This window comes from Lygodium microphyllum, chromosome 10 (genome assembly GCF_053477565.2).
Source record: "Lygodium microphyllum isolate KBCC chromosome 10, Lygodium_microphyllum_v1.1.10, whole genome shotgun sequence".
NCBI classification, from domain to species: domain Eukaryota; kingdom Viridiplantae; phylum Streptophyta; class Polypodiopsida; order Schizaeales; family Lygodiaceae; genus Lygodium; species Lygodium microphyllum.
The window spans coordinates 135,659,270-135,731,358 of NC_141144.1; the positions used below are offsets into that span (position 1 = coordinate 135,659,270).

The following is a 72,089-nucleotide window of genomic DNA, read 5'->3' on the forward strand; positions in this document are numbered from 1 at the left end:
GTGAACTTAAGTAGAGATATGCCAAGTTGGACGGCATCATATAGAAATCTCTTGAATTTGAAAAGATTGATCTCTTTATTCAATCTCACTGGACTCTACATTGCAGTTGAGTCTTGAGCTACTTTAAGATGATGGAACAACAAAGAAAAGATTGAAGCTAGACTAGAAATATATGAAAGATGTGTGTCTATGATGGTGAAGCAACAAAGGAGAAGTGCAAAGATGCATGTAGGTGATATTCCTTCAACTACAAATAATGCGATTGAGTAAATATATAAACAACCGGTCTCTACTATGACTCAAGTGAATGATGATGTAATGGATGAGTTGGTGAAAGGCATGTTACACTTGCAACTAAACTTTGCAAAATTGGAAGAAAAATAGTGGTCTATAGGACCCAAATTTTGGACTTGTGAAGAAGGCTTTTTTGGTGTTATGATACAGAGCATGAACACAAAGGATTTTTTGGTGCTATGGTACAGGGCATGAACAAAAAGACTATGAAACATATAAGGATACTTTGGATACAATTTTTCTTTTCTTAAAAGATGGGAAATTTCATGTGCATGAAACTGGATTGACGCTTGATCCAAACTTTGGAAAGGGTGATATGCAAAAGTTGGTAGATGAAATGGCTGTTAATAATACATATCACACAATAGAGATTGCAACTTTTAGCTTGCAAATTGAGAATATTTTCAAAAGGATTCTAGATGTTAGACTATGTTTGGTACGAAAAGAGAACCCTAGTCACATGCAATGTATACTACAAAAAAGGGAAAGATTCCTAGAGATGCGAGACTATGTTTGCTAAGAAAACAAAACCTTGGTCACATGAAATGCATAAAGGGAAGATTCCTATAGATGAGTTGAAGAAGGTAGGGAACTATATTCAGGAAATAACAATATGGGATGCTCCACTTGATCATTTCTCTCTATATGTATATCTTGCCAAAACCATGAATACCACGAAGGTTATTATAGAGAAAAAGAGGAAGTGAGATCATGGGAGTCCATAGACATCAAAGAGGGTAGAAAAACAGAGTAGTGCTCCTAAGTTTGATCAACCTAAGCACTCTATAAAATATGTATTAAAAGGAAAGAAGTAGGATCATGGAATACGAAAAGACAAGCACCTAGGTTACAAATTACTATTAGATATTGAGACATATAATTGGTTTGAAGAAGTTCCTGGGACAATGGAGTTTTTGTAATAAAGGGAAATTAAGGCATGTATAGGGATGTCTTGCAATTTGTGAAGACTTGCACTACTTGTTAGATGTATTCTTTTGTAGGACATTGTCTTAGGGAAGTTACTATATGTATATCCTCTACATCACATGCGTTCAAGGCCTATTTATAAATATCCTTATCTGTGAATTTTTTGTGAATAAAACATAACCCTTTTTTATTCAATCTGTAAATAACCCCTTTGTATTACACCCTTTTGTATGTAAAAAATATATAAAAATGGTATTTTAAAAATACTTTATTTTGAATGTAGGTGACGCACACATACATTCATGAGTAACTTACTCGAGGACATTGTGATGGTTTTCATCTAACTTATACACTCTCTATGCATTATAAGTGAGTTGTCGACTTAATGACCATGAATATAGGTTTATAGAAAATGAGGTACATTACACTTGCATGGGAAGATCTCGTAAACCAAATTGGAGGAATCCTTTAGGAAAAACGCTACTAGTGATGTATTCACATTCTTGTTGGAAGATGTGATATGCCAATATGGATGTGTGGGAAAGATTAGAAGTACTTGAGGAAAGTTGGATACTAAGGAAGCTAGAGATTACTTCTCTATTATGGGAATTAAGCTTGCTCTAGCATTAATATACAATCTTGAAGGAACTGGAAAGAGTAAAAGAGAACACCCATGACTTTAGCAAATGCATTTAGAGAGAAGATACAAGAGTGGACAAGGCTACTTCCATATGTTTTGTGGGCTAATCATACTATTGTGGGTTATATGCCTACATGGTAGGTAGAAACCAATCGTGTCAATAGAGGAAGTGGCTGCTACATGGAGTGTACTATTTTAGGAAGAAGAAATAAGAAGAGGAGATCTTCTTGCTCTATGGATTCAAAAATTGGAGAGAAGACCTGACAATATAGAGTTGTAGTTATGAAGCTGAAGGAAATCACCCTAAACAGAATAGAGACAAGTTTGTGGAATGTTGAAATGACTAGATTTTTTGGTTGATTTTTGTTGTTTTTGAGGCCTGAATGGTTGATTTTTTATGGATTTTGAGTGATGTTTAGTTGTTTTGGAAGTGTTTGAGAGTGTTTTGGATGATATTGATTATTTTTTGGACGCTTATGATGATTCTTAGTAGAAATATGAGGTTTTGTGATGTTTTGATAGGTTTTTTTGAGGTTCTGATTGGTTCTAATACATTCTTTTTAGCTTTGGTTTTATTTTGATTTTCTTCTGTATGAAGCATGGATTGATGATTGATGAAGGTTTAGGTCTTTTGAAAGCTTATTGAATAGTTTTTTATAGTTTGGAATGGTTTTAGTATGAGTTATGAGGTTCTGATGTTTTCTGTTGACCTTCTGTAACCCTCTGATGAGCCTATGTTCCTGCTCTATTTCTGTTCCTGTTTTGTTCTATATGCCTCTATAAGTGTTCTATGGAATGTATGTGTGAATTTGGGGAAGTTTCTATCCTTGTAAAAAGGTGAATTTAAGTTCAAAAGAGCTCAAGGAAGTGGAATAAGTACCTGGTGAAGACTGAAGAGAAGACTAGAGTGAAGTGGTAGTAGTGAGCTATGAAGAGTGACTGTAATGGATTTGATGACCTTTCATATAAGACACATCTCTATGAAGGGGCATCCACGACCTAAGATGTATTATTATGAGTGATTATTGAGTATTTTAGTGAGGAGATGATGTACTATTGATTGAGAGATAAAGAAAGAGTCAGAGATAGTCAATTTTATGAAAAACAATGTATCTATCTATGAGAGATTGAGAGAGAAAACTATAAAGACGATGAAGATGAATCACAAGATAGATTTTCTTGGAGTAGAAACCCCTTTTTCTTGATTTCTCTCTTGGGGCTCCATGTTTTTGGTGCGCAGGCGGGAAAAACTGCCATCAACAAGCATCAAAATGGACTAAAAAATGAAGGAAATGGCATTGCCAGGAAGAGAATAATTCAATGGATGTTTGCAAATTTCATTCTTCCACTAAAGATTTGGAGATTCTTGTTTCCACAAGAAGTTCATCCCACAATGGCGGAAACATATTACCATCATGATGCAAGATCTATGTGGTGGACTATTTCCTCTTTCTTTTGAAGCCACAAAGACTTGCATCTTGGTGGCTAATTGTTTGAAAACAAACTGAAGTGTAGAAACGGAGAGAATGACCATCCATGGAAGATTTGGCATTCATTGAGAAGTTTCCAGACATTATCAAGTGGGAGATTGTGAAGAAGCTTCAAGATTCGTTGTCAGTGGAGGTTCATGAAAACAAGAAAGAAGAGAGTTAAAATTTGTTCGTGGATGCTCAACAACAAGACATGTGGGATGCCTGGTGCAGTGGCAATCTTTTTTTTGTTCAATTAGCAACCCATTAGAAGTTAGTGTGGATAGAGTATTCTTCATAGCATATACTATTGAAACCATCAAAAGCTGGCATTATGATGATGATGACATAACAATGATCCTCAGAAGAATGAGTTTTGATACCTTCAGAACATAATATCTCCCTCTCTATAGTGGCATGAAAGAAAAATGTAGAAACGTTGAAAAGAAGGAAGTAGAAGAAATGTTGGCAAGGGAGCCCTCCAGAGACTAAATTATTTTTTTATACTTCTGTGGAGCACTAACAACTTAATGGAGCCAATCCCCTCGTGAATTATGCCATAAGGAGACAAGCACTAGAACGAGTCCAAAGGTATGTGAGAAGAGAGAATGAAAGAATCAAGGCCGAGAATGAGCTGAAGCCTCCTTTGACGCCCTAAAAGAATTCTTTACAAAAGTCCCCATGGTGACTCAAGGTCCCCTTCCTAGTCAGATTTATCCTAGAAATATTGATGAAAGGCTAGCAAATGTAGTTCCATTACCAATTTTTAAGAGAGAGTACAATGAAGACCATGATCTTCATCTAGCAGAGTTTATGGTAGCATATGTAGCTAACAATGCAAGAGTCCTCGAGCATTGGTTAGCAATACTCCTTGCCACATTCAAGGGCACCATGTTTTAGTGGTATGAGAGACAAGCAGCATGAACTTTTGGCACATGGAACGACCTGAAGTTGGGCTTCCTCACTAAATTCAAAAGTGAAGGTTTTGAAGAGCAGATGGGAGAAGAGTTCATGAACCTAAGTGAGTCCTCTGGAGAAAAAGTAGAAGATTATGTCTCGCGAATGGAACCCATCCTGAAGACATGGACCAATCATCATTTGGATAAAGATATCTAGAAAGGAGTATTCCTCAAAGGCCTACAACCAAAAGTTCGCAAGTTTGTGGAATTAAGGAGACCCAGTCAATTTGCAAGCTGCAGTGGAAGGTACAAGACTGTATGATGAAGTTGAAGCAAGGTTGTCAATGACCTCATGAAAAGGAGTCTTACCTCCTCCCATTCTAATAATGGTATAACCATCAAATACAATTCCAGGGACAGTTCCCTACCCCTACCTGCAGATGCAAACATTGCCACAGTACAATGTACCTAATCCACAATGGCCACAAATGACAATGCCTCAAATGATGGTTCAACCACAACAACACGGTTTCAAATAGCTCCTCCAATGGCCACTTTACAAGAGTGGAATCCTACCCACTGGAATTAACAACCCCAAGTCTCAACATGAGCTCTGAATCAAAACCAGAATAGAGGACCTCCTGGATCAACCCAACCAGTGTACGTCGTAATTAGAGAAGCTTCCCAAAACCCTACAACAAGTACTATAGGAGGTGAAAATATGAATTAATACCTATCCAACTTAGTCGCAAGTATCAAGAAAGAGCTTATGGATATGATTACAAAACAACTACATATGTTGAAGATAAATGCCACCAATATATCCACTCTTATGAAAGGTGGGAGAGATGTGATGTATTCTAATATGTGGTGTGGAAAGTGTCATCAAGTGGGACATTTAGCCATTGAATGTACCCAAAAACCAACCGTTCTTGGAGCCTTCTATTCATATTGTTTGTGAGGAAGAACCATACAGAGGATATTTTCTCTCTGAAAGAGATGCACGAAAGATAAAAGAAATATGAAAATGCAAGATTCAACTTGCTGGAATCCAAAATGACAATGCGAGACATTGGACCAAAGCCTAGGGAGTTTGTTCCTAATTTCGGTCCAAGGAGGTTTCCCTCTCAAAGTTACAGAGGACGATAGCCTATTGGCAATGGTCAAAGATCAGAGGTGGAATGTTACAGATGTGGAGAAAAGGGTCATATCTCACCGAATTGTCCAAACCCTGGAAAATCTGTGGATTACAAGCCATTATGTAGTTGATGCAAAGGAGAAGGCCGTACTGCAAAAGATTGTCCAAGTCTAGCCCCTGTGAAATCTACTTCTGATACCCAACAGAATACCCAAGAATCTGGTTCCAATTTGGTGGAATTGGAAGTGGTCACCATAATATGTGCAAAGAAAGGAGAACTGGTATTTCCAAAAGAAAATGTTCCTTCTACCAAGACTTTGAAGTTCAACCTTCTCAGGAAAAACAAAACAATGCAGTCCAAAACAATGTAATACAGAGCACTATAGAGCCATAGAGAGCTAAAGAGACAGTTGTAGAGACAAGACCAAAGGTCCAGGAAATAGAGGATACAAAAGTATCTCCTCATGAAGAAGAGGCACAGATGTTGCCATTCCTAGAAGAAAAAGAAAAGATAAACATGGGTGTGGCCCCATTTCCCAGTGGATTTGAAAAGCATGTGGATCCTATCAAAGAGTATGATTTGGTCAAAGACCTAAACATCTTTAAACCTAACCTAACCTTCGGACAGTTGTTGATGATGTCTCCCAACTGTCGAAAGAAATTCAAAAGTATACTGACAAGAAGAAGAGGCCTAAGAATTGTTCCCTCCGTGGTAACCAAGTCCAACAGAGCCTCAAAACCTGTGAAGGAAGTAGATGCGGCCAACACCTTCCTAGATCCTAAAACCCCAAAGATTGGCGTATGGATAGAAGGATGCTTTATTACAAATGCATTGATTGATGGAGGCTCATCAATAAACATAATGGCGGATGTAACAATGAAGGATCTAGGCTTGCAAGGAATGCATCCTATGTAGTGGCTTATCAGATTAGCAGACCAAAGCAGAATTAAACCGTTGGGCATCCTCCAATACATAAAAACAACCCTTGCAGGAAGAGACTATTAGCTGACATATTTGATGGTCAAACCAAATTCCTATGGGGGCTTATACCCTCTGCTGTTGGGAAGACCTTGTCAAGATTGTGGGAGAGAAGGAAGGAATCTCACTTGTAGCTTTCTTGCTTGCACAATGGGGGAATATACACAAAGATGGAGGCTGAAAACAGTTTTCCTCTTCTTAGTTTGTGTAAGCCAAAAAGAACTCTAGTACAAAGAAATAGAAGAACCCTATATATGGGTCTCAAACCAAACTCAACTAACTAAGGCGGCATACTAACTAAGCCATGAACTAGAGTAGATAAGGATAGCTGTCATCTAGCTATTATTCATGGGTGGTGTACCAACTGCAGCTAACAAGTCAGTGACATAAATGCGCAACGGTCACCCTGGCATATCACGAGTGGAGCTCGATATCTCAACACTCCCCCTCGAGCTCAATCCCAATTCTTGCACACCAAGCAGGTCTCTGAACTTGCGCACCTTCTCTGCGCCCAATGCCTTCGTAAATATGTCAGCTACCTTATCCTCTGTGCTGACATAAACTAGATCAATAAGACCTAGTAAAACCCTCTCCCACACATAGTGATAATGCACCTTAATGTGCTTTGTTCTAGCATCATAGACTGGGTTATTTGCCAAGTGTATACTACTTATGTTGTCACAATAAAATCTGTAGGCTGATGCATATCATAAAATAGCTTATGCAACCAAGCTACCTCACATGCAGCCATTGCTGCGCCCCTGTACTCATCCTCTGTGCTCGATAAGGCAACTGTAGGCTGTTTCTTGCTGCTCCAAGTGACTGCAGCACTCCCAAAAGAGAACACATATCCACTGGTAGATCATCTATCAGAAATACTACTAGCCCAATCAGCATTAGTGTATCCATGCAACTGTATCTGAACCCCAGTCTCATAAAGTAGTCCATAATGCAATGTGGACTTCACATACCTGAGTATGCGTCTAACCACATCCAAATGCGGTTTCCTTGGAGCCTGCATAAATTGACTTACCAATCCAATAGCATAGCTCAAATCTGGCCTGGTAATAGTCATATAAATCAAACTTTCTACTATGCATCTATACATAGTAGGGTCTTCCAAAAGCTCACATGCATCTGCGCTCAACTTCACATTCTGCTCCAAAGGAACTAAAATAGGCTTACAGCCTGTCATCCCATATTTGGACAGCATGTCCAATCCATTCTGCCTCTGCAAGAGCCGTATCCCACTTGGTGATCTAATCACCTCAATGCCCAAGAAATAACGCAGCTCTCCCAAATCCTTCATCTCAAACTTCTGCTTCAATAGCATTTTCACATGAAGGATATCTTCATCATTGTCACCTGTCATAATCAAATCATCAACATAAATGACAAGTAGCATAATACCTTTCTCTATTTTTCTCACATAAAGTGAAAAATCTGCCTTGGAAATTTGAAAGCTAATAGTGACAAGATATTGTCCTATCTTGTCAGACCATGCTCTAGGTGCTTGCTTCAAGCCATACAAGGCTTTCTTCAACCTGCAAACAAACTCAGGATGAACAGCATGCATATAACCTGGTGGCTGCTCCATATAGACCTCTTCTTGCAAATCACCATGCAAGAAGGCATTCTTTACATCCATCTAATGTAAAGACCATCCCTTTGATGCAGCCATAGCAATGACTGCTCTTACGGTTGCCATCCTTACAACCGGACTAAATGTTTCTTCATAATCAATGCCATATGTTTGTGCATACCCCTTGACTACTAATCTTGCCTTGTATCTATTCACAGAACCATCTGCATTGTGTTTCACCTTATAAACCCACTTACAACCAATTGCATTCTTATCTTTAGGCAAAGGTACCAATTCCCATGTAGCATTTGCTTCCAAGGCATCCATTTCTTCATCCATGGCTTTCTCCCATTTTTCTTTTCCCATGGCTTGCTCAAAAGAAGTCAGTTTTGGTTCCTCTATCACTTTGACCATATATGCATAGTGAATGGCTGTAAATCCATCATATTTCAGCCTATCCACATGATACCTAGCTCTACTAGACCTGCGCAAAGTAGGTTCACTCCTAGGTGCTCTCAAATCATCCCTGGTCTTCCTTAATCCAAGTGTAACAATAGAAGGAATACCCAACTCATCATCAATGCTCTGTTATGAGCCACTGGATTCACCATCCACATAAGAGTGACCTGCATTCACATCAAACATGGGCTGATATACCTTCTCTTTTCCTTTTCGTGATACCTGCATACCACTACCTGCATTGCTTTAAGAAGATTCTCCTGATCTCAATCTGCCTATCCATGGTGAAGAATATGAACCACTACTAGAGGACGGTCCAGGTCCACTAATATCTTGTGACTACTGCTGTGAATTCTGTGCAGCATTACTATTTTGTGCATCTACATTATCAATCACATTTAGTGGTTTATACCAGCTACTCATCTCATCAAAAACAACATCTCTGCTCACTGTAAACTTACGAGTAGAAGGGTTATAGCATCTATACCCTTTTTGCTGCAGAGAATAACCAATAAAGATGCACTTCTCAGCGTTTGGATCCAACTTGGATCTCAACTCATCTGGCACATGAACATAGGCAATGCAACCAAAAATTTTCAAAAGAGAAATATCTGGTTTTCTACCTGTATACCTCTCCTCTCGAGTCATGCCATGTATTGCTGTAGTGGGAATCCTGTTCATTATGTAGACTGCTGTAGTAGCCTAAGAATCTTACGAGATGGAACTTGGAACCCTAGGACAGACGACGTCAGTCTAATGTAATCAGGAACGGATTGTTTCGTGACTCCATTCAATGAGTAGTATAGTCTCATAGTTCGATGCGACGCTTGTGCAACAAGTGCAGATTCGTATGGTCTTGTGATTGGATCACAAGGGAATGGCCATTTCTTGCAATGAGGTTGGCAAGTCCTTACGCAAGTTATCTTGCAAGAGGATGAATAATCATCCTAATATAGTATCTTCTTGAGTAAAGATAATTGTTTGGAAGCAAAAGACCAGCCGATAAACTGAAATAATCTATGAACTTAAGGTTTGACCAAGTCGGGTTAGTAGGATACGCCCTAACCTAGGATACAGGGGATCTTGCCAAGTCGCTAGTCATCCCGGATCGAGTGCTGGACGCATTCGAAAGGAAGGATTCATTCCTTAGTAGTTTGCCAACAAAAATGACCAATGGAAATGTTTGTGCTTGTTACAGATTTAAGAGCACTGTTTGGCTTTGTTTGACCAATGAATTAAAAGATAAATGGATATCTAATACTTCAGGTTGAAGGGCTGAAGGGAGAGGCAGCTTCAGTTACCCCTGAGTGCTTGCTTGACCCTAACCAAGGGGGTTGTTAACCGTGTCGGGTAAGTGGACCGAACTCGCCGCAAGAGGTCTCTCCGTTGAGCGTTACTTGGAACAGGAACCCTTTTGGGTGCCAGGGGGGGCTCTGGCCATAAATCCCTCACCTTTCCGGCCCTACACAAGAGGCTAACATGACTCGGGATTTGATCTCGAGGCCCGCATACTAGTCTATGGGTGGAAACTTGGATTGGTAATCCTTGTGGATTGTTGGATAGCCTTCGGGCAGATTGTGGATAAGCCTACAGGCTGGACTTGTTGTATTTCAAAGATAAATATGATAACTTGTTAATAAGGAACTTGTTTGACATTGTTTTTCTACGTCAAGTGATATGATTACGTGAAAGAACTAGTGCCTAACGCGATAATTAAAGAAGCTGATTGTTACATGTTCAACTAAATGTGTTAGGTAATTAGATAATTAAAACAAGCCGAGGAAAGTGCGGTGGATGTGGCCATAGGTCCGTCCTACAGATGGGTGGTCCCGGTTGCCCGAGAACTTTTCTCAAATCACGATGGACAGCCAGAAGATCGTCAAGAACACGCACAACAAAAGCGTTGACCTAGAGTTATAATTGATCCCGATTTATGTTGTTTTAGGGGAACAGAATGGGACTATGCCTTATGGTAGAGAGGTTGAGCTTCTCATCCCTCTCATTTCCCATTCTCCTTGAACCAAGTGCAGTGTGAATCCACTTCGGACCTGGCGTTTCTGCATAAAGTAGTTCGCTTGGGTCCGATGCTAGTTGCTGTTAGGAAATGACCAATAAGGAAAACCCTAATTCAGGTCAATCCTAAATGGGAACGGCCGGAATACTTTCGCTATGTGGCAGATGCGGAAAGCCCTAGATCGCAAACCCTGTAACATTCCATGGGAGTGCCGGCCGGAGCTTTCTAGGCATCCTTTCCGATGGACTGCTAAGACGTGTCCTGAAGATACAAGTGGACACGTTACAGACAAGGATTTTGTTTATCTTCTTAGGCTCTATCAATACATGTTACTTTGAATCATTGAGCTTTGTCTTTATCTTACGTACCTCTTATCTATTCTTTTTCTTCTCTTCTATCTTCGTTTCTCTAGTTCCTTCTCTCTCTAATCCCCGCTAGATATGACCTTTTGACTAAAACCCCTCTAGTATTGGTGAACCTAATGTGAAAGGTCATCGGAAGGAAAGATAGGATGGAAGAACCTTCAAGTACAATTTCTAGTGATGTTTTGTAGTAGTTAGTGTAGAATATGAACATGCTTATGTAGATACAACAACAACAAGAGGTGATGCAAGCTTCTACTCAAATTACAAAAACTATTGTGATGAATGCACTGCAAGCTGTAGAGAATGAGATGAAGTTGTTTAATGGCAAGAATGTATTTGCACATTTGCATACCTATGCTCAAAAGATGGAGTTATTTTGGGTGGCTCACCTTTCATGGAGCTAGTATTTTGTATGGGTCATTGTACATGGATTGAAAGCCTAAGTTACTGAATTGTACATGTAGGATGGTGACTATGTAGCTTTTAATAAGACACTCAAGGAAGAATTTTACATTAAAGACACCAATTTGATTACCCACAAGACTTTTTAGGAGTGGGTTCTACAATCCAATAAGAGTCTTGTGACTACAAAGTTATTTAAAGGATTTGAAAGTCAGTTTGAGCATTAAGATCTTGTAGAATAGCAAGCTCTTGCATGTTAGAAAAATGAATTGTTTCTACAAGAGTGGTAGATATTAAGCTTTAAGAGAAGCTTGATGATTTTTTAGAGGATCAAACTATAGAGACAGGGCTTAAAATAGAGTGAAGGTATATTAAGAAAGTTGTTAGTACACAAGTGAAAAAGCATAGAAGAAGAGAAAGATTGCATGTATCTAGCATGCCCACTATTATGGGCAATACACTTGATGTATCTAGTAAGCCACCTACTTTTGTGGCTAACCCTATGGCTGCACCTATTGTTCCCATGTTAGGGAAGATGTATTAGATGAATTGGTTAAAGGCATACACAATCTTTAGTTGAAGGTCCCAAAAATGGATGAGAATGAACAAGAGGAAAGGGAAACAGGCAGCAACCCCTAAATCAGGGAAAATATGTATGTGGTGTGATAGTTTGTAGCATGAAAGGAAGGATTGTGTTACTTATCAGGAAGCCTCAACATGCTAGCTCATCTTTTGGAAAGATAGCAAGATCCATTCATAAGAAATGCAAATTCCTCTTGCTTTGAATTTTGGAAAGGGATGTATGCAAAAGTTGTTGGAAGACTTGGTTATCCGAAATGCTTATGCGGTTGTTTATACTACTACTTTTGTTATATAGTTGGATAGAATGCTTAGCCAAGTGATGGTTGGTCCAAAGGATCCAATATGGACACATGCTTTGCATAAAGCTGATAATAGGAAAGCTATTGATAGTGAAATGTGTCGTGTAGGGCAAGAGATTCATGACATAACTAGCTAGGAATCACTTATAAGATGCATATTCAGTGAGTGCATATTTAGCAAAAGTGCAAAACATAGACGTACTTTTGGAAGAGAGGCAAAAGAGAGATGAAGATAATGCTGGGACATCTAAGAGAGTAATAAGAAGAAGGGTGGAACAGACTAAAGCTACAAATCAACCATCTCATGAGCATGTTATGGAAGAGGTTGGGCAAAAGCAAAAACAAGATAGCAAGCAAGAGGGAAAAAAGAAGGGCAAACAACTTGGATATAAGCTGCAGTCTGATATTAAGACAGCTCTACGGATGCCTTGGAATATCTTGTAGTGGAAGAGTTAGCCATTACATATGTATATTTTCTTAATACATCTAAAGAGGCTTACGAAGCTTATGTTTTACTTGCTGCAAGGACTTAGAGGGAGATTGATGACTTGCTAGATACACATGATTTGCAAGACATAGTTATCATTTCTGAGACACTTCATGAGCTCGAGATAAGCATCCTCTATAGGGCTATTCACAACCTCAATATTTTTAGCATATGCATTTGTGGCATACGTGCTCAAATCCTCAATAAGCTCATGAGAAACATCTATAGCAGATCCTTGGTAGCAAGTAGTGAAGCCTGGAAAAAATCCTATTCCTCCTCTATAAGTTTAACATCCTCTGGCTAAATCTGCATCATTAATTCCTCCTCTTTCCACATCTAATATGTCTTTTTTGTCTATTTTATTATTCCTTCCTCTTCCAACATTCTTTGTTTTTCCTCTTTCTATTTCACCCATTGTTGATCTTGATACTTATATGCATCACTAAGCCTCTTGCATAAATCCTCAAATTTATTTTAAAATTAATAAGTGACATAACTTACAATCCAAGCTCAATCATTAGTATAATGTAATCCAACACTTGCTATATCTTTTGCACATAGACTTCTAAGATACAATGAGCATTTGACATATAGCCGAAAGTTGATTCCCAACTGCATCATCTATGTACCTAAGCTCAAGTAGTTGTTTAAGATACTCCATGACCTAGAATATATTTTGCTCGGAATGCATATTTGCATTTACATCCATACCTACATCCGTACTTGACTCTTCTCCCTGGCCTTCATGTTAGGTTCACGAAAGATGTCAAGGTGATGCATGCTCGATGGCTAGAAGACAAAGGTCTCGTGAAGTAGGCAAGGCAAGTAGGGAGCTAGTACTTGTGAAGAAGAAGACCGAAACACTTGAAAAACACCAAAGTATATGCCTTGTCAGATCATGCAAACAACTCAATACACATCAAACATACTCTACAATTGGCATGTACATCCACTACTCTCTCAGCCATTGCTCTCAAGAGAACACTGACTCTTGATTATTCACTTAACTTAGTTTGCATAGAACTTGACAATGGAATACCTTCCAATGTAATCTTTGGCTTCTCTCACATAGAACTTCCAGGTACAATATCATTAGCCTCAATTAGTATCAAAATAGAAGATCAAGATTAGAAAGAATAATGAAGGGAAGAATTTCAACAACCCCTAAATGCTCTATTCTTCAATTTTGAAGGTGTGAGTTTTTTATGGGGAGAAGCAGTTTATAAGCTTCATATTAGCATCATCAAAACAATGAGCATTCAGTATTTGAACTTCAACCTTGTTTTCTTAGGACAATTTATTGGCATGTGTCACCTTCACCATGTAACATTGCACAACATGATTATTTGCAAAATGAGAGTATTATTCTTCAAAGCATGCTATTGTGATTCAACTATAGCCTTATTGCAAAGGTTCTTCAAAGTAGCCTTGATAAAGGATCCTGTGGCCTTAAGTTCTTCATGCAAAGTGACAACAACACTAATTCTAAGAAGTTGTGAGTGACCACATGTATACCTTCTACAACATCTTAGTCATTCAGTGCCCTCTACAGCATGGAAATAGCAACACTGATATAGCTCCTTACTCAAATGAAATTTTCAAAATAGCACCCATTACACCCTCTTGCATGCCTCAGAATAGCATTCCTTTAAACTCTTGTGCTGGAGCCCAGGATTATGCTTCCTGCTACATTTGAATTCAATGTTGACCTATCACCTCATGTAGGTAGGTTCCAACTCTATTGTAGCAATTCACAATTGTCTTCTTCATGATCAATTGGAAACTGTGACAAGCTATTGAGTAGTCAATTTAGAAAAATATACAGTCTACATCACTATTAGTCTAAGCTTTTGTCATTGATGCTACGTTGTGTTCTTTGATCATGAGTGCTCTTCATGTTCTCCACTACACAATACTCTAGAGCTTCAAAAGACAAGACAAAGATCCTCTCCAGAATACCAACACCCTTTAGCACGATGACGATCAGCTTTAGATAGGAACTCTCCTACTAGATGTTGCTCAATGCAATGTATAGTGAGCCCACTCTCTCGGCTCCCTCCTAATTCTACACTTTGACTTCTCAATGGTGAAGTTTCCTACCATCACTGCCATGAAAAATCATATTGATCTCTCCCCTTTTAGTTCTTGTTCACATTTTTTTTTCAAGCACTTCATGCATGCTCCCTCTAGGCACATGTCTCTTTTTTTTTTCTTTTGTTCCTTTTAGCAAAACACATAAGCATTTTCCCTTTCTCCACTCAATAGATGGTCTACTCCCAATCAAGCACCATGCAACTTGACTTTTTAATATTTTCCAAAATGCTAGCATAGAATAGCTAGAAAAGCTAGAACTTTAATGTATGCTTTACTATTTTTCCCTCACCACCCTTATAGTCTAAAGAATAATAAGGATGATCCACACCATACAACTATTATTAATTGACATTAGTTCTTGTGCTCTAATCCTTTGGGCACCATTGCATTCGAACCATGGCAAATGTATCAAGTACTCTTTTTCTCACTCTCCTAATTCATTTTTCATGTTCTCAAAGCTCCTTCCTTAATAGCACATCAAACCTTTGTAGTAGCTTACATGAACCTTAGTTTTCCCTCAAAGTTCAATTTAGATCCTCTTTTCTAGTATCATTATCATGCTATCCCATCATCTTGTAGTTGACCCAATACATGAAACATTTGGAGGTTTCACACAAAGGATGATAATCCACATGACATCATGATGATATACAATAAGTGTTGTGCAAGATTTACATGGATTATAACAACATTCATGCATGTGTTAATGATTGTGTACTCTTTCGAGGAGAACATGAGTCCATGGAGACAGGTCCGAAGTGTGGTGCTCATAGGTATTGCCAAGACCTACAAGGTCAAACTATCCTTCAAAAGGTTCTTAGACACTTTCCACTTATATCAAACATATGTCACATATTTCACACATCACGCATGGCGAGTATAACAACATGGCATGCACAAAATAGGTCCACGAATGGAATCTAGCAATATAAGCATACTTGTGAGCATAGGTCCACGGATGGAATCTAGAAATATAAGCAAACTCATGAGCATGGGATCACATTAACTCTAGCTTTCCAACATTTGCACAAGAGTTAAGAAATATTTGGCACAATCTTGCTATGGATAGGGTGAATCCATTTAGACTCTTCTTGACTTTTTACAGGTCTGTGGCGAGTGGTCCTTGTGAACTACAAGATTCTACCATGGCTATATTCTATGAAGAAGGAACACTTGATTCTTACCTTCCTCATTCCTAGGTGTTACAAAGTCAAGAATATAGATATCTATCTCCATCCATTAGTTGAAAAGTTCAAGATTTTGTGGGAGAAGTGGATTACTATGAAAGACATAAGCAAGTATATTGGGAGGTGGTCCGTTAACATACGAGCCATTCTGAGGTAGACCATGCATGAATTTTTGGGATTGGATGAGTGCTCAAGTAAATGAGCGTTCATTCTCATTGTTGGCATCTCACATGGCTCGTTTATATTCGTGTTGACTAGATATAGATATTGTGACATGCATAGTCAAATTGGGTTATCATGCGTGTCCATTGCATGGACCAAAGCTGGACTCCCAAAGGTCTTGCGATATAGATATTGTGACATGCATAGTCAAATTGGGTTATCATGCGTGTCCATTGCATGGACCAAAGCTAGACTCCCAAAGGTCTTGGGATGATGAAGATGATGGTTTATCAATGCCACGCTATATTCTTATGGGAGGGCCATGATTTGAGAGCGGGGTTCCTTGGATGACCTTCCACATGAATGAATGCCCAAAGCTTGTATAAGTGGAAGATAAACCATGAGTTTCCATATTGGATCCACATATAGATCAATCAATCCCATGCACATTTTCTAGAATGTTGGTAGCTTTTTATGATACCAAATCATAAGAAAGAGAAACACTCTAGGGACATCAATGGATTTAAAGGAGGTAGGGAAGATGGAGGTGCTTTAGCTATAAATGACATCTGACAATCCTGTGCAACTACCTCGTTCTCATTGAGTCCTATCCACTAAAGTGGAGCATATGGTGAAGAAAATTATCAAATCTATTTGCATGCTTACGGGTATGATGCATTCTCTCCGGTCCACATTTTGTAAAGATGACCAAGTAGCAGGACTAAAATCCCATGATGGGCATAAGATATGCTAGCTTTGTCTCGACCTTGATAGTATTTACAGCTAGTACCTCATTACTTTGTATCAATATATAGTTTTTAATGCATTGAATTTCTGGCAATTCATACTACTGATCGTGATTGCATGGTGTTACACTCTCATTAGGAGAGTTTTGAGGCCTTGAAAATGCCTTGTAAGTGATCCTAGAGAAAGAAATTATTTTAGGAACTAAAATTATTTTTTAGATTTTTCAAAATTCTTATATTTTGGTAGTTAAATATTTAAAATATTATTAATAAGCCATTGTCGTGATATTCTCGTAGTCACATCAAACCTAGAAATCTAGGCCGCCATAAAGGTGACAATGTCGTCATAATGAAGATCTTACTCATCCTCATTAAAGTAAAAAATAATATTCAATTTGAATTTTGTTCGACATTTGATTACTTCCCTCCATTCACACTTTCTTTCTTTCCCATCCTTACTAGTTTCTTCTTCGTTTTCCTTCTTATTTCTAATTCACATAGTTTTTCAATCCAATCTTCTAATCACATCTTTAGCTATGGATTTGTCATCCAATTATATATGTAGCTCTAGTAAAAGACCTCTCTATTATCTTCATATTAAATTGGATAGTGTGTATAAACCAATAAGGAAGAAAATAAAACCCATTACTATTACAAAGTCTACGAAACATATACTTAGGTTTAAAGGAAAGAAGAACCTTGATCTTTGGCTAGATGGCAATCTATATCCTAAAGATCCTAGCAAAAATAGCAATTCTTGTTTCTATAATAGCTCTGCATTTTTTAGGTTCATTGGTGATGGTTATGGTTATAATGGGTTTCTAGGTTATACACTTAACTTGGTTGCAGAAAACGATATCCTCAAATTGAAGAACCATCTTTTATCAAAACATAATAACGAGTTGCTACAGAAGCTAGAGGGATGTCAATCGAGGACTCATTCATTGGAGAAACGCATCAAATCTTTTCAACAAAAGAAAACTATTTTAGGCCTTCGAATTTGATAAAAGGCTCTTTAAAAATATTAAGAGACTCAAATGACGAGGAGGTGGTTGTAGTAAAAGAATCCAAGTAGCAAGGTACAATATTTTTTCACTTTAAAAATATTAAATATGGATTTGTTTATAATTAATTATATTGATTTGGGATAGTGATTTTGTTTAGGTCTCTTCTTTAAGCGAATATAAGTGAAAGACATTCTTCAAAATCATCTTAGTTTTATTATCATCTTCTTCCTTAGCAGTTTCAAAAGATATTTTGGAGAAGAAGAAATTTAAAAAGGCAAAGAAACAATGCTTGGAGTCATTTATAAAGGATCATTCTTTGGATACTGAGTTAGTGTAGAAGACACTAGATAATATTGGTATTGGAGTTAAGATGCTTATATATAGTTTTTTCAACTTTTACAATCAAATGTGAAGCAAGGACAAGTACGCAATTGCTTACTTTCAAGGCCATTTGTGGTTACAACTATCAGATAGAGAGTGAATTACAAAGTGATGGAGATTCTCGGTGAGCCTTTCCATATTAAGGCTACCTTAAAGGGCAAGAAAAAGGAAGTTGTATTCAATGAATTTAACAATATTTTCCTTGACTTGTCTACCCTACAATGTTTAATGATCAGATTCTATGACTTGTCACTAGAAGAGGCACTAGAAGTTGCTAGATTTGTGGTTAAGCTTGATGAAAGTGAGATTTTGAAATGCACAAAACTAGAGAGGGCCTCTATTACCTTGATGAATAGACAACTTTCCTCAGATCATTGCAATCACTCAATATCATTTATTGTTCAATCAAAACACAATATCTGGTGGCTAGGAGAACACGAAGTAGATACACAAAGGATTTTGATATATTGTAACTTCCCTTGATTCACACTTTCTTTCTTTCCCATCCTTACTAGTTTCTTAAATCATGACTAAATCCACCACCCACTTAAAATGAAGAGACAATGGATATGTGGGCTGGAATCCAACCCAATGTCTCACAAATGAATACATTTGACATGTCGTACATGTTTCCACAAAGTGAGCAACATCCTTATACATACCTGGCCACCAATATCTTTCTTTGATCTTTGGAAAAGTACCCCAAACACCTCTATGACCAACCCATTAGCTTTCGTGAAATTCTTGCATAACATTTACTTGTGAAGCTCTATCACCCAAGACTTGCAATGGCATACCCTGTTTCTTTTTAGCATGTTTTCATAAGTATCCATCTTTAAATGAAAGCACATAGGCTTTCCTGTTGATTTTCTTAAACTCCTAATCTGACCATTCATCTCTCTTTGTTAATGTGCTGAGGTATTGACCAATTCTCAGCCACTCTCCAACATATTTGTCTTCCAGAAACATTTCTACACAAGATGCAAAACATCTAAAGTGTCTTCTCTTTGTTTTCCAAGCTTCTGATAATGCGATAGAAACACCTTGCATTGCCAAATTCACTCTTGCAACATCATTTTCAGCCGCCGCAAGAAAGTCATCTTCTTCCTCCTCATCCATCATCCCATCTTCATTCTCATAGCGTGCTCAAGACAACATGTCTGCCACTAGGTTATCTCTTCCTACAATATGTTGAAATTCAGCATTCAGGGATTTGATGTATGCAATCCATCAGAGCATAGCAATGTCCGGGGTAGCACAACTAGTAATCATACCCAATACCGACAAAAAATCGATCTCAATGACTATATGAGCACCCATAAAATACTCCTTATCACATTTAAGGACTATCACAATTCCCCATAATTCTCTTTTAACTTGTGGATATCTTCTCTGTCGTTCCATCAATACTTTAGCACCAAAGCGTAGTGCATATCTTTTCTCTTCCTCAACATCTTGTCAAATTTCCCATCCAATCTCGATTGGGTTTGTATCAACAGTAATAATGATAGGCTTTCCATGTGAATAGTCAGCCTTTCTCAATGTAGGAGCAAATTTTAAGAGGTGCTTCAATTTCTTCATTACTTTCTGATGCTTCCTTTCCCAATGAAATCTCTGACCTTTCCTTAGAAGTTGATATAGAGAGCATCAGCTACATGTGCAAAGTGAAGAATCCATATCAAATAGAATACACATGCACCCAAGAACACCATATTAGGAAATATGGGAATTTTCCATAAGTTTGGGACACGTGGTCCAAACTTTGGATTTTTCATAACTTGAACACTATAACTCCAAATCGAGCACTCTATAGCTCAATAGATTCCATTTTTCAAGCACTTTCCAATGATAGGTCACATCATATGGTTTTGAGAAACTTATGGGCATGTTATCTGGGTGCCACCTTTTTAGTATTCCAAAAATGGGAATTGGGAGATTCCCAAACTCACTAATATTGTATTCAAGAATCTATGCACCTCTAATACATTCGTGCATACATCTTGCATTCTATCAATCCCATCTATTTTTGTTGGTGATGGTCTTCGCCCATAGGGCCCACACATATGCCCAACAGTCAAAACCTCTTCAACTCCAAAGACAGAATTTTGTCTAGAAAGAGTTAAATGCACCTCTTCTAGATGCGTCAAAATTCTCTCACAATCCACAATATGATCTGCAACAAGTTGTATGCATCCATGAGCATCCATCTCTTCATTCTTTTCATCCACTACACACCCTTTGATTAGAACATCATCCAAGAAAGGCATTGTCAATTATGGTATAAAGTCCTTGAGTACCCTATTCATAACATTTGTCATGTGTGCCACTCAGTTTATTGCACCTTGCAGGAGAGTACACATTCGTACTAACCCCAAGGGAATCTTCATGGTTGTGATATCCCTACTTTTAATTGCAAGTTGAAACTAATCATACCGCGAGTAAAGATCACCCAAAGAATAGATCACTCTGCCTGCAAAAGCCTCTGCAAATTCATCAACCACAAGACCTGCACCCACATTTCTTATGGTCATCTTATTGACTAGTTGCATGTCTTGAATAAATCTCAAAGCCCCATTCTTTTTTGGCACAATAAACCAATGATTTGAATATGGGGCTAAAGAGGGCTCCAAGATCTTCATGTGAATCTTTTCATTTAGCAAATCCATCAGCTTTGGTAAGTAAGCTTTAGGCACTGGAATCAGCCTCAAGTTCCATGGTACATGTGGCACAGTAAATATTACCATAAGAGAGACAACATTTGGATCCACACAACCTATTTTAGTTGGCTAAAATGTAAATGCCTTTCTATGCCTAGCTAACATCCGCATAAAATAGTCTCTCTCAGCAAGCAAAAGAAACCCTTCTACACCAACTTTCAATCCATGTAATGTTTTAGATGTAAACTGATGACCTATATCTTTAGGATCCCATAAGCTTGGCTGCCTTGACACTTTTTCATACAAACCCTTACTCTCTGGTGGAAGTGGCAAAGCGATTGGTTTGATCTTTTTCTCAATTTCCTTATAATTTGTCTCCGCAAGTGCTTCATCCCATTGTAATCCTTCCTACCGAGCAAGCAATGCTATAACATCATACATGTCCAAAGAACTTACTGAAAACACTCTATTTTCAGCCTCGTTTTCTGCATGTATAGTTGCTGAAATTTTAGCCATAGTGTCATTAATATTTAGCCCATAAAAGATGCCTGAAATGCCTTCATTTTCAACTAACATTCCCAATGCTTTGAGTACCTTAGTAGCTCGTTTCGTAGATATGCGTTCAGCCTTGCACAAAAGCTTCCATAGGCTTAAACCAACATGAATTGTTTGCTGTAAACTGAGTATAACCAATAGTAAATACATACTTCATTCCACCAAGAGGCGAGTACATCCTTTGAACATCACTACTATAGCCCCGCATTATAGTAGTGCTTAATGAAAATCCAGGTCTTTGGATTCCCTTGCATTTGGAGCCAAAGGAGACTCTCAAAGCATATCACGATCTCTAGGATGATTAACACAAACAATAAGAAATTGGACTACTTTCCTCCCATCCTTGCTTCTGACTCTTGTATAAGCAAAACCATCATCAATCACCTTTGTCTCCATATGCACTCCTGTAATATAGGGCTATCCCAAAATCACTTCATATGAGGAATTATCTTGCACAAAGAAGTATTGCTCTTCTTGTACATAATCAATTATAACTTTTACATTAGGACATGCAGCATAAAGCTCTCTCGAAGAATTATTTGCAGCCCTCATACGCCAACCATGATGAGTGTCCACAAGCCATGCATCATTTTCATACAATCCATGCTCAATGATATTTATCTCAGACCCATGGTCAAGTAAAGCAACACAAGAAGTTTCATGTTCCCGTATTTTCACTACCATTTCAATGGTAGCCCTAGCCCAATGATTCCTTGTGTAATGACCTTGAGGAATAAATACTAGAGTCTCTTCTCCATATTGTTGCATCTGCCTTACTCCACCATGCATATTGCTACAAGACAATGCATTTTCAGCCAGTTTCTTCTCTTTTCCACATGTTGTCTACTACTGATTAGTAGCATCCTGCATAGATAATCCAATACTTACTTCATGCTCATATTCAGCCCACATATCCAACAAACTAGTTTCCTCTTCAAATTACAACAATGCACTAGTGGTATCACTAAGAAATTGATGCTTCCTCTTAATTATGTCAATGATCTCATCATGAAATTCTCACTTGGCAATGCCAAGCACCTCTCCCAAGGTGAATTCCACCTGACTGCGTTCTTCAAGAACTTTCTTTAGATCTGTGGCTGTCTCAATATCAAACTGCAACTTATACCCTGGATGCTTACCCTTCTTTTTGCCCTCTTGTTTGCTATCATGTTTTTTCTCCTGATTGACCTCTTCCATAACATGCTCGGGAGATGGCTGATTTGTAGCTTTAGGCTGATCCACACTTCTTCTTGTCATTCTTTTAGATGTCCCTGCATTATCTTCATCTCTCTTTTATTTTTCTTCCACAAGTACATTCATGTTTTGTACATTTGCTAAATATGCATACACTGAATATGCATCTACTGGTGATTTCCAACCAATTATGTCATGAATGTCTTGCCTTGCATGAGACATTTCACTATTAGTAACCTTTCTCTTTTCAGCTGCATGTAAAGCATCTATTCATATTTCAACCTTTGGACTTTGGCCATGCATTCCATCCAACTGCATGTAAAGCATGTATCCATATTTCAGCCTTTGGACCAACCATCACTTAGCCATGCATTCTATCCAACTATAGACCAAAAGTCGAAGCATGTACCGTCGCATAAGCATTTCAAACAGCCAAGTCTTCCAACAACTTCTACATACCTCCCCTTCCAAAATTCAAAGCAAGAGGCAATCATGTTTCTTGTGCATGGATCTTGGCGTCTTACCAAAAGATGAGCTATCATCCCAAGGCCTCTTGATAAGCAGCACAATCCTTTCTCTCATGCTGTAAACTATCACACCACATACATCTTTTTCCTAGCTTAGGGGATGCTACTCATCCCCTTTCCTCTTGTCCTTCTTCATCCAATTTTGTAACCTTCAATTGAAGATCATACATGCCTTTGACCAATTCATCCAATACATCTTCCCTAATAGAGGGAACAATAGCAGGTACAGCAATAGGGTTAGCTACATAAGCAGGTGGCTTACTGGATACTTCAATTGTTTTGCCCGTAACAGCAGGCAAGCTAGAGACCTACAATCTTTCTCTTCTTTTATGCTTTTTCACAAGTGCAGTAACAGCATCCACAAGTCTCCACTCTATTTTCAAACCTGTCTCCGTAGTCTGATCCTTCAGCAAATCATTAAGCTTCTCTTGAAGCTCAGGATCACCTGCCTATAGAAACAATTCAATTTTTTGACTTGCAAGAGCTTGCTGTTCTGCAAGATCCAACTCCTCAAATCAACTTTCAAATTCTCTTAACAATTCTATAGCCATAAGACCCTTATTGGGATGTAAAACCCACTCTTGAAAAGTCTTGCACGTAATCAAACTAGTATCCTCAATATAAAATTCTTATCTAAGTGTCTTCTTGAAAGCTACCTAGTCAGCATCCTACATGTATAATTCAGTAATTCGCACATTCAATACGTGTACACTAACGTACAAAATACCGGCTCCATGCAAGTTGAGCCACCCCAAAGAATTCCATCTTCTGAGCGTAGGTATGTACATATGCATATACATTCCTGCCATTGAATAACTTCATCTCATGCTCAACTACTTGCACAACATTCATCACAACACTTTCTGTTTAAGCAAAAGCCTGCATCACATGTTGTTGTTGTTATACCTGCATAAGCATATTCTTATTTTGCACCAACTATTGCAAAACATCACTGAAGATTGTGTTCGAAGGTTCTCCCATCTTGTCTTTCCTTCTTCTGATGACGTTTCACGTCATGTTCACCAATGTCGGAGGGGATTTTGTTGAAAGTTTGAATCCACCGAGGATCAAAGGTAGAAGGAGGTAGAGATAGGAGATGGAAGAGAAGAAAAAGAATAGACAAGAGGTAAACACAATAAAGATAAAGCACACTTAATTGAATCAATATGTATTGACAGAATCTTAATTCTTTTGTCTAGCACTACTCAAAAACAATCTCCAAGCATTGGATCTCCTGGAGCTTCTTCGTAGAACAAAAACATGCATCAAAATAATAGCTCCTTCTCTCCTACTTGGAACCCAAATATGATGGCTCCATTGGCTTCAAAAGGGGGGTAAAACCTTAGAACACCTCCTCAAGGATCTCCTAGATCACTTCTTCTTCCTCTTCTAGTTCAAAGTGCAGTTTTAAGCGTGTCAACAACGATCGTGAGGTGCGCGATTTTGTCAGTTTGTCTTTTTTGTGAAAAAACTCATAACTGGCTGAAGAAGCAACTTGTTTTTTGCATGCCATCCTAATCTAGAAGCTTTTCTAACTTTTTCAAAATTTTTACAATAAATAATATAAAAAATAAGCTAAAATTATCCAAAAATCTAGTATTTTTGGACCATTCATGCCACTCGCACTAGTACTAATGACTTAGATCACATTGACTCTCTTAATCAATAAGAACGTCGGATGATGATGCATTCCATGCTTTTTCACACTATGTCCGCATAGCATCACGATAGTGTCTCATCAATAAAGTTTTGTTTTACATTTAGGACTCATGAAACGCAACAACGATGATCCGAAACGCTTTGTACTTGATAAAATCGTGTTTTATACGTCAGTTAATCCAAAAAATTTGATGAAATCACGTTTCATACATTCAAAAAAATTATCTAAGCTAATGCATCTAGAACATCAAAATCACATAATTTAAGATATGTATAAGATAAAAGCATGATTGATAGAAAAATTTAGTCAAACCCTTAATAGAATTTCTAACTTATTGATGTATCTTCCTCCTCTTAAACCAACAAACACAAAACAATGTTCAACAATGACACTTCATTTCATTCATCTTGCATGTCCAGATCCCTAAGATATTACACATGCTAAATTGGTCAAAATACAATAGCATTGCCTTATAAAAAGTAAGTTGACTATTTAAGCAGGCAAAGAAGACATGCAATTTCATGTATCATCGATCAGTTTTTATTTTACATTTAGGACTCATGAAACATGACAACAATATTCCAAAACCCTTTGCAAATGATAAAATCGAGTTTCATACGTTAGTCAATCATTTTGCACAAAAATTAACAAATTTTATCATCTTTAAATCCTCGAAATAGCTCATTCAACTCTTTTTTTAAGAATTGTAGAGAAAAGGTAACAAACAAAATTTTGATACCTAAGAATTGTATTCCCTGTTGAGAATAAATGTGTTTTTGTAGGAATATGTTTGGTTTTGTCTTGTGATACACACAAGATAAATGGTTTGTGAAAGAGAAAACAAAATGCGTGGAAGAAAAATTAACATAAATCCAACCCTGAGTTGTTGTATATATATGCAAACGGTCATCATGCATTTGTTCGAGAAGTACTATGCACTCATTTGGAAGAGCTGTGTTTAAAATGAAAAAGAAGAGCTTAAAATTCTCTTTTACAATTGAAAAATTGAGCCATGAAAGTGCCTTCATACAAAAAACTTTAGTGACACATGGCACAAGTTTTGAGGAAAAACGGTCTACCCGCCCAGGTGTCAAGTTAACTACACATTACAGTAGCCACATGTATAAACGAACATCCTTGTAAACCCGATTTTTGAATTGCAAAATAGTTTTTTGAAGATAAAGCTCTTTCTATGCTGGATAATACCAACACAAGGCTAACTTGGTCACAACTCCAAATTATTCCACAACAGAAGGCAACTTGGGAAAATTTCATCACCCAAGGCCTAAACAATGTAAGTTCTTTGACAAATCCAAGTTAGCTCTGTATCAGTGTAAGGAAACTTGCTAAATGTTTCCCAAAAGAGTTTGATGTATGAAACATGATTAGTCACGGCTCTCCCCATGGATAGCAGTCATCTCACATTTCATACATCGGGAGGAATCCAAGTTTTCTAAAAAAGAAGCATGGATCAATTGAGATAGATCACACAAAAAGATAATTTTGCTTCCATTGATGTTGATAATAATTATCAATGCATCAACGTCTGCATACCATGGGATAACACTTTTGACTAGAAAAAGGGAAGCATCACGAAGGTTCGGATATTCCTGCTCTTTCTCATCACTCTGAGGGATTCGTGACTGATGATCAGCCAAGACATGAAAGTGACAGGGTTTGGTAACCACTTCAAAGTCAAACTCCTAAAATAGAAGGAGCCATCTCATCATTCTTCCCTTCACATTGGCCTTGTTCATCATGAAGGATAGGGCCTCATGATCCACGTTGTCGTATTGTTGCGCATTCGAGGTGTGAAAACCACCCAAAAGTTGTGTGTGATTTGATACTTTGTACATACTTAGTTGTTGTGTTTACATTTATTTTCTGCATATGAGTATAGTGGGGAGGAGTTGGAGGCATAGTGGTGAGCATGATGAGATGCTTTCAGCCTATGTTGAGCAAGGTCAAGTGGAAAGCACAACTGATGCTGGTGAACGTGTTACACGTATTCGTTCAGGACCTTTGCCTTCTCCTTCTCCAGCTACATCAAAAATACCTAATGATACCAAGCCTCCACATCCAGGAGTTGGGAAGAAGGAGCCCAAGCATATTGGACGCTTTGATGTTTTTGAGGATGACCCAGATCAAGACAGTGTAGATTCACCTCATGGGATCAAGAGCTTGCAGCAGCAGAAAGGAGAAGAGAAAAAAGCTGTTGCAAAAGATGATGACGAGATCCTTTTTGAAAGAGACCTTGAAGGCCTTAGAGTATCTTCATCACCATGGACATATTCACCGAGATGTCAAGGCAGGGAATATTCTTGTTGATGGAAATGGTGATGTGAAACTTGGGGACCTTGGTGTTTCTGCTTGCATGTTTGATACTGGTGACAGACAACGATCAAGGAACACTTTCGTTGGAACCCCATGCTAGATGGCACCTGAGGTTATGGAGCAAGTTCATGGGTATGATTTCAAGGCTGATATTTGGTCCTTTGGGATCACAGCCTTGGAGCTAGCACATGGGCATGCCCCTTTCTCGAAGTACCCTCCTATGAAGGTACTTTTGATGACCTTACAAAATGCCCCTCCAGGGCTTGACTATGAGAGAGACAAAAGGTTTTCAAAGTCATTCAAAGAGATGATAGCAATGTGTTTGGTGAAAGATCCTACAAAACATCCAAGTGCAGAGAAATTGCTCAAGCACTCTTTCTTCAAGCATGCTCGCTCTGCTGAATACGTTGCTCGAACAATATTGGATCCTCTTTCTCCTCTTTGGGAACATGTGCATGACTTGAAGATGAAAGATGCCGCACGTCTAGCTCAAAAGAAAATGCGGTATGGGGAGCAAGAAGAGAGGTCTATGAATGAGTACAAGCGAGGTGTTAGCGGCTGGAATTTTGATTTAGAAGACATGAAGGCACAGGCTCCTCTGTACGATGTTGAAGTTACTGCTCTGAAGAAAGAGCCATTTTTAAAGGAAGGTGAGAAGAAAACCATGGATGCCTTGGCAGCTTCAGGCTTGCGAGCATTATGGTATGCACGGGAAGTTGAAAAGGTGGAGGCCGCTTTTCTGCGTGTGGTATGCTATGAAAAGGAAGAGTGGCTAAAAAGGGGCTGCTTTTCCTTGGAATTTTGCAACTGGGACCATGGGTGCTTTTCTGGTTCTGGGAGGGAAGCCAATTTAGGGGGAAAACGGAAGGGATCGACTGTTGTCAAGCAAGGGAGGGCCTATGAGTAGTGGGAGCGATGCATAGATCAGCCTGCTGTTTGATATGAAGTTTCTCTAAACCGCAATGGAACTACAGGCCATTCTTATCGGGAAGTATATTTGCAGAAAGCAATCTGGATGGAGGACAGGAACGACGTGAATTGAATAGGATTAGAGGGGAATGTAGTTCTCAGTCGACGAAGGGGGAGTTTGTCCCGAATCCTTGTGAGACAGTTTAATGGATCTTTGCCTTCATCAACGTATAACAGGGGCCAAAGCATCGTTATTTTTTCACTTGAGAATTGTGGAACCAGGCAAATGCAGAAGGAGATTTTTCCAAAGCTGAGGAGTTATATTCGCGTGGTGCCAGGAGTGTCTCCCAGTGAATTCGTCTGTTTCGTTTCTTTTTCGTCTTCTAGAATCATGAAGCTCCTCTGTTCCAACAATGAAGAAGCTCTAGGCCTTAGCCTGAATTCCGTGATTTGGTGAAGGAGTGTCTCTCAAAGTGAAACTTCACAGAGCTGTATTAGAGCCTTTGCGTGCTGTCAAGATGTCACCTTTCGTGTTGAAAGCAGAGCTGAAATTGTCAAGGCTGCGAAACGGAGAAGAACTCTATTGAATATTCATCTAGAGGTGCCATGGGAACAACATGGAATCGAGATGCTTCTGTTGCAACTGTCATGATCACCTTGCTCACAGACTTGAATTTCAATCTAGAATGATCGTTCTAGACAGCAACTTTTCTAAGGTCACAAAAGTTGCGCGCTAGAGAGCATATTTGAGGCACGACCTGGGAAGAAGGAAAGGAGAGACAGCCGTGCTGAAGATAGATACAAAGCAGAGGCCACATAAATTTGATTGCATAAATAGACAGCAGGAAGTAACATTTTCCCTTCAAAACCAGATAGGCCACTCTCCAAAGGGTAATCCTAAGGGCTCTTAACAAAATCTCAAACAGCTGACCTGTGCAAAGCAGTGAGCTAGATATGGAAAGAAACTTCATAGCCCAAGTTAGATCCCACTTACAATTGAAATCAGTACAACAGTGCAGTAATATCCTTCTCCAAAGGGTATGGACACAACAATGCTCACAGGCAAAGGCACACTAAAGCTAAGGCTGTGAAGTTTAAAATAGTGGTGAGGAAGGTCACTGAAGTCTTCCCTAAAGACCTCTTTATAAAGAGACTTCCAAGAGGTGTAGAAGAATTCATCAAGGCCTAATAGAAATGTGTGTAGGCAGCATGGATGCAACTCAGAGTGAAACAGGCTGAAACTATTGTCAATTGTGAGCATTTGAAATCTTGCTTCTCATAAGCTTGGACTCTAATAAGAGCTTGTATACATGGCATGGGTCAATTGCATGGATCACACGTGGATTTATTATGGTATCACTCTATGGTCACAGTGAGAACTTGGCAGTAATACAATCGTTATTTGACATCATATTTGTCTTGATTATTTGCTTTGCTTAAATCTTCCGTCTTGGAATTTCTCAACAACTTTTGTAGTTGCGACATTGCTTTCGAAACCCTTCGACATCTTTGGTGAACCCGACGTGAAAGCGTCGCAGAAATTTCAGGATGGGAGATACTTCAGCCTCTTCTACAATTCCAGCTGCGTCTACTTCAACTCCATCAATGACTGCTGCATCAAGTACTTCAACAGAGGATCTAAAGTAGATTTTGCAGAATATGTCCATGTATATGCAGCAGCAACAACAATTGCATCAACAGCAGTTGTCTCAGCAAAGACAACTCTATTCGGAGCAGGAGAATGCAAACAGCGCGACTAAGGCTATTGAAGCAGTTGAGAATGAGAAGAAGCTATTTGACGGCCGTAATGTTTCAGCATATTTGAAGACATATGAGATCAAGATGGGGTTTTTTGGAGTTCCAGCTGGACTTATGAGTAAGTACTTCCTTCGTCTTGTCACACCCGCTTTGAGGACAAAAGTGACTGATCTTTTTATTCAAAATACACATTGGCAAGATTTTAAGAAGGCCTTGAAAGAAGAATATTTCCTTGAGGACTTTGGTATGGCTACTCGGCGGTCATTCCGAGAGTGGGTCTACATGCCAAACAAAGGTCTAGCTGCTTCAGAGTTGATTCGAGAATTTGAGGAGAGGTATAGTCAGCTTGATGCCATTGAACAAAGAGCATTGGATGTTGAAAAAGTTGAGCTTTTCTTGCAAGCTGCAGATCCTGCTCTTCAAGAAGAATTGGGTGAGCTTCTTGAGGATCGCACGAAGCCTATGGGTCTTAAAACGGATTGGCAGGATTCTCAAGATGCAATCTCGACTTTGACCAAGAGGAGGATATGGAAGACTCGCCTACAGAATGGTTCCATGACACCGACACTATCATCTGCTCCTATGCGTGTTTCTATCCCTGTTATTTCTTCTCCTCCTCAGCCAGTTTCTTGGCCTATGCCAGTGCCTACTATTTCCACTCCACCTATTCCTCCTGTTCCACAGCTGATGCCTACACCTTCTGCTCCAAAACCATCCGCTCCATCGGTGCCTACCTCTCTTGATGACATAATCAAAGGCATAACAGATTTGACACTGGAGTCAGTTAAAGCGGAATTGGTGGGAAAATTGAAAGAGCAGTTTGCTTCGACTGCGCCTACTACTTCTTCTAGTGCTCCTACTGCACCTAGGAGTGCTCCTAGTGCACCTAGGAGAGATCGGAGATGTATTTGGTGCAATAGTACGGACCATCAGCATTGCAGGGATTGTGAATCTTTTCAGGATGCAAGGAGGAGGAATTTGGTATATTGGGGGCAAGATGGTAAGATTTGGTTGACTGAGACAGGAACTCCACTTGCTACCAACTTTGGTAAAGGTGGAATGAAGAAGTTAGTGGATGACATGGCTGCGCGTACTTCTTATGTGACAGCTAGAGGTGATGCTTCTGCATATGGAGTCCAGATTGAGAAAGGATCAGAGACTCAGTTAGCGCTATGGACTTATGCTATGGAGACTGCAAACAAGGGGAAAATTCAGAAAACTGTTTTGACTAGTGCAGGCTCTAGCATCAGATCAGAGACAGGTTGGGACTCGCCTGTTGACAAGTACTCTATTTATGCTTATTTGGCTAAGTCTCAGGGTGCAGATGTACTTGTTGAGGAGAAGCGTAAGAGGGATGAAGAAAATCCAAGTGCAGCTAAGAAGACTAGAGGGGGTGAGTTTGTTACTCCACCTACTGCAAGACCATCTTCAAGACCACGGCCAGATCGACATATGGAAGATGCTCAAAAGAGAGAAAAGAGGCAAGAGCCTAGAGAGAGAAAGCAACTAGGGTTTAGGTTGATGTCAGATATTGAGACATCTACGGACATGAAGAAAATATTTAATGATAAGATACTTGGCAGTGAGGTGACTTTCACTATTTCTGAGATTTTGGGCATCTCGAAAAGAGAGTTTCAGGAGGTCCTAAAGAGGAAAAACATGCATTGTCTACCACTGATACACAGGGATTTTTGATTGGGGAGTTGAATGAGGATGAGGATGAGGTTATGGTTGAAAATGCTTCTATTTTTCCGCAAGTAGAGAAGAGGGTTCAGCCTATGCATTATGCTGAAATTGATGAGCCTGTCTTGATACCGCATAGTCACTTTTCGCAGAGCCATTGGGCTAGGGAAACTACAGAGACGATGGTAAAAATTGGAGAGAAACAGGTGCCTTATGTTGCTTTGGTGGATCATGGTTCAGAGATTAATCTCATAGTTCATGGAGTTTATGAGAGTAATAGATGGCCTATGGATGTAGAGCATGGGTGGCGTATGAGAGCCGCCAATAACACTGCTGGTGATTTGTATGCTGCCTATCCTAGTGTCAGGGTTTCTATTGGTGATGTAGAGGAGGATTTTCATTTCTTTGTGCAAGATTCATGCTCTTATCCTATAATTCTTGGACAGCCATTCATCACAGAGATGCGCATAGAAACAAAGGTAATGGATGATGGATCTTCTTATGCATGGATTCGCAGTAAAGATGGCATGAGAGCAGTTCAGTTTATGACTGTGTGTGTAAACCATGTTAGAAACAGGGATACTCTCAGAGATGCACCTTTGCCCATTGTGAGGGATTCGGGTTTTCATTAGGTACCGCCGTTTCGCGAGATGACGGTGGTACAGAGCAAAGGAGATTGGAGTTCTCGCCTCCTGGCACCGGTGTTTTCTCCTCCGGTTTTGTTGGGATTTTAGCAAACAGTTCGATGAGCTATCAGAAGACTTCTAGGTTGCCTAGAGCCGCCAGGCAGTATATATGTAGGAAGGGGAAAATTTTGAGAAATGCAGGAATTTTGGAGGATGATGAGCACATAGATGGGATGTATGACAGTGTGATTTGTGCAAATACGATGACAGAGATGGGAGATATGCTAAAAACTGATATGTAGAATTGTCACAGTAATGTATTAGTGCAGTCCCTGGACATGTTTCATGAAATTGCAAATTTTGTGTCACAGATTGAGTCAGAGGCTGAGGTAACTCAGCAAAGAGTATTGAGTGCTAAAGAAATTCAGCAAACAAAGTTTTCAGCTGGTTATGATCAGCTTTCAAAGACATAGAGGGTTGAAAACTTTCAGCCAACAGAGTTTACTGCTAAAATATTTCAGCATCCAGAGTTTAGGGCTGTTTCTATGCAGTCCATAGAGTAGAGGGCTGAGGATATTCAGCCATTGGAGTGCAGAATTGCTAATTTACAACAAGATTTGTGTAATGCAGAAGAGCATAATGAAGCCAGGGTTGACACAAAATACAAAACTGTGGATAAGAAGGTGAAGCCGGTTATTGTACCGCTTTCACCTGACAGTGATCAGCAAATAGAGAGGGCTGCTAAACAGCCAATTTTGAGGAATCCGGAGCATATTGGTCATAAATTTTCAGCAGAGACTCTTGTTGAATTGAAAATTGGAAATGGTGATTTCTTGCTACCCATAGAGAAGCAATGCTTTCAGGAGATGCTTGAGCGACATGGAAGGGGATTTGCTTTTTTCCTGCATGAGATTGGATGTGTGAATCCTGATATTGTTGCTCCTATGGTCATTTTTACTATTCCTCATATTCCATGGAATCTCCGACCTATTCCAGTGCCTAAAGCACACTTGCCAAAGTTGATTGATTTATTGAATGAGAAAATCAGGATGGGAATTCTTGAGCCTTCATCTGCACCATACTCAAACAGGTGGTTTACAGTTCCAAAGAAGAATGGTACTCTCCGATTTATTCAGGACATGTAGCCAGTAAACAGAGTTACTATCAGGAATGTTGGTATAGGTCCAGTTGTGGATGAGTTTGCAGAAGCATTTGCTAGATGTGCCATCTATTCTTTAGGTGATTTGTATTCATGATATGATCAGTTTCAGCTGGCTTTGGAAAGCAGGGACATAACCACCATGAGAACTCCTATTGGGCTTGTCAGGATGTGTACCTTGCCTCAAGGTGCCACTAATTCTATTGCGCATATGATGAATGCCATGCATAAGGTCCTTCGTGATTATATACCTCAGCTTATTATGCCTTTCTTGGATGATGTGCCCATTAAGGGGTGTGCAGAAGAAGAGAAGAATGAGAGTCTAAATGAGCAGGGATGTAGATACTTTGTGGCTGATCATATTTCAGCATGTGAGAAGATTTTGGCTAGGTTAGAAGAAGTGAACTTGACACTTTCAGGGCAAAAATCTGTTTTTGGAGTGAATGAGGTTGTCATTGTTGGACATATGTGTGGATATTATGGCAGGAAACCCTCACCTGATAAGGTGAATGCTATAGGCAAGATTGCGGAGTATTGTTCTACCACTTCAGAGGTACGGAGATTCATTGGAGCTTGTGTGTTTTATATGATTTGGATACCTCATTTTGCACACATAGCAGATTGTTTATATCAGCTGCTTCGAAAAGGGCAGAAATTCTATTGGGATGAGAGCCACACTAGAGCCATGTAGAAATTGAAGAAGTTGTTGCAGAATGCTCCTACTCTTAGGAAAGCGGATTATAATTGTGGAAGGCCTATTGTATTGACAGTTGACACTAGTCCAATTGGCATAGGTTGGGCTGTGGGTCAAGATGATGCAGATGGAAATAGGTATGCTATTCGGTTTGGGGCGAAAGTCCTAAATGAGAGACAGAGGAGATATCTGCAAATCAAGAGGGAGCTATTGGGGATTGTCACAGCTCTCAAATGTGACAAGGAGTACTTTATTGGAGCTTCAGTTGTGGTAGAGACAGATTGCTTGCCATTGATTGGTATGATCACGAGTTGCTCTACTCCGGATATAGCTATGCTGAGATGGATTGCATACATCAAGTCATTAAATCCGGAATTTAAACACATAGCAGGGAAGGATAATTGAGTGGTAGATATGTTGTCTAGAGCCAGATATGACGATGAGGAGACTCTATTTGCAGAAGAAGATGATGCAAAAATTTCAGCCACTATGGTTGATCATGTTTGTCATGTCTATGATATTGTGGCTTTCATAGAAGAACTCTATGTTGGAGATTGGTTGTAGATTGGCATGTCAAGAATCGCGTGGTGGAGGGGGTTGCTCAAGATGCTGCACTGAACACACACAGAATGCACAAGGAGAAGCTCACTCAAGAGACAAGAAGAGAGATGGAGGCCAAAACGTTTTCTTGCTGATTTCTTATTCTTCTTCCACACTCTTTACAATTTACACAAAGTATAGATAAGATACAACATAAAAGGAAAGTGGCCTACTAAGTCAAACAATGCATAACCGACTACACTAGTCGACTGGCGCTATAACTATGCCAGCTGTAAATAGGTGTAACAACCTGAATATAATAAGTAATGAGTCAGTGGCCATGTGAGAGTCATAATGACCACCGACGTGCTAAGTGTAGACATGTGAACCCATCTAACCAGGCGGTCCATCATCAATGTCCGCATTTTTTGAGCTTGTCATCTCAACATGGCAGGTACCTTAGTACACTAAGCAAAAGAGATGAATGGACAGATGAAGAGTTCAAGAAGATCAGAAGGAAAGCCTATGGTTATTTTCTCAAGGACGGATTTCTTTGGAAGCATCCGAAGAAAAGAGGTGGATTAAATTTGCAGGTTGTTTGCGATAGAGAAACACAGTTACAGGTGATGAGGGGGTTTCATGAGAGTCCTTGGGCTGGTCATAGAGGAGTGTGGGCTACTTATGAGAAAATCAAATAGAAATATTGGTGGAAAGGCATGTACAGAGATGTTTCTCACTTTGTTGAGACTTGCAGAGACTGCCAGATGTATTCGGTAGTGCGTCATCGAGATGAGCTTCATCCGACCTATCCGCTATGCATTCATTATAAGTGGGTAGTTGATTTGGTTACCATGCCTATGGGTCTATGGCAGATGAGATACATTGTTTAGGCTAGAGAGGATCTTACCAATCATGTTGAGGGCAGATCTTTGAGAACGAAGACCACTAGTGCAGTGTGTAAGTTCTTATTGGAAGAAATTTTCTGCAGGTATGGTTGTGTGGGTAAGATCACTGCGGATCGTGGTGAATTGGATGCAGATGAAGCTAGGGAGTTTTTCTCTCAGCTAGGAATCAAGTTGGCTCTAACTACAGCATATAATCCAGAAGGAAATGGGAAGAGTGAAAGAGGGCATCCGCCGATAGTGAAAGCATTAGCCAAAGCATGCAGAGGATGGATTGGAGACTGGCCGAGACTTCTACCATTTGCTTTGTGGGCTGATCATACGACTCATAGTGTTACCACAGGATATATGCCTGTAGAGTTGATGTATAGTCAGAAACCTGTTACGCCAACTAAGACTTGTGCTTTGACTTGGTCAGTTTTACCTTGGCAGGAGGATTTGACGAGAGAGGAGCTTTTAGCTCTTCGGATTCGACAGTTGAAGAGAAGACCAAAGGATATTCAGCTAGCTATTGACAGGTTGAAGGTTGCTAGACTAAGAAATAAGGACAGGTTTGACAGCAGGCATCACTTGTAGCCTAGAGCAATAGAAGAGGGAGATTGGGTATTGGTCTTTGATAGCAGCCTTGAAAATCAGCATACTGCACTTCGGAAGATGGTGAAAAGATGGTTTGGGCCGTACATAGTCAGACATATCTTTGATAATGCAACATATGAGCTAACAGAATTGGATGGGACAGTGCTTAGAGTGCCTATTGTTGGAAAAAGAATCAAGATTTTCAAGAAAAGAGATGATGAAGATTATGCATTGGAAGAATTTGCAAGAGAACAATGAGAAGAAACTCCAATGGAAGAGACAGATGATATGACATAATCTTGTTGATATACCGGAAATGCATAATGAAGAGATAGATCTGTTTGTGGAACTTGATGATAATGATCATGCGTAGTTGGCCCATCCGGAGGATGCGCAGGATTAGAGGGAGTGGATGTCGTATTGTTACGCATTCGAGGTGTGAAAACCACCCAAAAGTTGTGTGTGATTTGATACTTTGTACATACTTAGTTGTTGTTTTTACATTTATTTTCTGTGTATGAGTATAGTGAGGAGGAGTTGGAGGCATAGTGGTGAGCATGATGAGATGCTTTCAGCCTATGTTGAGCAAGGTCAAGTGGAAAGCACAACTGATGCTGGTGAACGTGTTACACGTATTCGTTCAGGACCTTTGCCTTCTCCTTCTCCAGCTACATCAAAAATACCTAATGATACCAAGCCTCCACATCCAAGAGTTGGGAAGAAGGAGCCTAAGCATATTGGACGCTTTGATGTTTTTGAGGATGACCCAGATCAAGACAGTGCAGATTCACCTCATGGGATCAAGAGCTTGCAGCAGCAGAAAGGAGAAGAGAAAAAAACTGTTGCAAAAGATGATGACGAGATCCTTTTTGAAAGAGACCTTGAAGGCCTTAGAGTATCTTCATCATCATGGACATATTCACCGAGATGTCAAGGCAGGGAATATTCTTGTTGATGGAAATGGTGTTGTGAAACTTGGGGACTTTGGTGTTTATGCTTGCATGTTTGATACTGGTGACAGACAATGATCAAGGAACACTTTCATTGGAACCCCATGCTTGATGGCACCTGAGGTTATGGAGCAAGTTCATGGGTATGATTTCAAGGCTGATATTTGGTCCTTTGGGATCACAGCCTTGGAGCTAGCACATGGGCATGCCCCCTTCTCACAGTACCCTCCTATGAAGGTACTTTTGATGACCTTACAAAATGCCCCTCTAGGGCTTGACTATGAGAGAGACAAAAGGTTTTCAAAGTCATTCAAAGAGATGATAGCAATGTGTTTGGTGAAAGATCCTACAAAACGTCCAAGTGCAGATAAATTTCTCAAGCACTCTTTCTTCAAACATGCTCGCTCTGCTGAATACATTGCTCGAACAATATTGGATCCTCTTCCTCCTCTTTGGGAACATGTGCATGACTTGAAGATGAAAGATACCGCACGTCTAGCTCAAAAGAAAATGTCGTATGGGGAGCAAGAAGAGAGGTCTCAGAATGAGTACAAGCGAGGTGTTAGCGGCTGGAATTTTGATTTAGAAGACATGAAGGCATAGGCTGCTCTGGACGATGTTGAAGTTACTGCTGTGAAGGAAGAGCCATTTTCAAAGGAAGGTGAGAAGAAAACCATGGATGCCTTGGCAGCTTCAAGCTTGCGAGCATTACGGTATGCACAGGAAGTTGAAAAGGTGGAGGCCGCTTTTCTGCGTGTGGTATGCTATGAAAAGGAAGAGTGGCTAAAAAGGGGCTACTTTTCCTCGGAATTTTGTGACTGGGACCATGGGTGCTTTTCTGGTTCTGGGAGGGAAGCCAATTTAGGGGGGAAACGGAAGGGATCGACTGTTGTCAAGCGAGGGAGGGCCTATGAGTACTGGGAGCGATGCATAGATCAGCCTGCTGTTTGATATGAAGTTTCTCTAAACCGCAATGGAACTACAGGCCATTCTTATCGGGAAGTATATTTGCAGGAAGCAATCTGGATGGAGGACAGGAACGACGTGAATTGAACAGGACTAGAGGGGAATGTATTTCTCAGTCGACGAAGGGGGAGTTTGTCCCGAATCCTTGCGAGATAGTTTAATGGATCTTTTCCTTCATCGACGTATAACAGGGGCCAAAGCATCGTTATTTTTTCACTTGAGAATTGTGGAACCAGGCAAATGCAGAAGGAGATTTTTCCAAAGCTGAGGAGTTATATTCGCGTGGTGCCAGGAGTGTCTCCCAGTGAATTCGTCTGTTTCGTTTCTTTTTCGTCTTCTAGAATCATGAAGCTCCTCTGTTCCAACAATGAAGAAGCTCTAGGCCTTAGCCTGAATTCCGTGATTTGGTGAAGGAGTGTCTCTCAAAGTGAAACTTCACAGAGCTGTATTAGAGCCTTTGCGTGCTGTCAAGATGTCACCTTTCGTGTTGAAAGCAGAGCTGAAATTGTCAAGGCTGCGAAACGGAGAAGAACTCTATTGAATATTCATCTAGAGGTGCCATGGGAACAACATGGAATCGAGATGCTTCTGTTGCAACTGTCATGATCACCTTGCTCACAGACTTGAATTTCAATCTAGAATGATCGTTCTAGACAGCAACTTTTCTAAGGTCACAAAAGTTGCGCGCTAGAGAGCATATTTGAGGCACGACCTGGGAAGAAGGAAAGGAGAGACAACCGTGCTGAAGATAGATACAAAGCAGAGGCCACATAAATTTGATTGCATAAATAGACAGCAGGAAGTAACATTTTCCCTTCAAAACCAGATAGGCCACTCTCCAAAGGGTAATCCTAAGGGCTCTTAACAAAATCTCAAACAGCTGACCTGTGCAAAGCAGTGAGCTAGATATGGAAAGAAACTTCATAGCACAAGTTAGATCCCACTTACAATTGAAATCAGTACAACAGTGCAGTAATATCCTTCTCCAAAGGGTATGGACACAACAATGCTCACAGGCAAAGGCACACTAAAGCTAAGGCTATGAAGTTTAAAATATTGGTGAGGAAGGTCATTGAAGTCTTTCCTAAAGACCTCTTTATAAAGAGACTTCCAAGAGGTGTAGAAGAATTCATCAAGACCCAATAGAAATGTGTGTAGGCAGCATGGATGCAACTCAGAGTGAAACAGGCTGAAACTGTTGTCAATTGTGAGCAGTTGAAATCTTGCTTCTCATAAGCTTGGACTCTGATAAGAGCTTTTATACATTGCATGGGTCAATTGCATGGATCACATGTGGATTTATTATGGTATCACTCTATGCTCACAGTGAAAACTTGGCAGTAATACAATCGTTATTTGACATCATATTTGTCTTGATTATTTGCTTCGCTTAAATCTTCCGTCTTGGAATTTCTCAATAACTTATGTAGTTGCGACATTGCTTTCGAAACTCTTCGACAACGTACAATTTGAAGTGCATCGACAATAGGTAGTGTTGGAATTTCTCCAAGGAAAATACCATTGCCAAACACTCAAACTCCATCATGGTATAGTTCCTTTCTCTATTAGTTACGTTTTGATTTGCATAATAGATACGTTGATCTAACTTTGAGAGGCCCTTTTGGCATAAGACTACTCCTAGGCCATCGACTGATGCATCAATGTGCACATGGAACTCCTTCATCCAATCAGGAGGTTGCAGGATAAGTGCTTCAATTAGGTATTGTTTTAGAGTGTTGATTGCCTCGCACATTCAACAATCCATGTAAACTTGGCATCTTTCCTCAGGAGCTTATGCAGGGGGACTGCCTTTGTCACAAAGCGTGCAATGAACCTTCTGTAATAGCCCACATGGCCAAGGAATCCCCTCAATTGTTTGAGGTTGGTTGGCATGTAAACATTCAAATAGATCTTCTCTCAAGGGTTGAACTCATTGAGAGTAAGATTTGAGATTTGCTAGAAGACCATTGTTCTATTGTAAGACTTGTAAAAATTCATGACATAAATGGTCTTTGATGAAATATGTATTTTAAAAAAAAGTGATATGTGAAATGTGAGAAGATATAGGTTTCTCTTGTCTAGAAGGCAGAATTTGTGTTTCATGGGTCTACATTATTTGATTGAAATTTGAGATAGAATGGTAGCACAACTCTGATGAATCATTGAAATTTAGTTTTATCATTTGACAAAATAGCATGTTGTTAAAGGTGTGGCATTGAGACTATGTGAGTAGTGTTTATTTACCACTAAGTGATTATAAGTGAAATTATATAAAAGATTTGAAGATATGTCCTATATTTGAGATATTTTTAATTTTTTCTAGATATTTCAAATGGCTAGAACTAAGGCCATTGTAAAGAAGGAGAAAGTTGATCCTAGAGGTCTCGCTTCAAAGATTCATAAGTGCTCCAAGCCTTCAAAATTTACAAGAAAATCAAAGCCAAGAAGAAGGTTTTTGCAGAATGTTATATGGCTAAAGGAGATTAAAAATGTAATGAAGATTCTGGATAATGCAATTCCAAAACTACATTTTCAAAGGCTTGTCAGAGAAATTTGTGAAGCATAGTCTTGATAGTTTTAGATGGACTAGGGTAACTCTCAATTGTATTCATGAGGCTATAGAAGAATTCTTGATTGAGTTTTTCCAAGATTCTTATATCTGTGTTGCTCGTGCACATAGGCTTACACTGATGGATAAATACATGATAATTCTTAAGAAGTTGAGATACATGTTTTCAAAGGTCCTTGAGCCAGTTTTCCTTTCTGATGTAAAGGCTTTCAATATTTTAAATTTGCATCCATATAGAAAAAAGAAAGGTGATCTAGGTCCTAGGGTTAAAGATTTGCCCCATGAAAAGGACACAATACTACATGAGAAAGAGAAAAAGATAGAAGAGCAAGCAAATAAATGGAGGAAGTATAAAAGGAAAGAAGGAAGAAGAAAAGGAAGTAGAGAAACTCCCATCTTTTGAATAAGAGCTATCTACCCTTCTTGAAAAGGCTAACCCTAAGGGCTTCAATGTCTATTGTTTTTTACCTAGTGATATTAACAAAAGATTTGATATGGTATTTTTTTATTCTAACTGTACAAATTCTCAAGAATAAAATGAGAGAAGTAAATGACTCTATTCTTCTTGCTAGGATGAGGTATAGTATACAAAAAAAAAAACTCACTATAAATTTCTAGCAATAGACTAATAGTGGGGGGGAATTGGACATTGAAGGAGAGAAGGTGTATTGTGACTATAGTAGGTGAAGATATGCCTTCAACACCCAAGGCAACCAAAGCATTAAAGAAAGGCAAAAGGACTCATAGAAAGGATGTCCCTTCTCCTATGAAAAGTTCTCGAAAAAAGAAGTAGCTTTGTCTCATTGCTTGTAAGCCCTTGTGTGTATAAGTCATGGAGATGGCTGACAAAAAATTGCCACAAAATTTGTACATGTATTTTATATTGATAGTAAAGAGATATTTTCTTCAATATCCTTACATTATATATTCTTCTCTCTCCTCATTGATATCTATAAAAAATAACATATTACAAATTTTTATTAATCAAGAAGTGAAATCACATATACACCTAAGTGGATACAATATCATATAAAAACTTACTCATTGGTTATTAAGTCAAAATATAAATGAGCATGGTAGTTCAATATCTTCATGTTGTAAATCCATCTTACTTGATGTAGTATACATGATGATCTAACCTTTAGGATTGTAACAATGTCCTCATTGAACCAAACATCAAGATCCACTATAAGATCTTTACTAACATTATCAAGTCTAAAGCAACTAGACTACCACCAACATAATGCCATCTACTATAATAAAAGATAAGGATGAAATTTTGAGTAGCAATAATATATTTACAAGCTATAGAGTTTTGATCTATCTTACATATAATTTTTCCTTTTGTTCTAGTGTCCCATCCCTCATCAACAAATTGTATGATATGATCATATGTTACTCTCTTCACTGAAAGCATGGTCTTTGATCTTCTTATATCAACGTTAGAAAAGAAGTAAAAAAATATATTAATAAGAATGAACAAAGTAACTTTGCTTAGCCTACTTGAGATATTAGGTTTTAATGCTCTTTATATCTTAGAAAATATTTTATATCTATAGCCCTCACTAGTAACTCGACTTGGTAAAGGCCACTCAAAGCTTGAAAACTCAAGCAAAGGAAGGGGGGATACTAATCCCCATTGGCTAACAGTATGGGGACAATATAAGAATGGACATAGAAGAATATTCCCTTCTCTACAAGCTCTGTCTTCTTTCTACCTTTGTACATCACTCATCCAATCAAACCATACATCAAAACAATAACATTAACAATAGACTTGACCAATTGCCATTCCTCAATATTAGAGTGATAGATATCTACAAGACAAATGAAAAAATATTATAATTAAAAATGTTAAACCAAGTTCAAGAAAATAAAGACTTTAAGAATCAAATCCTTGCAATTTGGTCTATGTATTGGAATATTTGAAGTTCTAGGTTCCAAATATAGCTCTCTATACATAAACACATGTTGCACCAATACTTTTTTTTTACTATTCTTATTTACTCCAAGCTTGAAATCCTGGATTCTACCCTTCCAAGTAGAGATGAACAAGCTCTCATATCTTCACCTTTTCCCTGTGACACTTTGCCTATTGCATGGTGATCCAACTACCTTTGCTAATGATTATAAGAATTCATCTTCCATCCTTTTGCAATGAGTTAAACACTAATATGGATGTGATTTGGGAGCTTGGATACCTTGTTAAAGGTCAAATTTTCGTATCCATGGCAGGGAGAGAGAGAGAGAGAGAAGGAGAGAGAGACAGGACTAAGCTACCACAGAGGGAAAAACATGAGAGGGATAAAAAAAAGGAGAGAAAAAAATAAGTGCCAAGCTCTTTACTAATTTGAATTTAGATTAAACATGTTATTATCATTAATCCATACATACCATTAAATAAAAGTGGTTGAGATTGTATTTCATTAATGCAAAGAATGTCATAATCATGAATATAAGAGGCTAAAAATAGATATTGATAATACAAAGTTGTATTATATATATATATATATATATATATATATAGTTATTTATTTATAAAATAAATTTTATCTTTTTTTAAATAGAACTTTTGTTACAAGGGCTTTTCTCCTATTGATCTAGGGCACTCTCTCTCTCTCCCCTAAAAGATATTTTTGAGACCTCAAAACTCTCCTAATGCCAAATCCACAACAACCTCGTTGGTGATAAATTGTACCATCGACACCTTAGAGTGCTCAAGTGTATGATGAAAGTAATGTTCCTAGGATACACGAGGAGAGTATGTAGGTAGAGGAGTCACTATTGCAAGGTGTGGAGGACAAAGAGAGCTTATAATGTACAGATGAGATAATCACGAGTAATCTAGGCGAAGAGTTTGGAGTACAAGAATACTTCAATAATAAAGTACACTCCCCTTTTTGTGGGACCTATACATAGATATTCTAGTTTATGTCAAGCTATGCCAAGAGCTTATTATGGAGTCATAGGATCAGTTGTATTTACACTCGAATTCATTGACTATTTGCATATATTGGTATTTTATCACATGTTTTTTAACTAACATCCTTCTTTTCAAATATATATTATTGTGCTTCATCTTTACCCTTCTATTGATTGTGATAACGTCATTAATTTGGATGTGCATGTCACTAGGATAAGTTGAGGAAGAATATATGAGGAGTTGTAGGAGATATTTACATGTATGTCTTCCGATCGGATGGCACACTTCAAAATAATGCAAATTAGGAGTTTTCTCAATCATCATTTGGGCATTTAGCGCATTCTACTTCGGCATGGTCTGATGCGTCAATCTCTAATAGTCGGATTCAATGCTCTAGGCTAGCTACAGAGGGAGGCTTTGGGACACCTCACTTGACCAGTAGAGGTGATGGGTGTGGTGGATGCCTCGGAGAGCCATAGACCTACTTTGCTCCTCATTCTAGGGGTGGTTCTAAGGAGTGTTGTGAAGATACACACTACGAGGATACACACATATAGCGACGCTAAGTAACGATGTTTTTTTTTCGGCATCGCTATTTACGTCACTAATCCTCAAAATATTTTAAGTCAAAAAATACGTCTATATTAGCGTCGCTATTTAGCAACGCAAATAGCGACGCAAATAGGAATGCTAATAGCAACGACTTACTCTGGTAACATTTCGCGGAAACCCAAATGTTTCTTTCAAACGTGCACGTGAACTATAGAAGCAAGGCGAAGGCGGAGAGAAAGAGAAAGGGAGGTGAGCAATGAAGCAAGCCACAAGCCGCACGTGAGGAGAGGAGCGTCACCCGCACGAAGAGGTCGTGGAAGAAGAAGAGAGCACGACGGTATGCCCTGTTTTGGTTTCTTTATAATCTTTGTTTTGCTTTGCAATGTAGGTTAGAAAGTGTTGGTTTCTCTTTGATCTTTGTGTTGCTTTGTGTTGCTTTGCAATGCAAGTTAGGAAGTGTTGAAAGAGAGAGAAATGGAAGTGAGTGTTTTCAAGTTTTTTCTTGTGTTTGTTTTTATTCTTTGCAATGTAGGTTAGAAAGTGTTGGTTTTTTTTCAATCTTTGTGTTGCTTTAATTTGCAATGTAGGTTAGGAAGTGTTGAAAGAGAGAAATGGAAGAGAGTGTTTTTATATTTTTTCTTGTGTTGGTTCTCTTCAATCTTTGCAATGTATATAGGGTAGGAAGTGTTGAAAGAAAGAGAAATGGAAAGGAGTGTGAAGGGGGATGCTTGTTTTTCTTGATTATAATTTTAGAGAGAGAGTGAGAGAGATAGATATGTAGAGAAAGAGAAATGAGATGCTTGTTTTGTTTGGATTGTATCTTTTGCAAGATCTTCCTAAACTACATATTCATCCACAATGATATTTCTAGATGTAGAAACACTTCTTTTTCTAGGATCATAAAAGTAAAATACTTTGGTGATGTTACTATTACTCATGAGAATATGTTTGAGAGATTTAGAGTCTAATTTCTTTCTATGAGCATAAGTAATGCTTCCAAAAACTTTCAAACAACTCACTACTAGCGTTTGACCAATAAAGGCTTCAAAAGGAGTTGTGCCTTTCAAGGCATAGTGGAAGATCTATTAACTGTTATAAAAATGTATATGTGTGAGCATAGTTTAGAGCCGACCTCAAAGATAGATAAGTTTAGAGCGGAACTCAAAGAGATAGGTACGAAATTTTTTTAAAAAAAGACCTGAAATATATATAGTGGAGTGGTCCCAATATACAATATAGAATCATTATTAAATTATCATTCCATTACATCACAGTCAAGATGTCTAGCACTTACGACCAACATGGTGGGGATCGTGAGGCTTGGCTCAATCAACGTGTCCCCTGTCCATGCACGCAATGCAAATTGGCCATTCGTCAAAAACGTCATTTGTCCATAGAGCATGTGCAATGGTATGGAGAGTTTCGAGTTGAGATAATCAACCAAGCAATCTTGAATTACGAGACTGCGGTAAGTTCTCTCTCATTACTATATGACATGTAATTGATTTAAGTATAACAGTTTGGGGTTGTCTTAGAAGTTAGCTCCTTAACGTCCTTTATAGGGTCAGGGCCATGTCGATACATTGCAGTCCACAGATCTCTTGCATCCAGTAAGACGGGTTCGTCCACGCTCTATGTAAATGCCATCCGAGATAACTAATTGTCTCATAGAAGGTGATAACTCTCAACCCCCTTCTATGGGTGAGAATGCTGGAGACATGGACGATCCTCTTGCTTTTTTGGAGCCTGAGTTAGAGGACATGATCGAATCATTGCTTCCGACAGACTCGGAATCCCAAGATCCTTTAATTGCGGAGGCTTCCATTCCATTGTATGATGGGAGTCGAGTATCTCGTTTGAAGACACTTCTTGCATTGTTGAGCATACAAACAAAGTATGGATGGAGCGATGCGAGTGTGATAGAGCTATTCAGGTATATTATGATGTGTATGATTCTTTATTGAATGCCATTAAAATGTGCTACATAGTAATCTAATAACGCGCTTCATTGCAATTTGTAGAATGTTGAAATCTTACATTTTGCCTACCCAAAACACGATGCATGAGTCTCGTGATGATGCAAGACAAGTGCTGCAAAAGCTAGGCATGGATTATAATTGCATTCATGCGTGCCCCAATGATTGTGTTCTCTTCCGGGGAGAGTTTGAATTGTTGACCACATGTCCCAAGTGTGGTGCGGACAGGTATCGAAATTACTTGCAAGGATAGACTGTTCCGCAGAAGGTTTTGAGGCACTTTTCACTGATACCGCGTGTTCGTCACATTTTTCGGACCAAGATTTTGCAAAGTTGACTACATGGCATGCGAAAAATCGATCCACTGATGGTGTACAGCGTACACCACTTGACCTAGAAGCATGGCATCACATTGGCGAGACTCTCCCTGACTTTGCAAAGGAGGCGAGGAATCTATGATTCGGTCTTGCCATGGATGGGGTAAATCCTTTTGGTTTATGTTCCACCTCCTATAGTGTATGGCCCGTGGTCCTTGTTAACTACAATATACCGCCATGGCTTTCCACCAAGAAAGGACACCTTTTGTTCAGCTTGCTTGTGCCTGGATGATACAAAGTCAAGAATATGGATGTCTACCTCTCTCCACTGATTGATGAGCTAAAGGAGTTGTGGGAGGGAATTGTAGTGGAGGACATGAGCAAACATACTAGTAGACGATCCGCAACTATAAGGGAAATTCTTATGTGGACCATGCATGACTATCCAGGTTATGGAGAATGCTCTGGTAAAGCGTGTTTTCTTATTTTGCTAGTTTTCTTTGAGCGATGTTAGTGTTATGACATGCCTCATTGTACATGTGTGTTCTACAAGGCTAGTCATGTCAAGTTACCATGCATGTCCTCTGTGTGGACCAAGGTTGGATTCTCATATATCAAAATCTATGAAGAAGATGGTATTTGAGGGACATCGGGCTTTTTTGCCAGAGGGTCATGTCATGAGAGAAGGATTTCTTGGTCGCCCTCCTATGAGAATGAACGCACTAAGCTGGTTTGATCGCAGGATGGTGGACCAAGACTCGCTTCCCAGTGGAATGCGACGCTTCTAAATTTTCTATGAGCTGACTTATTGGAAAAAACTAAAAATTAACCACCTTTTAGATCCCATGCACATTTTTAAGAATGTGGGTAGCTTGCTATGGGACCACCTCACTGGGAAGCGAGACACACTAGGAGCGAGGATGGATTTGAAAGCAGTGGGAAAGATGGAACCATATTGGCCTGTAAGTGGCGTCGACGGTCGAGCGCAATTGCCGCACCTCCTTGGGTTTTGTCTGGCAATGAAGTGGGACGAGTAAAGGAAAACTTCAAGTCCTTTCGCACGCCGACTGGCCTAATGCGTTTTCTCAAGACATCATTCACAAAGGATGACCAACTGATAGGACTCAAATCCCATGATTGGCATAAAATGTGTCAGGTATATTGTACAGTATGAGGCTATGTATGGCATGATTCTGCATATTAGATTTCAGAATCTCCGTTTGTTTATACACAATATTAATTACATGGTTTTCACAGTTCGTATTGCCGATCGCAATCACGGGGTCTCTGACATCGGAGGTATGGACAACCATTTACAAATTGTCCGAGTTGGTTCAGTTTGTCTCCCAAAAAGAGATTCACATATCATCGATTGAATCCGCGAAATGCATGGCAGTAGAGACTGCTTGTCTTTTGGAGAAGTATCTTCCCACTAGCATGCTCACGATACAAACCCATCTTCTAGTGCATATTGTAGATTAATTGCAGGTTGCAGGTCCATTCCATAGTCGATGGATATTTTTGCTTGACTGGTTCATGAAGACCTTAAAGGGATTTGTGCGACAACGTGCTCATCCTGAGGGTAGCATGGTTGAAGGTTGGTTAGTGTCAGTGGCCTTGGTGTACATTTCTGAGTGATTGTCCACTGTGGACTAGGACAAAGGCTTGATATAGTCACTTAAGGAGGATGATCATCTGAATGGAGATGTCCTAGTGGGAAACGGAATAGAGAAGAAGATGGACGCATCCATGGAGTCCAAGGTGAACTGATTTTGTATGCTGCATAGCGCTACGATGGAGAAGTGGCTGCAATGGTATGAGGATGCTTGAGCTGAGCGAGAGTTTGCAAAGATTTGACTTTCGACGGAGTACGCGGAAATGGCCCATTCAATATCCGAAGGGCTTAGAGGAGATGCTCCTACTCATGTCCACTAGATGGCTACATGAGGCCACAACAATCTCAATGGTGGTATGTCATTCCCATGACATCTAGGAGTATCCCCGTGTTTGCGAGAACCCCCATACCAATCATAGAGGAGACACCTTTAATAGCGGCAATGACAGAAGGCATACAAGAAACTAGGCTGAACTGCCTGGAGGACCAAGACATCTCACCTATGGAGATAGAGGAGATAGAGGATGGATTTTTTGAAAATGAAGTAGAGTCCTCATTTTGTGGAGAATTTTGTATAGACCTCCCGGTGTATACTGAGCTATGTCAAGATGAGATTGTGGAACCCTAAACAAAAGTGACTCGATCAAAACATTCCTCCCACTACAGCAATGCCACTTTTTGCAAATCGATTAGGATAGTTTGTATGTTTTTGGAGTATGGTGTTTTGTATTATCTAATTCTTTTTATTATTTTAAAATGAAGTCTTGCAAATTAAGTCTTAGTTTTATTATGTCTTGCAATTCATTATCTAATATTATATTTTTCCTTGTATATGCAGGTTTAGGATTTGGGCATGGACGGCAGGACGAGTTGCTATTTTACAGATGACGACATTAATGCGATGCTAGCACGTTTCTCACCGGAGCAGCTAGCACGGGTCAGAGATAGAGCTGATGCACAGCTTTCCTGTTCCACCTCAGCATGATCGGCAGACTCTGGACGATCCGATGCTTCGGTCTCTAGTAGACACAGTCGCAGGTCTCGCTTTGCTTCAGAGTCACGTAGTCGAGGAGGAGGCAGCTCCTGTTGTGGGAATACAGATGCAGTCTCTCCCACTCGCACTTCCACCAGGGAGTCCACACCGTCTTTCACTGGCAGTGGCGGGCAGACGTCTACTGCTCCCACTCCTTCACGCACCCCACCAATCACTCCTAGGGCTGACAAGAAGTACATGAAACCCACTCCTCCAAGTATGTATTTTTGCATCCTTTTTCGCAGTAGCACTTATCAATTCAAGTTGTGTTTGACACATTTGTATTAATGTCATGAAAGTACCTGTTTGCAAAATCTTGCAGGTTACTCGTATCTCATAGATAAGGCCACTGGCCATTTATACATGAATGATGAGGGAAAAGCTGTCATCTCTAGGATGCATGAGTTGTGCCAACAAGTATTTCGGCACAACATTACAGACAAGTGGAAGGAGATCCCAGATGCCAGCAAGGAGTACATAATCGATACATTGTATCGAGAGTTCCCTCAGCCCTCTAGCAATGATAGATTTTCGAGAGGATGGATCATGACGCGTATGCGTGACTATCAATCGCATAGGCAGTCTGATGCACTCGAAGCAGTCAAGCAGGGCAAATCGAAGCCAGAGTGGCTGGATATAGAGGACTGGAGTAATCTCCAGGATGAGGCGACATCCACTCCAGACAAGTGGAAGCAGCAGAAGGACGTAGCAAAGGCGCGCTTGGACGCAGGATCGGTGCATCACCTTGGTAACGGTGGCCACGCAACATTCCTGGCAGATTTCGTAAGTATTAATAGGGTAGAGTACTCTAATTTAATGACATCCATGTTGATGTATGTATTTCGAACATGAATCTCAAGTACATTGTTTTTCAATGTTTGTGTGCCACAGCAATGTTTTACGAATCGCAACCCGACTGCACTAGAGGTGACATACGGGGAGAAGCATGGCTTGAGTGCCCTGATCGAGAAGCTCTATGCTCACGGAGGACCGATAAGTAGTAATAAATATCATTCCTAATTTGAGAAATCTATCATTATATATCAGTTTGTGTTTGGTACTCACAACTATATATGTATTTGCTGTTGCAGGCTCCCTTCGGTATGCCACTACAGTGAGAGGAGTTGTCTGATGCGGATGAGTCGTAGAGAGCAGATTAGGCTACAAAGGATTACTCCCCATCTTGTATTATGTAAGGCCTTATGGCCTCTATCCTCCATATGTAATAGCTAAGTGTATATGATTCGGACTTCTATGTTGTAGCATGACTCCATATACACATCTCCATGTTATTCACCACATATTGATGTACAGGTGTATACATATTTGCTTTGTCGCAGTAGCACTTCTCAATTTAAGTTCTGTTATTTTCTTTATCAATGCAGTGCACATTTGTGTTAATTTTTGTCATGAAAGTACTTGTTTGCAAAGTCTTATCATTATTTGGGATCGATTGTCTAACTTCTTTGACAGCAGGAATTGTCTCTTAGCCCTGTGTGGCTCTAACTGTGGTAGGGCTACATCTGTAGCCCTGCCACAAAAAAAAACTGCAACCATAAAAAATTCCTCTATAACCGTCGCTATTTTCATTGCTAATTTCGTCAATATTAGCATCACTAAATAGCGACGCTAATACCGACGAAAATAGCGAGGCAAATAGTGACGGTTTTGTAGCGACGCTAATAGCGACGACGGGATATTTTTTTCATATATAAAGAAAACGTCATTATAGCATGTATATGTTGTAGTGACATATGCTATGACCCCATGGTTAATTACTACTCCTCACTTCTATACTAGTTCTAGAGAGTGTGGCTCACGTGCATGTTGTGGAGACATTGATGTAGTGTCACCATCTTGTTGATGCTTTGGACACTTATCACCTCTAGGATTTGCCACACCTATAGAGATGTCTACTCCCTTGACTCTAGGTTTAACTTAGCTATCTTCCACATGTGGCCTCCCTATGAGTGCTATTCTAAGAGATACTACCCCTACAAGTACACCAAACATATAGGGGTCTCCTAGTTATACCCAAGAGTGTGGTTGCAGATGGGAGAGGGCACATTTGAGACACACCCCACCACGGTATGGGTACTTAGTCGATGGGAAAACTGGTGTTGTGATCATAAATGCTGAGGGGAGAATAGTGATGGCATACATGAGGGATTTGTGCTAATAGATATTTAAGCACAACATTGTAGACCATTAGAAAAACATACCGAAGGGATTTCGTAATTTTTCTTTTGGTTATGTTCACTTTCTTATTTGGTTTAATACTTATACTAAAAACCTTATTTCTAATAATGCTACTTTGTTTTCCTTACAACACTCGATCACAAACAGTGATTCCACAGGGTTGGAGACTCGCTATGTAGAGAGGCACAGTCTCACTTCTCTTATCTATAGATTACATACACATGACAATCTGATAAGTTATGCCTCTTTCTTGATTTTAGTTTCAAGTATTTTTGTGATGCATTATGTTATATAGATTAATCTTTGGTTGTTTTATATTGTAGAGTCTATTGGATGCTTCATTGCATTTGGACGAGCTCTTAGATGGTGACAAGCTATAGTAGTCACTTGGATTCCTTGAGTACACATCCCTTCCTTTTTTGGACCTATAGTCCATGTAGACTCTTTCTATATGTAGACTTCCATCAATATATTTCTCATGTTTTTTATGAACTTAGTTTTTATAGTATTTATTGATATATTTTTCTATTTCATATTTTTTTCCCTATCAATCCATGCAATTTTATAAGACATCATTGTCAATATTGTACTTATTTGAAAATTAAATCATGAACAATTTTCTTCCAGTATCTCACAATGCATATGTTTCACCAACAGTTGTATACTCAACTTACAAATAATTTATGGAACATCATTTAACACATGTGGTTGGAAGGGTGGTAGGGTTGCATGCCCAATCACCCATTTTTTTCTCCCTCTTTGTAACCGTCGCTATTAGCATTGCAAAAATCATCACCAATAAGCATTGCAATATGCATTGCACAACGTAAATTATGACACACATTCCAACTCAAATTGCAATGATTTTGTAGAGACGTGTATACCGACAGTTTTAACGATGACGAGGTTAATTTTTTGGATGAATACTTCCATCACTTTAAACGTTGGTATATGGCTTGTATCTTGTAGTGGATATCTATGTATTAATAGACTGTACTTGGATATGGGCTGCTTTTTGTGTAGACAATGTCATGTAATGACCTTTGGACTTAAGCCATCTCTTCTTAGATACTAACTTTTCTTTATTTCCCTTGACCTTGGGACTTCAGCCATTTCTTCTTGGATACATAATATTTCTCTATTTCCCTTGGCCTTGATCTTTATTGCTTGTATGTGAGATTTATGACTTTGTGAAGTCTAGAATACATGCTACTGATTGTATGACTTACGTACGCATAAAATTTTATTGTAAACCCATCTTTGCATGGTAACGTCAAGTTCCTAAACCCACAAAGAATAGTGTGCATATTAAATTATAGGTGCACCATAGTAACAATGTCAAGATAATACAAGGTGTATTGTATAGCATGTACCACTTCCTTTTTTCATGTGAACCACAATTTTTGCATTATGTTATGTTGCATGCAATGCACAAGTTGCATAATGAGATGCAAGTAAAGTGATTATACATTGCAAGGCAGCTGCTCAATCATAAACCAATTGAATATACATCATTATGTGTAGCATGTGCCATTCATTTCATTTTTTGTGAGCAAAGGGAAGTTATTGTGCAATATTTTCTTTGCTCACAAATCCTAGCAATGTTGGCCAGCTGGCTAGCTAATTTGAATTATATATGTTAAATGTAAACTTTTATGTTTGCCTAACTTTACATATTTTTAAAGGGTTAATTTTGAACTTCCAATCGCCAAAATTTTTATAAAGTCGTATACTATTGGCAAGTTAATTTTGAACTTCCAATCGCCAAAATGTTTATGAAGTCGTATACTATTGGCAAGTTAATTTTAACATTTGAAAACCTATAATCTTGAAAAATATTAAATTAACTTTAGCTTTATTTATATTAGAAAAATTTAGGAAATATTTTAACTTTCAATTAATTTTTAACTTAGAAGAATCTCTTCTCATGCTTTTAAAGACAATGTATTGAATTCAAAGTAGATATCTTAAATGTGAATTATTAATGTTAGACTATTTTGAGGTTAATTTTTAGCTTCTAATAATTAGATATGGGACATAACATACACTACGATAATATTTTTTAAAGCACCTACAAGAATCTCTCTCTCTTTCACACACACACACACATTCATCATGATGATACCCATCCCTGCCTTGACCTTAGGTTAGACATGTAATTCATTACCTTGAGTAGTGGAATACTCTTTTACCTTTCCTCCATTGTACTTTCTAGCTGAAGGTATTTCCATGCTTTTATAAAATCTACCAGTATATGTTTCAATAGTTTCATATAACCAACATTTTGCATTCTTGCAAAACAAGCAATCCAAGTTCACTCTACAAGAATTCTATAACACTATTCTTATTTTTAAAAAGCCACTTTTGTGGAAATTTGGACCCTATACAAAAAGTTCAATTTCTTATCACAATGAGAAAGATTAAGAAGAAATTGTTTTAGGGAACTATGATCAACACAAGATAATAGTTGAAAAAAATTTGAAATGATGAAAATAAGCTAGGAAGTGTATATTTTTATATCCATCTTTAAGACAAGAAATCCAATGCACACCGTAATCAATGGCCTTTTTCTTTCTCTTTCAAGATTGGACACTTGAATCAAAGATTTATGAGATGCAAACGTAGATCAATGGTTTTCCATAGTCGATTAGATTATCTTTTACATCTACATGATAAACATCATAATGTTTGTATGTTAAAGTTGCACTACATTACATGTAGGTATTTACAATGACACCTTGCATTAGTAGTGGGTCAATGGATGCCGATGGTGTTGATATCGTGGGCCATGGACTAAAGATAGTTGCCTATCTAGCTATCAATTCCTCAATAGGCATAACAGGTGGTTGTCCATATACAAGTTCAGCTGGCATATATCCTATCACTGCACTATGGGTAGTTCTATCAGCCCATAATGCGAATGGTAGCATTTTAGGCCATTCCCTCAACTTCCCTTTGCATGATTTTGCTAAAGCTTTAAGAATTGGTTGATGACCTCTTTCACTCTTACCATTGCCTTCAGGGTTGTAGGCTGAAGTAAGAGATAGCTTAATTCCCAATTGAGCAAAGAAATGGCGAGCCTCATCGGCATCCAATTCCCCTCTATCAACAGTTACTTTAGCAACACATCCATACTTGCAAAATAATTCTTCAAGTAAAAATCTACAAACAGCATGAGTGGACTTTGTTGTCAAGGCCTTTCCTTCCACTTGATTTGTGTGATCTTCTCCAGCAAGTACTAGATATCTCATGTTCCAAATTCCTGTAGGCATGGTTACTAAATCAATAACCCATCTATAGTGAATGGATAAAGGATAGGTAGGCTAAAGCCCATCTCTATGCTTTACCATAGAATACATTTGACAAACATGACAAGACTCAACAAAATGCTCAATGTCTTTATACATGTTTTGCCACCAAAATTTCTCTTTTATTTTGGCAAAAGTGTCCCATATGCCTCTATGACTAGCCAATAGGTTTTCATGGAATTCTTGCATGACCTATCTTTGTGTCTTTTTATCTCCTAAGACATGAACATGCGCCCTTCCTTTCTTTTTCGCATGCCTCCAAAGGTAACCATCTTTAAGAAAAAAACCATAAGCTTTTCTCTTAATCCTCTTGAATTCTTCATTAGTCCAATCTTCCTTCTTTGTCATAGTGCTCAAAAATTGACCAATTTTTAGCCAATCATCTGCATAATATTCTTCTTTAAAGTATGAACAAACCATAACAAAACATTGAATATGTTGTTTACTAGCTGTCCATTGTCCTTGTTTGGTTGTTTCATCCTTCCTTTGCTGATGTAACATTTGTTTTAGCAGCTGAACCTGATGTACTTGCTGTAATTTTTGTTGTACCAGCATTTTTGACTGTTGAATCAATATTAGATTCAGATATACTTGTTGTTTTCAGATTTGTACATGCATTAACAACATCATTTTATAAACTCTGATTCTTCTTCATCCATCATTTCTTCTTTATCCATATATCTAGCACATGAAAGCATGTCAGCAACAACTGGATTATCTCTACCTGCAATATGTTTCAAATCAGGATTTAAGGATTTAATATAGGCTATCCATCTTAGCATGGCTATGTCGGGAGTGGAATAGTTGGCGATCATGCCTAAGAGTGGAAGACAATCTATCTCAACTATAACATGTGCGCCCATGAAGTATTCCCTGTCACATTTTAATGCAGTTACTACTCCCCAAAGTTCTCTCTTAATTTGAGCATACCTTCTTTGTCGTTCATTAAGAACCTTTGCTCCAAAGCGGATTACATATCTGTTGCCTTCAAGGTCATCTTGACCAACTGCCCATCCTATTCCAATAGGACTTGTGTCCACTGTGAGTATAATGGGCTGTCCATTAGAGTAGTTAGCCCTCTTTAAAGTGGGGGCTGAACTCAGCATTTTCTTGAGTTTTCGAATAGCCTGAGTGTGTTCTTTTTCCCATAGAAACCTTTGGTCCTTTCTTAGAAGCTGATAAAGACTTTCAGCAACATGGGCAAAATGTGGTATCCAAATAAGGTAGAAGACACATGCACTAAGAAATCTTCTCACCTCTGAAACATTTGTATGTTCTTCCTGCATTTTGCCGATAGCATCTATTTTGGATGGAGAAGGCTTTCGGCCATATGGACCACACATATGTCCGACCACAAGGACTTCTTCGACTCCAAAAACATATTTAGCTCGTGAAAGAGTAAGATGGACTTCTTCTAATTTAGATAAGATTTGAGTACAATCATTAATATGATCAGAAACAAACTTTCGACATCCAAGTTCATTGAGTTCTTCATTTTTCTCATGAACTTCACATCCTTTGATTAGAACATCATCAAGAAAAGGAAGAGTCAATTGAGGAATATAATCCCTCAATATTTTATGCATAGCATTCATCATGTGAGCTACTGAATTCGTAGCCCCTTCAGGTAGAGTACACATGCGGATAAGGCCAAGAGGCGTCTTCATTGTGGTAATGTCACGGCTTTCCAAAGCAAGCTGAAATTGGTCGTAGCCTGAATATAAGTCTCCCATGGAATAGATTGCCCTACTTGCAAAAGCTTTAGCAAACTCATCCACAATTGGTCCTGATCCAACATTTCTAATATTGACTTTATTGATGGGTTGTAAATCTTGAATGAATCGTAAAGATCCATTCTTCTTAGGTACGGTAAACCATCGGTTGGAATATGAAGCTGCAGATGGCTCCAATATTTGCATTTTTATCTTTTCATTTAAAAGTTCCAATAACTTAGGCAAATGAGCCTTTGGAACCGGAATTGGTTTAAGATTCCAAGGCACATGTGGGACCGTAAAAATTACCATTGGTGCCACAATGCTTGGATCCACACAACCAATTTCATGTGGCTAAAATGAAAAGGCTTTACCATGGCTCTTTAGCATCTGCATGAAGATTTGCTTTTCAGTCGGTAAGAGGAAAGAGTCTTCACCAATTTTCAGCTTTTGTAGACAATCTGCTATAAATTGGTGACCAATAGCTTTAGGATCATGAAGGCTTGGTTGTTTGGATACCCTTTCTGCCAATCCTTCGCTTTCAGGCAGTAGAGGAGTAGCTACCGGCTTGACCTTCGTATCAACTGTTTTATACTTTGTTTCTACTCTCACTTCATCCTTGTTTGGCTGTCCAAAAGCTTCATAATCTGCAAATTCTTGAATTATGTCATACATATCCAATGTACATACCTGTATGGACTGATTTTCAGCTTGATTTTCTGTATGAACAGCTGTATAAATTTCAGCCATTGTATCATTATAATTCAGCCCATAAAATAGTCCTGAAATTTCTTCATCTTTAGGTAAAACATCAATTTGCTTCAGCTCTTGCTCCATATGACTCAAATACTTTCTTTCAGCCCTATTCATGGTTGAAAACTATTTATAACAGCCCACACCATTGGCTGAAAAAACCTACAAATTAGTTTTTGGCCTTGCCTCCTTCATATGTGGAGGCATTTTTTTGTGACATGATGCACTGCCATAGCCTCCACTTATAGCAGCGCTACCCGAAAACCCTTAAATTCTCGGGCATTAGGAGGAACAGGATGATCTCTCAATCGATCCCTATTCCGGTGGTGATTAACACAGACAGTTAGGAATTGAACAGCTTTATCATTATCCTTGCTTCTTATCCGAGACCATCATCAAGAGCCTTTGTCTCTAAACGAGACTCAGAAATAAATGGTTGTCCAAGAATGATAGGATAACTACAGGAATCTTGAACAAAGAAATGAAATTCATCTTTTACATTACCAATAGTAACTTGTACATAAGGACATGCTGCATAAAGATCACCTCAAAATTGGCTACTTGGCAGCCCTCTCTATTTGCTGATCACTGTCAGGTGGAAGAGGTCCAGCTACTGGCTTCACCTTCTTATCCACAGTCTTGTATTTCATGTCAACCCTGGCTTCATTATGATCCTCTGCACTACTCAAATCTTGCTGTAAATTAGCAATTCTGCCCTCTGGTCTGAATATCCTCAGCCCTCTACTCTATGGACTGCATAAGAATAGTCCTAAACTCTGGATGCTCAAATATTTCAGTAGTAAACTCTTTTCGCTGAAATATTTCAGCCCTGTGTGTTTCTGTAGCTGATCATAATCAGGCGAAAACTCTGTTTGTTGAATTTCTTCAGCTCTCAATACTTTTTGCTAAGTCACGTCACCCTCTGACTCTATCTGTGACACAAAATCTGAAATTTCATGAAACATGTCCAGGGACTACACTGATACATTACTGAGACAACTCTGCATATCAGCTTTCAGCATATTTTCCATCACCGTCATCGTATCTGCACAAACCATACTATCATACATCCCATCTATATGCTCATCATCCTCTAAAATACCTACATTTTTCAAATCTTTCTCCTTCCTACATATGTAGTGCCTGGTAGCTCTAGGCAACTTAGAAATCTTTTGATAACTCATCGAACTGTTTGCTGAAATTCCAACAAATTTGCAAGACAAAACACTGCTGCCAGGAGGTGAGAACTCCAATCTCCTCTGCTCTGCACCATCGTCATCTCGCGGAACAGCGGTACCTGATGAAAACCCGAATCCCTTACAGTGGGCAAAGGTGCATCTGGAAGATTATCCCTATTTCTAGCATGATTTACACACAGTCATAAACTAGACTACTCTCACACCATCTTTACTGCGAATCCGTACATAAGAAGATCCACCATCCATTACTTTTGTCTCCATGCGCATCTCTGTGATGTATGGCTGTCCTAGGATTATGGGGTAAGAGCATGAATCCTGCACAAAGAAATGAAAATCCTCCTCTACATCTCCAATAGAAATCCTGACACTCAGACAGGCAGCATACAAATCACATGCAGTGTTGTTAGCAGCTCTCATACACCACCCATGCTCTGCATCCATAGGTCATCTATTACTTTCATAAACTCCACGAACTATGAGATTAATCTCTGAACCATGATCCACCAAAGCAACATAAGGCACCTGTTTCTATCCAATTTTTTCCATTGTTTCTGTAATTGCCCTAGCCCAATGACTCCGCGAAAATTGAAAAGCATTCTCAACCATAACCTCATTCTCATCCTCATCCAACTCCCCAATCAAAACTCCCTGTGTATCAGTAATAGGCAATGTATGTCTTTTTCTCTTATTCACGACTTCTTGGAACTGATCTTGAAACTCTCTTTTCAAGATTCCCAAAACCTCAGAAATAGTAAAAGTCACCCCACTGCAAAGTATCTTGTCATTAAAGATTTTCTTCATGTCCGTAGATGTCTCAATATGGGACATTAATCTAAATCCTGGTTGCTTTCTCTGTCTAGGTTCCTGCCTCTTTTCTTTCTTTTGAGCATCCTCTATTTGTCGTTCTAGCCCTTGTCTCAAAGACGGCCCTACAGTAGGTGGAGTAACAAACTCACCCCCTCTAGTCTTTTTAGCTACATTTCGATTCTCTTCATCTCTCTTCTGCTTCTCCTCAACAAGTACATCTGCTCCCTGAGACTTAGCCAAGTAGGCATAAATAGTGTACCTGTCAACAGGCGAATCCCAACCTGTCTCAGATCTGATGCTAGAATGTGCACTAGTCAAAATAGTCTGCTAGATTTTCCCCTTGTTTGCCATCTCTATAGCATAGGTCCATAATGCTGACTGACTCTCTGAACCTTTCTCAATCTGGACTCCATATGCAGAGGCATCTCCTCTAGCTGCCACATAAGAAGTACGCGTAGCCATGTCATCTACTAATTTCTTCATTCTGCCTTTCCCAAAATTGGTAGCAAGTTGAGCTCGTGTTTCAGTTAACCAGATCTTGCTATCTTGTCCCCAAAATACCAAATTCTTCCTCCTTACATCTTGAAAAGATTCGCAATCCCTGCAATGCTGATGGTCCATATTATCACACCAAATACATCTTCGATCTCTCCTAGGTGCACTAGGAGCACTCCTAGGTGCACTAGGAGCACTAGAAGAAATAGTAGGTGTGGTAGCTGCTCTTTTAATTTTCCCACCAATTCTGCTTTAACTGACTCCAGTGTCAAATCCGTTATGCCTTTGATTATGTCATCAAGAGAGGAAGGAACCAAAGGAGTGGATGATTTCGGAGCAGAAGGAGCCGGCATCGGTCTTGGAACAGGAGAAACATGAGGATTAGAAATAGTAGGCACTGGCATAGGCCAAGTAACTGGCTAAGGAAGAGAAGAAATGATAGGGGTAGAAGTAGACATAGGAGCAGAAGTCGACATCGGTGTCATAGATCCATTCTGTAGGCAAGTCTTCCATATTCCCCTCTTGTTCAAAGTCGAGACCGCATCCTGAGCATCTTGCCAATCAGTTTTAAGACCCATAGGCTTCGTGCGATCCTCAAGAATCTCTCCTAATTCTTCCTGAAGAGCAGGATCTGCAGCTTGCAAGAAAAGCTCAACTTTCTCAATATCCAATGCTCTTTGTTCAACGGCATCAAGCTAACTATACCTCTCTTCAAATTCTTGTATCAATTTTGAAGCAGCTAGACCTTTGTTTGGCATGTAGACCCACTCTCGAAATGACCACCATTTAGCCATCCCAAAGTCCTCAAGAAAATACTCCTCTTTTAGGGCCTTCTTAAAATCTTGCCAATGCGAATTTTGAAGGAAAAGATCAGTCAATTTTACCCTCAAGGCGGTGAGGGCTGAAATGATGAATGGGTTGCCTCTTACCCATCCAACCTCCAAGCCTCACTAAGAGAACTAAAGAAGGGGCACCACCTAGCCAAAGGGAGGATGGTCTAGGATATCCCTTTTCTTAAAGAGAATCAAGAGAACCAAGACACAAATTTACAATAGAGAATATATGTATTAGACACTATATTAGAATATGAGAGAGAGAGATGAGAGGAGAGGGAGACAAGAGGAGAAGAGGTAGAGGAAGCTTGCCATTATGCTACATGGAATGAGAAGATGAGAAGAGAGGAAGATAATAGGAGAAGAGGTAGAGGAAGCTTGCCATTGTGCTACATAATAAAAGAACTCACTCATATCTCACCTCAAAGAGATGGACTAGCATGAGGGTATTCTAGAGTGCTCTCATGTGCTTGTAATTGTCCTCCTCCCCCTTCCATTCTCCATGGGCTCTTTATATAGCCTCCATGAGGGATTAGATTAAGCTAATATTCTTGATTAACATAATTGTAGATGATGTATGGCATCTTTAAAAATATAGATAATAGTGGATGGGACAAGTCTCCACCTTGGTCATCATGCAAGAAGCCAAGGGTGATGGTAGACAAAATAGAGAAATGGAGCTAGATTACAAAAGGTGGGTGCCTAAAGCACATTATTATAATATATTTACAAGAAAGATAGAATGAAAAGTTGGTGTGGTGAAAGAGAGAAGCAAATTACATGTAGCCAGCAGTCCGCGCCTTTGTAACTTCAAATCCGTGAAGAATCTGAAAAAAGTTTCTTCTACAACTTTGTAAATCAGATCGAAACCAATCAGGCAATGCGAGAATTTTCTTGAAATTCTCTTTTTCTTGGGAGTTATTGAGATTATAAAAAATGGCTTCCAAAAGCTACTTTGACTTTAGTCCCCCATATATATATAAATACATATAAGCATGTGATAGAAGGGGTCCATGCTTGTAAGCTTTTGTATAAGATCCAAATGACACCATGATGTGGATATTGACTTGTGTGCTAGGGTGAGGTGTCCTCTAATGATGGTTGTAGATTCCAAATCTTAGTGATGTAGGCGGAGCCCATGTGTAGCTGGAGACTAGTCCTTTGAAAAATCTATACACTCACTCAACTCCTAGGTGTAATCCATTTTCATCTTCACTAAGATAACCATCCCTTTTACCCTTTACATTGACATGCCTCCTAAGAACTTGTTCCCTCCATTTGCTAGGGTTATCATAATCAAGAAGAAATGTAGCATACCTAGTGCTTGAAGAGTAAACCCAAAGTGATATGGTAAGACGAAAAAGTTTCTTCTGCAACTTTGTAAACCAGATCGATATTTCCAAACCCTACACTCGAATTCCATTTTGACCTAGAGGCATAAGCCGCTTGTAATCATGTGATTGTACCTCTTCTACTTGTGTAATATCCATATCAATATTGGCAAGAGCAATACTACTACATTTGAATGTTAAAGTCTAACCCATTCAAAAACTATTGCTACTAAGCAACAACTAGAAAAGAGATATAGGTTTGCCATTTCTGAAATACCTCCTCTAGTTTCTTAACATACCCACGGACATTCTCGTGAGGTTCATGACGTGTAACATTAATGACCTGTAGCCAATATTGACTTTCCCTTTCAAGGGAAAACTCTCTTCAAAAGGCCACAAAGAATAAGTTGATCATAGTGATGGCTCCAACCTCTAGGCTGTGATACCACACTACAGCTCGTACTTTCAAAGTCATGTTGAAGAACATCATTAAGTGTCCATCTTGAATTGGATATTTAAACATCAACTTCTAAAATTCATTGATGTGAAGTTGTGTCCTCCTCTGCTAACCCATTAAAAATGGGTAGAGGAAATCCTAAAGCTAGCAAATTTTCCATTCCAGTAGGAATTGCAATGGATTGTGCCGCCATGCTGAATTCACTACAAGAGTTTGAACAACTGAAACTATCACTCCAATCGAGGTGAACGGATTGATTGAAAGGGGGGAAGTACTAGAGCTTCCTCTCCCTAATGTACTATGTGTTGAGCTAGGGTTACTAAGACCCCGCCCTTGCAAAGATATTGGGAAACTCCTTTGCGGAGAATATCTTCTATTAATTTCGGCTAGCCATCTAGCTTGCTCAGCTCTTTCTTCCTTTTGAAGCTCAACTTGATGGTCTTGTGAGTCTAGCTCACTGATTTTTGGCATACACTAATGAATAGGTCCCAATTGGCCAAGATAGAGCAACCGCCACTTATTAGTGGCTCCTAGAAAACACACCACCTCTATCGAGACCTAAAACGGGCCTCACACTAGCCATAGGCACTAACCAGTGTTGAGATTTGCAATCACATCCATTTTGCCTCTTTGTAAGAGAAGATGGGCTGAGGACATGCACGCTGTAGGAATCCCATAGGCATAGAGGGAAAGACTGCTGTCACCTACCCAACTCTATTTAACATTGTACTTGCTTGTCATTTTCACATGAGATGAATGGAATGTCATTGTCATGTTGTTCCTCAATATAGTGTACTTGATGATTGTCATTTGCTTTTGAGTCAAGTTTCTTGGTCTCTATCATGTCAGTAACTTCATGTGTCTAGTCAAGGTCTTTGAGCTACCATAGCCATGCTCTAGATCCATGCATTCCAACATGGTATCAAAGCACAACTGAGCATGGCTTAGTGTGTTCAAGTCTCCTCTCTGCTCTCTCAGGTTCTTCCAACCTCAATCCAACTCAAGGCTAACTAATGACCTCATTTCTCAACTCTACCTTCACCAATTGGCCATGGCAGCCATAGCCACATAGTACCTACCTCTGGTAGAGCTCTCAGATTTCTTGATACATGCCTTAACTCCACATGCTTCCTTAAGTAAGCTACTCGTGAATATATGTGTGCATCACATGGGTTTAAAATAAGGTATTTTTAAAATACCCTTTTTATACATTTTTTACATATAAAAGGGTGTAATATAAAGGGGTTATTTACAAATTGAATAAAAAAAGATTATGTTTTATTTAGGAAAAATCTATAGATAAGGATATTTATAAATAGGCCTTGAACGCACGTGATATAGATTATATACATATAGTAACTTCCCCGAGCACGCTTCCTTCTAAAGGATTGCTCTACACTTTAGGACGCTTCATCCTAGCACCTAAATTGTCCACATTACTGCTCGTTGGCTTTGACATTATCAAGATTCATGGTCGTTGCCTGGTTTTTGGGTTCATTTGGTCATATATTCCATGTTTATGGTGTATGCTACACATCATCTTGCAAATATAGGGCTCCTTTAGCACTTTATAAAGGCCTACTCCCCACCCAAGATTGGCCTAAATGCCTACATGTATGCACTGTTGTTGTCATTTTTGTCAGACAGGTCTGAAAGCCTAACACAGTCCTCCATAGCCAAGTACTCTTAAGCCTTAATTTTCTTCATTATCTCTCTCTTGCCACTCAAATGCCATCTTGAGTACACTAAATACTAAGTGCCCATCAATATTTGAAGGAAGGAGAGATTTGCAAAGAAAGCTTCTTGAAAATTTTTGGATAAATCCAAACATCAAGCATTAGAAAGCACACTTGTGCTTAACTCTTGTGCTGTTGAAATCTGAGAATTTGGGAGCTAGTTTGCTGCTGATCCTGCAACTCCAGCATGGGCAAGGACTCACCCACAGTTCACTTTAAGGGTGTATGGTTTCACACCTGGTAGACCCCCATCAAGCTTATTCTAATGAAGAAGGGTCTCTAGGCCATCACAAGTGGCAAAGAAAAGAAGCCTCATGAGGCGGATCTTGTAGTCATTTGGCAAAATTTTGATGATAAGGCTCAAGCCATTATCAAATTGGAGCTAGACGACAACTACATCCACCATGTGGATAACTGTGTGACCTCACATGATACATGGAAGAGACTAGACACCTTGTATGGTGCACAATCTAAGTCATCAAAGTATGGTCTCTTGATTGAATTTTTCAAGCTTGACATGAAGTCTAGCACACCACTTTCCACACACCTGAATTAAATGGAAGGACTTCTAACCCAGCTTGCAAGAATCAACATTAAAATGGAAGAAGATTGTTGTATTGGTGTTCTGCTTAAAAGTTTGCCTCTTGAATATAATAATGTATCAACAACCTTAATCAATATGCCAAACCCTAAGCTTGTTGATATCCAGGCATCACTATTAGAGGAGGAAAAGAAGTTGAAAACTAAGGAAGAACTAAGCACCTCTAGAGATGAACAAGTGTTATATGTTGGCAATAGGTGCAAAGGCAAGAAGGACCAGCTTTTTTGTGATTTTTGCAAAAGGACCAGACACACTGAGAAGTTCTGCTATGCCAAAAAGAGGTCCTAGAATGCCTATCTTAAGGCATTTAAAGAAGAAGAAGACCATGGAGCAAAGCAAGAAGAAGAAGACCACCAAGAGAAGAACAAGCCTCATCAGTCCTTCTGTGCCTACTCTGATAGATTGTTTTAGTCTTGTAATGTCTAAAGCCCAAATGTCTTTATCATAAGCTTGTAAACTTCTCATGTAGCCTTGTACTACAACCTTTGTACACTTTGTGAGGCCTCTATTACAGCCTCTGGATGTCCACCATGTTTGTGGTACCCACACTTAGCCTTTTCAATGACAGCCTCTGGTGTTTTGCCATGTTTATGGCGTGCCCACACTTTGCAGGTGTTACTTTCACTAAAGCCTCTATACACTTTGTACTTCTAGTTGTGATTGAGATTGGCAATCACATCCATGTTGCCTCTTTGTAAGAGCAGATGGGCTAAGGACATGCACGCTATAGGAATCCCATTGGCATAGAGGGAAAGACTCACCTACCCAACTCTATTTCACATTGTACTTGCTTGTAATTTTCACATGAGATGAATGCAATATCTGTCATGTTGTTCCTCAATATAGTGTACTTGATGATTATCATTTGCTCTTGAGTCAGATTTATTTGTCTCTATCATGTGAATATCTTCATATGTCTTGTCAAGGTCTTTGAGCTGCCATAGCCATTGTCTAGATCCATGCATTCCAACAGCCATGACTCTCTATTCTCAAGAAACCAGACCCCCTTTGGCCTCATGGTTAGGAGCGTATAAGGGGCACATTGCCCTAAGCTAACATGAATCTTGCACTTGCTCCTTAAGTTGTAGTCCAACGATAAAACCCCACACTCCTCACAAGGAGTCCCTACACATAGATTGGTATAGAATACCTCATTGTCACAAACAAAAGGAGGCACACCTCCGACGCGCCTGAATGCCATGGCCCCAGTGCAGCTCTTCTACACCTCGAGGATTGGCCCCAAGATACGTTGATCGAACATAAATAATACAAACGTAACAACATCCACTCTTATTTTAAATGATCCATGAGATAAAATTTCCTTGAAAATTTCCCAAAGAACCCCAACGCCTAGACCTACAGCTTAGGTGTCTCACAACTCAACGTTGGTCATGTATATAGAAAATGAATTACAATGCATCCAAGAGTTATCATGTAATATGTACAATGCAATTCTCTTCCTTTCATCTTTTTCAGCCTTACCTTTTCAAAATGTAGCAATACATAATCACCCTATGCATAATCAAATAAATTAGAACTCAAAACATTTTTAGCAACCACTCACTTTTACAACCCCTCTTTCCTTCTACCGTTTCGGTTTTGCATTTGTTGGATAGGTGTAGCCTTCATTTTTGTGTAGTTTTTTATGTAAAACCGATAAGAACCATACTCTAACATAGAAACAAGGTTGAACTAAGGCTTAATGCTTCATCCTTGTTATACATTCATGAACATAAAGTATATTTTTTCTTAAATTTTTAGACACAAAAACCTTTTTTTTCATTTTTCTCATTTATTTGTGCATAAAAATGTGGTATTTTCTAATTTATGTTTCTTGAGTGATCATATTGACTGAAAAATGGTTTTTATATATTTTTAATTCCATATGAACTTCATTCCCCAACCTGAAACAGAAGAAACCCTCATTTTTCCTCTTAAAAGGCGTATTTTGGATTTTTAATTATTTATTACGACCATGTGTGACTACTCGTTCTATATTTTATCATGTGTAGCCCTCAAACATACTTCAAACATGATTCCTACAAATTTTCTTTCAATGCGCACATAATTTAAGTCATCAAACATAAAAAACAATAATTATTTTTGTAAAAAATGAGCATACCACTTATTTGCGTATTGCATGTTATTATAAATAGCTTTAGGGCAACCAACGAACCCAACATCAATCCCCCAATAGCGGTGGACATCAGCTTTTAGCATCATCTTGGCCTTAGAACAATCTGATCCATGTCAGACAAGCATTCTTTATCCCCTTTTCTTCATGATTCTTTGCGTGTGATCTGCCTCTTGGAGGAGAGAGATGGAGGCAAGAGAAAGTCTTAGTTTGGATCTCTTTGATGAGCCAACCATTGTGTGAGAAGAGACCGATGATAGGGAGTGAAAATTTTGAGGAATTCGCGGCCAATCTCTGTTGTGTGGGTTACTTTCAACCTGGCAATGGCATCTCCCACAATTTGTCACTACATGGAGAGGGGGATGTTAAGAATGCGGATCTAGAGCATGGCAAGAGTTATGGAGGATGGAAGATGAAGGATAGATTCATGTTAACATAAACAATGTAGAGCAACTATTACACAAGTGAATCAGGCTCCAAGATAGATTAGCTTGGACTCATAAACACAATCTTTTGTGTAGGACACTGACAATGACAAAGATACTAAGTGAAAGTACCAAGCATCATGATATTGTATTCATCATTATGAAAGTGATAGTCAAGTACAATGCTTTATAGAAGTTGAGTTGTTCCACTCTCCTCATTGTGCATATGGGATTCAGGATAGCTCTTCTTGGAGCGTACATCATTAGTCATTTCTCAACAAGCGGCACGTCCTGAACAATGCCATTTCAAATAGCACATGTCCCCCCAAAATCATAGTTTTTTATTTTCCTAAGGGCCAAAGGCCCCTCCAACTAGCCCATGCCTAAATTTTAAAATTATTGGCCCTTTTTGGATTTTCCTTGTTTGGCCTCCAAATCTCGACCGTTTGTCATCTGTTTTGAGCTTTGAAAATTTTTGCTTGACCAAGTCAACATCTCAAATTGCCAAGAAGCTGTCTCTTCTCTATCCATAGGACAAAAAAATTACTAAAAATATACAACCACTAGAATAGCCAAAGTTTTGCATTTCTGTCTTCCTTGATCTTTGAATTTGTCGGATCTTCAAGTTCTGCTTCTATCGACTTTAAATTCCCACCTTAAATTTACACATATCCACTTCTTTTCAGCACTTTACCAGGTTTTAAAAACCACTCTCACCTATATTCTAATTATTAAGCATCAATAATAGGAAAAATATCAAGCAATGCCTCTACAATCAAAACTCTCATTGTTCTTTTCTTTCTCTCTGTTTTCTTATTAAGGTTTATCACCTAATAAAATGTCACCCATTGTTAATAATTTCTTAAAATGAACCCTTCATTAAAACCATTTCTCCTCACTACACTTTTTTTTTCCCTTTTAATAAACACACTTTGTGGGATGGGCGCGTAAAGTCCTCTAAGTTGAAATTGTTGGTCAAGGTTATGGTCAAGTCCTGATGTAGATTTTTATGGTATTATGGTTTGTTTCTATGCTACGATTATGGGTACGGTTTGTTTTTTTTCTCTTTTTTTTTTGCATGATATGGGATTTTGGGTGCTTGTTTGTTGCATCACATGAAGTTTTCAGTCGCATGTGTAGAGGTCATACCGAATTTTTTCTAGGATGTGGGTTATTTGGGGTGGTAAATTGGTTAGTTACGTCTATGTATGTGTGCGTCCTTCTTTTGATTGACTTCTTTTTGATAGCCCTTTGGTTGTTTTGCAGGCATTCTTTGTAATTATCTGTGTTGTGGTGTGTGTGTTTTCCATCTAAATGGCGCCTCACGCTCCTCCTCTTATCCAGTATGTCTCGCTAATTAGTAGGGATTATTCTTCCCTATTGGCTTTTGAGCATATAGTGAAAGTAGGACTTGCAACTTTCGTGGCTGCTTCATTCCCATTGATTCCAGATGATCCATCCGTATGTGATAAATTTCTTGCATCATACAACAAGAAGTCGGGCCTGGTTCATGGTGCTTCCATGGTATTGACACCCCGAGGATTAGGGAAGGCTTTGTCTCTTCCCTACAAAGGCGAGCCCTTTGTTACAACTAGACAATTATTCTCCAACGATGAGATTTTCAAGCTGTTACAGAAGCAGACTAAAGAGATTCAACCTTCTGTAACCCTCTGTAAACCTTCTGTAGAGTCTCTATCTCTACTCTGTCTCTGATCTGTAACTGTTTTGTAGCTGCTCTAGTACTGTATTGTACTATTCTGTATACCTTCTATAAGTGTTCTGTAGAATGTATGTGTGACTTTGGGAAAGTTTTCTAACTTTTGAAAATGATGAATCTAAGTTCAAAAGAGCTAAAACAAATGAAAGAAGCAGCTGTGCTGAAGACTGAAGAGAAGACTAGAGTGACAGTGATGGTAGTGAGCTATGAAAAGACACTGTAGTGGCTCTAGTGCCTCTTCATATCAGACATACCTCTTGGGAGGTGCATCCACGACCTAAGAATGATTATTGAGAGTTATTATGAGAGCATTGTAGTGAGGATATGATGTACTATTGATAGAGAGAGAGAGAGAGCCAGAGATAGTCAATTCTATCAAAATAGTGTAACTGTATATGAGAGATTGAGAGAGAAAACTATGAAGACAATGAAGATGAATAATATGTGATTGATTTTCATTCAAAGATGGTGTATTATTTGTTATATTGATGGATTCTATGAAGATGTTGAAGATTATGGTTGATTCTATCAAATCCATGGGAGATATCTACTATGATGCTGCATGAAGAATTACTAATTTCTTTGTTTCGGTCATCAAAAGAATGAAATAAAAGCTTGTTGATATTACAAGATAGATTTTCTTGCAGTAGAATCCCCTTCTCCTTGGTGTTCCTCTTGGGGCTCTAGTGTCCTCTTAAGGAGGGGAGGGAAGGATTTTAAAGGGGTGAGGTAGTAATAATTGGGCAGGGTGTGACATTGGGCCCCCTCCCTTTCCCTCCATTTAGGCGGCCAGAAAGGCCTTCCCGTCATGCAGTAGTTTGTGAAGGAGAAGGAGAGATAGTTGAGGGGGGGGATTGAAGGTGGCACACATGTGCCCTTTCTCCCTATTATTATCGTCGCCTTTGCCTCACATCGTCCTCATTGTCATTGACATCCTCAAAGCTGCCACAATGATCCTTGTTGCCACACCATCTCTCCCTTGTTGTCATGATCCCCTACTTTACTTCCGTCATCTAAGCATTCAGCTCCCTCCATCCGACTCCCCCTCCCTCCACCAACTGATGGCGTTGATAGGGGAAAATTTTGCGAAAAAAATAAAAATCAAATGTTTTAATCATTAAAAAAAGGGGGAGGGGAATCTTACAATGGAATTTTACAAAAATAAATCGAGAGTGCCTAGCAAACCTTATCATGCTGCTCATATTACTTTGGGGGAAGGAGAGAGTAATTATAACCTGAAAAAAGATATGATGGATAAGAAATCTGATATATATTTTGCTTAGTTAATGGAGTTGTGTCCTAAGATTGGAGGACAATGGAAGAAATTAGTGAATCCAAAGTATAAACGACGATTCCTTCTTAAAATTTTAATTACAATTTATTAGGGTGAAATTATGCTTTATTGAAACCCGGACTACAATCCCCAGACTGGGGTCTCTAAATGCAAATTCATTAATTAGAAATTAATGGTGATGTTGAGCGCTTTTTTTCTAGCGCGTGTTTTTTTGTGAGACAGCTGGTTCATTTTTATTAAAAATTAAGGTGCCTCTTAAGCGCACGTAGCGCATGCAAAGTGAACGGATGGTTGATTTTTTTAATTATTAAAAATTGTGCGTTTAGTGCGAATGCGCATGGAAAAGTGGGTGAATATAGTTCATTTTAGCAATTAATTGTGGTTAAGAGATAATAAAAATGAATAAAATTTAAAAAATAAATACCTAGTAGGGATGCATATGCAATAGACAGAAGGCGCACTGAGTAGTCTCCAAATGCAAGAAATCCAGTAAAAAAAACAAACACCACGACTCGAAAAAATAAAGCACCTTAGTATTTGTGTTTTATTTTTAGTTTTCATTTTGTTGTTTATTTATGGTTGTTTGTTTGTTTTTTAAAAAATATATATTTTAGATGTGTTTGTATTTTATATAGTGTTTGGTTTAGTTTGTTTATTTTGTTTTGTTATTTTTTTCTTTTTTTCTTTTTTATAAAAATAATAATTAAATCGAGATATATGACACATGAATATGTTGTGAAGTGCAAGGATGGAATTTTAGCAATCTAACAGGTGTCAACAATGTGTTTGAATTTACCCATGATTTTTCAGCTGATTTTTGAAATGTAAAATGAATTTTCATGAGGTGAAGTATTAAATTTAGGATTTTTAGCCTCAAATAATATTTTTGCCATTTATGGAGGCATTTTCAATTGAGAAATTATTGGCAAAAGGGACAAGGGGATTTGTGGAATTTTTTCGGATTTATTTTTGGATTTTTACTAGTTTTTAATGAATTTTACTCATTTTACATGAAATTTTTAAATGTTAAATTTTTTGCAAATTATTTTATTGAATATCCACTTTAAAAAATATCTCAAATGATTTCAGCAATATTGGTATATTTTTAGAAACTTTTTTGTAATTTTTTTTTTAGTTTTTAATGATTTTTTGGAATTTTTATGTGTTTTATGTTTATTTTTATGTATTTTACGGGTTGGAAAATAAAAGGCGGTGCCCGAGCTGCGTGTGAACAGCGGAGGATGACTATGTGTGAATGGCTGACTGCAACACTCCACCGCACGGACAAGTCGAAAGTGCGTTCTCGCGCGTGAACGCCTGCTAGCACACCCGTACATAGCGAGAAGACAACGGAGGAGAAAGGGCAGAAACGGGAGTTGTAAGGGGGTAACCTAAGTGAATTAGGTGACTGAGTAGGTTAAGTTAATTAGGTTAGCTTAGTTTGAGAAAGTCAATTAAGTTAGTTTAGTGTGTTAAATCAAGTAAGTTAGTTAGGTGAGTTTAGTGTGGTAAGTTAGGTTAGTGTAAGTAATGTTAGTCTGTTTAATCTGTTTAAGTAATGTTAGTGAGGTTAGTCTGTTAAGTGATGTTAGTGATGTTAGTCTATTAAGTAATGTTAATTAGGTTAAGTTGTGGTTAGTTTGTGTAAGTAAGGTTATTTAAAGCTAACTAGGGTTAGTTAGGTCTAACAAGGGGAGGTTAGTCTAACTAGGGTTAGGTTAGTCTAACTAGGGTTAGTTAGGTTTAACTAGGGTTGGTTAGGTTTAACTAGGGTTGGTTAGGTCTAGTTAATTTAACTATGGTTAGTGAGATTAACTATGGGTTAGTTAAATTAACTAAGGTTAATTAATTTAACTAGGGTTAATTTATTTCAACTAGGGTTAAGTTGATTGAACTGACCAGAAGGGGGAAAAAAGGAAGTGGGCCACCGCATGGGGGGGGGGGGCGCAGGAAGTGGTGGCACCTGCGGAGGACGACGGCAGCGGCGTTGGCGAGCGGGGGTGGCGTCAAGCATACCGACGGCGGAAACGGGCGGCAGGCGTAGGGGGAGAGACCGAAGGGAGGAGAGGGGAGGAGGTGTTGATGGAGAGAAAGGCGAGGGAGGAGGGGTGTTGGTGAAGGAGGAGGGATGTTGGAGAAGAAGTCGGGGCAAGGGAGTGTGTGGGTGAAGAAGGTGGCGCGAGGGAGTGTTGGAGAAGAAGGTGGCGCGAGGGGAGAGGCCAAAGGGAGGAAACAAGCGCAAGTGACAAGGTGTTGAGGCAAGGGGAAGAAGCGAAGGGCAAGTACGTCAGGTAAGCCGT

General features: G+C 38.9%; 2 pseudogenes; both read left to right on the forward strand.

The window, feature by feature from the left end:
• The first annotated feature begins 26,873 nt into the window (after positions 1–26,873).
• Positions 26,874–36,734, forward strand: LOC148030595 (uncharacterized; annotated as a pseudogene).
• A 1-nt stretch (position 36,735) lies between these two features.
• On the forward strand, positions 36,736–37,788 carry LOC148030596 (uncharacterized; annotated as a pseudogene).
• The last annotated feature ends 34,301 nt before the right edge of the window (positions 37,789–72,089 follow it).